General features: G+C 44.4%; 4 protein-coding genes across 9 annotated transcripts in view; all 4 read right to left on the bottom strand.

Moving 5' to 3' along the window:
- fam49al (family with sequence similarity 49 member A, like) overlaps positions 1–31,326 on the bottom strand; it is a 31,931-nt gene extending 605 nt beyond the window's left edge. Inside the window, exons 1-12 of one of the 6 annotated variants that reach the window (XM_086171494.1) lie at positions 30,951–31,326; positions 16,372–16,466; positions 12,370–12,449; positions 11,071–11,150; positions 7,563–7,684; positions 6,407–6,512; positions 4,389–4,525; positions 4,232–4,309; positions 3,861–3,977; positions 1,699–1,778; positions 1,268–1,394; positions 34–104 (exon numbers count right to left, since the gene is read on the bottom strand). In XM_086171494.1, the coding sequence (XP_086027620.1) occupies positions 34–104; positions 1,268–1,394; positions 1,699–1,778; positions 3,861–3,977; positions 4,232–4,309; positions 4,389–4,525; positions 6,407–6,512; positions 7,563–7,684; positions 11,071–11,143 (911 nt within the window). In that variant the 5' untranslated portion in view covers positions 11,144–11,150; positions 12,370–12,449; positions 16,372–16,466; positions 30,951–31,326. Of the gene's footprint in view, positions 1–33; positions 105–1,267; positions 1,395–1,698; positions 1,779–3,860; positions 3,978–4,231; positions 4,310–4,388; positions 4,526–6,406; positions 6,513–7,562; positions 7,685–11,070; positions 11,151–12,369; positions 14,660–14,744; positions 15,093–15,178; positions 15,481–16,371; positions 16,503–30,950 lie in introns of those variants that run through there. The other 5 variants (XM_086171495.1, XM_086171498.1, XM_086171493.1 and 2 more) reach the window with 5 other exon arrangements.
- A 17,158-nt stretch (positions 31,327–48,484) lies between these two features.
- Positions 48,485–50,339, bottom strand: txnl4a (thioredoxin-like 4A). Its single transcript, XM_086171466.1, has 4 exons — positions 50,211–50,339; positions 49,809–49,992; positions 48,940–49,043; positions 48,485–48,806 (listed from the first exon to the last, which is right to left on the bottom strand). The coding sequence occupies exons 2-4, from the start codon at positions 49,959–49,961 to the stop codon at positions 48,635–48,637; spliced, it is 429 nt and encodes a 142-aa protein (XP_086027592.1). The 5' UTR covers positions 49,962–49,992; positions 50,211–50,339; the 3' UTR covers positions 48,485–48,634.
- Positions 50,340–51,268: 929 nt separating this feature from the next.
- LOC147219767 (E3 ubiquitin-protein ligase znrf2-like) lies at positions 51,269–58,077 on the bottom strand. Its single transcript, XM_086171465.1, has 4 exons — positions 57,314–58,077; positions 55,161–55,256; positions 53,155–53,260; positions 51,269–52,077 (listed from the first exon to the last, which is right to left on the bottom strand). The coding sequence occupies exons 1-4, from the start codon at positions 57,642–57,644 to the stop codon at positions 52,020–52,022; spliced, it is 591 nt and encodes a 196-aa protein (XP_086027591.1). The 5' UTR covers positions 57,645–58,077; the 3' UTR covers positions 51,269–52,019.
- A 1,271-nt stretch (positions 58,078–59,348) lies between these two features.
- mturn (maturin, neural progenitor differentiation regulator homolog (Xenopus)) lies at positions 59,349–70,075 on the bottom strand. The gene is made up of 3 exons (XM_086171215.1): positions 69,315–70,075; positions 62,979–63,101; positions 59,349–61,504 (listed from the first exon to the last, which is right to left on the bottom strand). The coding sequence occupies exons 1-3, from the start codon at positions 69,471–69,473 to the stop codon at positions 61,397–61,399; spliced, it is 390 nt and encodes a 129-aa protein (XP_086027341.1). The 5' UTR covers positions 69,474–70,075; the 3' UTR covers positions 59,349–61,396.
- Positions 70,076–70,496: the final 421 nt, after the last annotated feature.

Below are 70,496 nucleotides of genomic sequence, written 5' to 3'. Positions count from 1 at the left end.
ATCGCACACACACACACACACACACAGACACACCTCAGTGCGTTCAGAAGTCCCTCCACACTGTTGGACGGTTGCTCTTTCAGCACCTTGATGCAGCCCTTCATCTGTTGAGCACAAAGACGACACACTGTGTGTGAGAAAGGTCAGACCCCTTATTTCACCCCCCTTCACTGATACTGACACACACACACACACACACACACACACACACACACACACACACACACACACACACACACATACACACTCAGAACACGCAATATAAACCATGTAATTGTTTACACCATGGAGGTTTTAATGCAGAATCGGTGAACGGTAAAAATATTGCCATGAAACTGAAAATGTTTTTTTGATTTCAATGTATATTTTTTATTTATTTAGCTCTGTATCGATTTGCTATTTTTAAAGGCTTTCGGGTCACCAAAGCTGTCTATTTATTTGTCGATATCTTACTATCTTCTGTCTTCTAATGTCTCTGTATTAATGATTATTTTATTCTTTCTCATTTTTGACATTATAACTGTTACACTGCTGTGACAAAGGAATTTCCCGTATGGGGATCAATAAAGTTTATCTTATCTGAAATCAACATTGGAACTGTATCATTTGGAGCCGATCCATTGAAGAGTAATGCATTACCTGTGACTTATTGCTGGTTTTATTATGTCACAATTTATTGGACTTGGCAACTCGAAAATGAAAATAAAGTTGCGATTTGCATATAATATTGGTGTGTGTGTGTGTGTGTGTGTGTGTGTGTGTGTGTGTGTGTGTGTGTGTGTGTGTGTGTGTGTGTGTGTGTATATGAATAAAATCTGGGCAGAGTGATTAATCAGCCGTTAATCCTCAAAGATCAAATTGATTATTTACAATATTCAATATTGGTTGAATCAGAATCCCGATAAGGGAGTAATTTAATATGACGCTGCAGCTGATGTTAACCAGGAACCATGTTGTATTATTATCATTATCATTGTAATATCATTTCAAATTTTATGCAGCATCAAGTCAACAAAGTCATTATCCCGTCGAAAGAAGGGGTGAATTTAGAAATTGACAGCAGTGGAAAAAGTCACATTCGGAGAAATTGAACCCAATAAATGAAAGTCTTACTTCACTTTTTATTAAAATATTCAACGTTCTGACATTGAATAGATTCAATCTGAAGCTTTCCAAGGCGGCCGAGCGCTCGAGGTTTTTCATGGAAAACACGAAGGGCCACATAAACCATCAGGATGTGACAAATGTGTGTATTTGTGATCCTCACATCGATTTTGGACGTCTTGGCAAAAGCCCCGACCGGGTGGACGTGGTCGTAGAGGATGATGACGCCCACCATCACCCTCATGCAGAATAGCATCGTGTCTGTGTTGGTGAATCGACAGCGGTACTCCCTGGGAACGAGAGAGAGGGTTGGGTTTTTAAAGGGAAAAAAAATGACCATAAAGACGTCAATTTGTTAATAATTTGTCAAAAAAAATTGTTTGATGAAAAAATTAATTTTAGAAAAAAAATTGGGGGAGGGGGGGGTTTGTTTTTTGGAAAAAAAATAAAAAGATTGGAAAGAATTCTTCGAGTCCAGCTTTAATTTTGCCGGAGCCTCTTTTTGTGGTACTGTGGCACTGAAAGGACGGCTTCATTTTAATCCCGTCCTTTAGACCTTCTGGAGGATGGAGAGGAGCGCGGGAAGAAACTCACGGAGTCTCCAGCATGACACGGCAGACGCAGGCCATGGTGCTCAGGCAGTCTGTGGTGTCCTCGATGGGCAGGGTCTTATTCTGGAGGATGAGTGGGGGACACATGGACACACATTTAAAGATGCCGGATAAAAAGATTGACCTCGAGGTAGAGAAGCTCACAAACACGCTGGGCGGACGGTTACGTAAGAATGTCGTGATGGTAGATACAACCCAATCCCCCCCCCCATAAATGATCAGGAGCGGATGTGTAAAATCTGAAAACAGAATGCAGCGATTCGCAACATCGGCTGCACATCTTTGGATCTGACAGCGACGGCTGAGGAGCTCCTCCTGGAAACACTGACAGACGCTTAGTTTGATTGGCGGCAGCCGTGCAAGATGACCGAGCGTAAGGGATTCACCCCATTTGCCAGGACCAGCCTCAAAGACTGCAGGATGATTTCCCTCCACGTGGAATGGGACGGACTTTATAATCTTATCCAAAGACGCAGCAAAATGCATGAATGAGTGCGGCCGAGGGACAAGAGTCAACAGGGGAAGCAAGCCAAAGCCCGGTTGCTCAAAGAAGAAGCTGGCGATGCTTCTGAGGCTGAGACAACGCCGCTGAAGGCGCTGGAAAAAACATGGGACAAACTGTAAATCAAAGAATCCGAGCGGTCGGGACGAATGGGACGACGCAGATTTTTACATGCTTGCCGTAAGAAGAGCGGAGGTAAACTAAATTTTTTCATAAAGGGACAATGTGTTCAGCGATAAAATATAGGTTTGAGCTTTTGTGCAAATCGTTGCATTCTGGTTTTGTGACGTATTAGACCTCGTCCTGGCTGGAACAAGGAGGTTGATCAGGAGAAATGAAAACAATCCGGAGGTGTTTCTTTAGACTCGTCCGTGTTGTTTGAGACATGTATCTACCTCTAAAACTACTGCACCTTTTCAGATGGATATCTGACCTCATCCTTCACCTCCGTTTGAGTCATTTTACTGTAGACAGATTTTCATATAGTGTTATTTTGGCAAACAACGCAAGGTTTCACAAAGCTGCTTCAGACGCCAGGCTGTCAGGATGCTCAACTCCCTCCCCGCTCTCCCACTCCCTCCCCTCCACTCCACGCCAAGATGTTGAACTCCCTCTCCCTTTATTCTTCATTCATTCTCTACTGGACTCTGACAGTATATTGCAATATTGCCGCTTTTTTTTTTTGCACTACTGCGACTTTGCGCTGTCGCAGAGCAAACAATCATGCTGTTTTTGCACCATATACCAGCGGTCTCAAACCTTTTTTGCAGCACGGATCAGTTTAATGTCAGTAATGTCAGACAATATTTTCGAGGACCGCCCTTTAAGGTGCGGTGGATAAATCCATATTAATATATGAATTTCCCCGCTTTTTTCTTTCAAAATGACAAAAGGCTTGTTTTTAATGGAGAGTGCTTGGTCTCCAAGTGGCAGAGCATGTTTTGAAGGCTTCGTCGCCTCATTGGAGAGCCGCTCGCTGCATATGATGCACAGCGTGCTCGGTGTGTGGGAATCACCTGTCGCCATAAATCCATATTTTAAGTAGGTTTCCTGGTATTGTCTGTTAAATGCAGCTTTCTTTTTCTTAGTGGTCATAGGCTCTTCTGTCTCCTCGGGCCTTTTCCTCTTTGCAAAGAAACCTTCCAAAGTCGTCTGTTCTTTACTCATTTTGCTAGCTTGTGGGTTTAACATTAACGCATGTAACTTAGAGAATTCAGCCATTTTTCAAAATAAAAAAATTATTCAGACCCGGATAATAAATAAATAGGACATAATGTAAGCTATTCATTCTTTCTGTGCGGCCCGGTGACAAATGACCCATGGATCGGTCAGGAGCCGCTGCCATATAACATTATGGTACTACCATTTACTGACCCTTTGCACTAAACTGTGCAAAGAAAATGAAACAAAACCAACCCTCTGCTGCTGCTCTCCCATGCCGTCATTTTTTCACATTCCAAACAGTTTGTATCTGAGTGAACTTTATATTTAAAAACTTCCAGTTTAATGTAACAACGCACTTTATCATGTTGTTAATGTCAATTCACCGTGGGAACGGGAGAAACGTCCTCTCCGTTCCTCTGTATGTCCGGTATGTGCTGAGAAATCGACAAAAAAAGTTGACCTTGACGGGAGAAATGTACCTCGGAGACAAACTTGGTGGTGGCGTTGCTCAGAGTCTTCAGCATGGGCGTCGCCTCGGCGTAGAACAAGGACATCCGGTTGGCCATCTCGTTGTTCACCTCGTTTTCCGCCTCCAGCTGTGTGAGCAGATACCAGTTCCGGTTGTGCTTTCGATCGCTCGCTTGAAACCGGACGGCTCGGGATAGACGCAAAAACTCGCGGATGAGGCGAAGTCGGCCCCAGCGGCAGATTGCGCTCCTCAAAAGGCGTATGAAATATTAACTGGACATCTTTGTGCCGTTAACACCTGCGCTTCGGTCATCAATGATTCAAGACGGAAAGTGAAGTGGGCGCGTTTGATCATCGCGTGTTCTGGTCTCCGAGGCCTCACCTGCTGGTTGTTCAGCCTGTTCCTGCTAATGGTCCTCCTGTAGTAGCTGAAGTCGTTCTGAATGGCTGGATTTGTCATCTGTCGGGGGGCGAGGAAAGGTTTAAGTGTATTTTTCATTTGAAGCATATCTGTTCATTCGCTTCGTGACGCTTCTCACCTTTAGTTCATCGAAGCTGAGCGTGAAGTGAAGGATCTCGGCAAACTGTTTGGCCAGAGCCTGTTCTCGCTCCAGATGCTGCATGGGAGCGTATGGCGGGCTCGTGAGCGCCTCCAGCAGGCTGCGCAGGGCGTTTTCTGCAAAAGCATGAGGCGACAGATCGTTGAAAGGTGTGGCTGACAATCTGCCCGCCTCCAACCGCCATTATCTTTCACGCTTGAAAAATCACTTTTGGTAGTACTTGCACCGTATACCGTTATGGTACGACCCGCTGACCTTTGCGTGAAACCGTACACGAAAAAAACCCTCTGCTTTGACTCTTTTCGTGCCATCAACTATTAGTCTGTGTCTTCGTGCACTTTATACTTCATACTTCATTGTTTAATGTTCACTGTTGAATGTAATGGTGCATTTACTGCTAATTTACACTCTTATTATTTTACACTCTTATTTATTTTCCTGTTATTTTCATTTCACTGCGGAGAAATTGACAATAAAGCTGACTTTATTGTCAATTTTTTTTTTGTGCATTCGTTGAAATGATTCCTTGCAGATTTGAGGTAATGTTTATGATTAGACAGCTCATTTTTTTACATGTTCAAGGGGGAGACTCTGTATGAACTGAACTTTTGACCTTTTCAAAATTCCTTTTTTTGGGGGAAAAAAAAGAAATCTATTTTTATTTCCACATGCATTAGCAATTGCTGCTGCGGGACTTGCTGAGACTGGAGCGGTCCCCAGAGACAGCGCAGTCCGAGCAGTATCACTGACCAAACACGTCCCCTGCATCACACGGGCTATTTTGGCTCGTTGCCTTTTGACAAATGAGCCGCCGGTGCCGGCCGGGCCTCCGAGGCTGCGCGGTGCTTCAGGAGCCCGGTCCCCGGAGGCCCCGTCCCTTCCCCTGCATGAAAAATGCAGGAGGTTTTCTATAAATACAGCTGTGAAGTCTTTCATCTAAAGGGCCCGGGCTGGGGCTTCGCACTCGCCCTCATGCTGTTCGCTCGGAGCTCCCTGTCCTTCCTCCCGAGGGACACCGGTGGACCTGATAGAGACGCTGCAGCTGTTTACCGTAACCTCTAATCAACCCCCCCGATCCGGAGGGGCAGTCGATGAAACGACCCCGGAGAAGATAAACTGAAAGGAGCTTCACCCGCTGCCGGCCTGTCAGAGGACAGAACATAGAATCCCTTGTCCCGCAGAGACGCATTAGCATTTGTTATTACAATGTTCTCTTTTACACTGTAAACTGAGAACACAATGTCCGCAACACTGAAGTATTATTGGCCGGCACAGCAGAGGCGGTTTGCTTTCCCTCTCCCTTGCTTTGTCTTCCTGACCGCCTCCCGATACCGGAAGACCAAGTACCGCCGTTTCTATAGCAACGGCTGCCTGGCTGCAGGGTCGGGATGCTGCAGAGATGACTGTGAGGACATTGCAATGCTTGTGTGTGTGTGTGTGTGTGTGTGTGTGTGTGTTCCTATGTTACGTTGTCCTGTTTGGGGACAGAACAATTGTCCTTCTGACACAAACTCTCAAAACCTAAGATCTGAGTCTGAAGGTTTCTTCTTCTATTGTCCTCAAAGGTGCTTTGAGAAGCCCCGGCACCGCCGTAACGCCCAGGTGCAACAGCCCTGTAAGACCTTTTGCTTTTCCTTTTTCGTCCTTTCTAATTTCACTATGAACAAATTTGCTCAGTGCCCCCCCCGGCAAACTAAAGAGCAATTTAACTTGGCAGACATTCGCACATCACAAATCTCCCTATTTGCTGTAGCAAGATAGTTTCGGTCTCCGTTTTCTTGTATTCGACGCAAATCCTCAGGGAATGTTCCTGCGCCCTCTCACTATATCTGATCGTCGGCCTTTATTTTCCAATATGGATGTGTTTCCAGGGCGATTAAGCAATAATTATTTGCTTAGTTAATTTGAAAATAAGAAAATAGAAATAAGAGTTTGTTACCGGATAGCAGTAAATGCACAATATTTAGTTTTCCACAGGAGCCCGGTCTTCATCTCACCAAGTCGGAGGGAAAACTCGTAGAACCGCTTCAGTTTGGCCACCAGGGGGCAGACTGCGTTCCAAGCCTTCTCCTGCAGAGCGAGGTCACCTGGGTTCTGGATGGCCTGCAGGTCAGGCAGATGCACAGATGTTACCGTCTAAAAATTCTATGGCTGCCCCTCCTCACAGTGCTTTTTCAATTTGCTTTTGGAGTTTTACTTCATTTCATCTCGGGAAACGCCGAAGCGGGAGCGGAGAAGAAATTCAGGTTTATTTAGTCCCGGAGAATCATTTTCAATTCACAATGACAATATTGAAATCTTAGTCACTGTAGTTACTACTAATTGGAATCATGGAAGTCATCTCAAAGATCTCAGATTGTGAGCTTGTTCAAACCAATACAGGTTTACAAAAATCAATATTGTATAAGTTTAATACTTCCTTGAACTAAACTTCAGTGGTTCTGAATCATTGGGTGAAACTCTCCATTCAGTAAATCCCATCCTCCATCTATTCTGATTTTCTCATCTTTCAACTATCAGTTTTAATAAGCAATTTAAAATATTATTTTGAGGAATCTTGACATCTCTCAGCAGCGCTCCTCTGCCTGCATTCACAAACTTCAGGTCCTTGTGTGGATGGTTTGTTGGCAAAGACCTAGGGTGAGAGTTTACCATCCACAGCCCGACCTTTTTATTTTGAAAATCCCTTCAACATAGGTTCTTACAATTGAGTGTATCTAGAAACAAGACAGCCCTGCTCATTCAATGAGCCCACCTTCTCGCTCTTTCCTGACGATTACATCTTTGTTTCAGGAGGAGGTTGGTTTGCTGTGGCGACCCCTGATCAATGGTCCTTTCAGAGCTGTCATGTTTCAAACACTGCACGGAAATATAAATCTAGCAATCACCAGTCTGTAGAGAAGTGGGAGACTGAATGCCTGCTCTTAATAAAGCTTTGACATCCTGAAGGTTAGGGATGAGTGTACAGAAGCCTTTCAGCTCTATTTGGTCTGCAGAAACCACCGCTTGGCAGAAAATGGCCGAATCAATCTGCAGGCGACCGTCCAGAAGTGTGGAGACACATTTCTGTATTTGGTGGCCACCGGCGGCACGCCAAAGGTCAGAACTTCACCCCGGTCGGTTTTTCGTGTTAGGTGCACGCATCCCGCTCACTTCTCGAATCTCCTGCCCTGCGCCGTTGTAGGACTGCAGCTCGGCCAGAATCCCGTGAGCCTCCTCCAGCACGGCGCTGACCTGGTTCCATACGGCCGTCTCAGCCTCCGTGGGCTGGGCGTCTGCGAGGAGGACAGGAGGAGAGCGGTGAAGATATAGATAGAGGGAGGAAATAGAGGAGAATGAGAGGGGGGAGCAGTAGATTTGGGTTGAGGAAGTGGTTTCTGAGGGGCAGAAGTGCAGAGCAGGAGGATTCATAGAACCATGAAACTAGCAGTAACAAAAACGGGGAATGGAGAATAAAGTAGCATTTCATAGTTGTTAATAAAGCAAAGTTGTTATCAGAACGCATCCAGGGTCCAAGTCTGACCGGTTAATTTGAGATCATCGCGTGATCTTCAGAAACCCGTGAACCGCTCTGTCACACACACTCGTGGGGTTTGCGTGGAACCCACCTGAGACTGGAATCAGGTTCACTTCAGAAAATCACTTGGGAGGAGGGAATATAGTTGCGTCATAATTTGAATAATTTTTTTTTCTGTAAAAAAAAAGTTTTAAAAAGTCCACACATCAAGAGGCAAAGCAATGCAAAGAGAATTTATTTCATCATAACGTTTCAAGCCACATTGACTCTTTTTCAGATGCTAAAACAAGCTTTTTTTTTTCTCAAGCTTTCTTTTTTTTTCTCGTCTATGTTTTAGTCGTATTGTTGTGGGTATATGATGTTTGTCATTTTTGACACTTTCGTCCTTACTTCCTGTGTTCTCTTAGTTTCTTTGTGCTTTCATAATAACAATAATAATTCTACGAATGCATTTTCTGTTGAGATTTTGTGTCAGAAATGCTTATATAAACAAAGGGGGTCTCAATTTTATTCCCTCACTCTCAGTCAGCGTAGCTTCGGGGAAACTCTGCTCTGCTCTGACTCCAAACGTGCACAGCAGGGAGCTGTGTGAAGTGCATGTGGGGGACAATTCTCCGGAGTCACATCCAGTTTTCCTCTCTTCCTGCATGGGAGTGTGACTCAGGTAGCGCGTGTAGCGCTGCTGATTGTTTTTACTCCCCGAAGCGCTGCCTCTCCTGCAGGGAGATGCTAATATTTGCTAACGATACCTTCTTGTATTTCTGTCCCAATGAAGGCCCGTCTGAGCCGCCGACATGTTTTGTTTATCGTGATAATTGCGTGAGAGCATCGTCCTAAAAGCGGCATGGCGTTTTGAGCAATGTCGTTAGTTTTCCTAAGCAGGGATGATACGGGCCCGTTTGAATTACGGGCGCTGTTTCAATTGCACTCATGAGTACAGCTGCCGTAAAGACTTAATTTCAACTAATATTTTAGTAAAAATTTAATTTCTCGAAATATAACCACAAAGTTTAAGGGGGCCGTTTAAGGGGGATTGGATCGACTTGTTTGAATTGAAGTTAAAATTAAAATAAATTGTCGTCAATGCAGCCGAGAGGGTAATTTTCAGGTTTCAAAAATAATTGTGAAGCAGAAAGCCAGTATTGGCTATTTGTCATTAACTTTAAAACTTTCGGTGATTGCAAGGCAATTTTCCTGCCATGATTTGGGGCCGATTGTTCTTGGGATTTACGACACTCCCGGGTAATATGTAGTAAATTAATTAAAGCGCTGTTGTCACATTTACGTTTTTTAATTTGCAAAGCGGTAACACGGTTACCAGCCTGAGTTGACGAAGACATTTTCATGGCATTTAGAAAGTGGCTCTGGCCGAATAAACCACTTCTGCATGAAAGTACTGTTTCCGCCCCCTCCAATGCTTACTTTCATTTTGTAAGGAAATGTAGCAAATGAAGACGATTTTATACTTTTAGAGTGTGGAAAGTTTGGAGGACTTCTATTTTTTATTTTTTTTTTTAGCCATCAAATTTGTCCCTCCAAAGGGTTTCCTGTAAAACAATTAGCCTTCAGCCGTCAAAGGGAAGTCTGAGCTGTGTGACAGAGGCGGCAAGAGTCTCTGGGTTGAGAAGGAGAGCTCGCAGATGGCAGGAGGAGGGGGGGATGTCTAATACCGCCATGCCTCAGCCTGACTCATTCCACTTCCGTCTGAAGTGAACTAAATCACAGGCATGATGGATGAAAAGGAAATTCGAGCTATTTGACAGCTGACTTCTCTCATCAGCAGTGAGCTCTCCCACAGTCGTAGGCAGTAAAGGCGGGGGGGAAGGGGGATGCTTGCATAAAGGAAGAAAATCTCAGGTTACGCTGCAAAATAAGCCCACCTTAACAGTTTATTCAATTTGTTTTTAAAATCTTCACCGGGAATGCCCTCCTCCGACCACTTCTGGAGGGAACTTAGCCTTCATCCTTCTCAAAGACAAGAAGAAAGACATGCTTTTTCTTTGTGGTGCAAAAGCGGGCTATGTAGCTTAGCACGACGAATAACATGGAAGTGCGGCCGTGTCTGAACACATCAGTTAAGGTGGAGCTCGGCACCGGTGCCCCTCGATCCTCCATCGGAGGAGCGTTTGCGTTAACGCACTGACCTCTTTAGGACTTATAATCAGAGCGCTGTAACTTATTGCAAATCAAAACCCCGACGCATGTTTCTGGGGACTCCCCGGGTCTCCCCTCTGCTGTCCGGCACTGCGTGGAAGCTCAAACTGCCCGGCTGTTTTGTAAAAGAAACGATCTAAACCACTGGTTTGATCTGAAAACTACCTGTCGTGCAGTATTGCACGATTATCCTTTCCTGACCCGATGAGTGGCCGTTCCTGACCCGCCGAGAATAATTTGATCGCTTTCGTGGGCTAAACTGGACTCGTAACCCTCTTCTGCTTGCTGAAGAGAAAGCCATCTTTCTTCTGTACTGAGGGGATCACGGCAACTTCTGATAGTTTGTTCCTTTGAAAGAATTGTGAAGGAGAAGGATGCCGCTTATTCAATTTCTGTCTCAATGAATTGGGTGAAGCCTTGAGGCGGCGAAGCCTCGCTTTTCATTTAGATTCCAGTAGAAGTAGGCTTGGGTGTCTGCAAAGATTTTTTTTTCTTTTTTTTTTTTTTGGCTCGATGACTTGTTAAGATGGACATTTTCACAGAGCGAAGTTTAATATTCACTGACAGAGAAAGGAGGGGGGGGTTGGTTTATGCTAGTCAGCCTGCTCCACAGTCCCTATTATTGATCTCCCTCACACACCTTCTATTCGGTGCAACACACACACACGCACACACAATAGAGGATGAGGAGATGAAGCGGAAGGATGCTGATAGACTTCCTGTGAGCAGCCGTCCTCCCCAGAACACTCGCCCGTGCAGGACTAGCATTCAGCCGCGTCCTCTGAAATTTGGAGTCCGAATGAGACGCCATACCAGCGAATGAGACTTTAGGAAGGAGCCCGATGCAAAGGCGGCGGAGTGCGACTGGGTAGGAGAGCGGCGAAGAGTGAGATGGACGGCCACATTCGATGAATGAGGGACAGAAAATAAAAGCAAAGGCAACAGAGAGAACGTAAAGAAATCAAAACAATAAGAAGCGGATGGTCTCACGTTCAAAGTCAAGGAAAACTATTGGGCCATGCTCAAGTTCGGCGCAAGCCAGCACTTTCAGGAGGTTTCCCATGAGCCCCCTGGAACAGAGAGAGGGGAGAAATCTGTGGGTGATGAGGGGACGGGTGCTGGGGGTTGTGCACATGTTTGTGTGCGCGTGCCGGTGCGTGCGTTTGTGCGCGAGGGTGCCAGGGTGCGGGGCCGGATGACCGTTGTGGGGATGGCATGGTGGATGCACGTCCTGGGTGAAGCATGGCAACATGGACACAGAGCTTCTTTAATCCCACTCGCGCTCCCACGAAAGCAGACTTTGACTAGCGCACGTGCTGATCGCTGCAGTTTCTTGGTCCAAAAATGTGAATGTTGAGCAAGAGGGGGATGTAAAGGGCAGAGTTCTAGGTAGCAATATAACATTTATAGCCTTCTATGGTGTATCACAGAAAGAATTTGATATACTATGTAAATGATCAATAAACATCCTGCTATATCGAGAAATTCCCAGTGGGTGATTTGCAAATTATCTGCAAAGTTTCAGAATTCTAGCGGACTGTCAGAATGCCATTCACCCACAGTTGTTATTTGAGAAGTAATTTAAAGGACTGTTAGTAAACAAAAAAGGGACGATCAACTTAATAATAAAACCTCATGAAATGAAAATGTTAATGAGGGAAAAAATGTTAAAATGTAAAATGTTAACTTATTATATAAAATCTTATCATAATAGAATTTGTTTTAAATTGTATTTTTTCTCTTTACATATTAGTCAAAGTACAATATTAATCATTTTGCCGAGGTCCTTCATGTGTGTGTGGTGATTTTATTTATGCCTTATGTTAGTTCATTTTCTTGTTTATGAATTAAATTGTTCGTATCGCGCAGTCGGCAATCTGTCAGATTATTGCGTTTCCTTGTGAAGTTCTCAGCAGACAGTATCTCTCTTGCTGTGCGCTTTTTTTTTTCTTTCTTTTTTTTTTAACATCTGATCTTTGTTCGATGAGCTGCAGCTAAATTATGAGCTAGTAATTCAGGTTAGCCGCTTGTGAGGCGGGGGGACCAAAAATGCTCAGAGTGGGACTAGAGAGCGTGTGATAATGACAAACCACACCCGCAGCATTCCACCGCACCATCAGCAGCACACAACCAGACAGGACTCCAGTGGCCCCTGCCCAGCAGCCCCCACCAAACACCTTTGCTCCACACACACACACACACACACACACACACACAAAAACACACACGTGGACGTGCGGCCACATTCCACGCACACGGACATGTGCACACACCCCGGTGCTCACTTACTTTCAAAGTCCAGGAAAAAATGAGGACAGTTCTCTAAATCCTTGCCAAGGACCTTAATGAGGTTCCCCATGGCTGGCGACCTGGACAGGAGGAAACAACAAAATGCATACAGTGCACAGAACCTGGCATCCGGGAGGAAAACACAACATACAGCAGGTCGCAAGTGTCTTTTTTTTTTTTTAACCCATCCACACCCGCGTAATGATCTCCTCCCTTTCTTCATCTATCTGGCCGTCAGAGCGTAACCTCCCGAGCAGAGTCAGAGCTTCCACTCGTAAATGACACCGAACCCAGTTTTGGTGCAGTACTCATCTGGCTGTATTTGATTAGAGAGTCCAGTAGTGAATCGTTTAGCTCTCTCATTTGGAGTCACAGGAGCTGAGCCCTGCTTTTAATCCATTTACATTACTATAGTAACCTAATAAGAATGCTCGTCCTCCTGCTAATGCTCTTTGTATACATCGGTCTATAGATACTTTATCGAAAACTCTCCATGTTTCATATGCGAGAGTCAGATGCCATGAAAGCTGTAATGCGAGTCTCATTTGATTATGTCGTCGGACAGGCGGAACGCAGGTTTGCACGTTCATCAGTTCACGTGTCGCACTAACAAGCCAGGTTTATCAACGCGTGTCAAATGTTTCATTTGTCATCAGGTGGGGCTGGTGCACTTCAGCTGTGTAAAATCCACTGTTCCGAACCTTAAAAGTATTTATTGTTTTGTCATTACTCCTTTTGGTTTATTTGTATCCGCGTGTTTGAGGGGAAGTGAAAGCAATGACTGATGGGTAGGACTGTGTGTGTTTTTTTTTTTTTTTTTTGTTTTGTGAGTACAATTTGTTCATTTATGTCAGCAGAAGTTAAGTGTCTCAACAGTTTGAGTCCTGAAAAATTGAAGAATTCTTCAAGTATTTTAGTTTCATTGACATTCTGATGTAGAATTAAGAAAATGAACCCCTGAAATGTTTCCCCACTGCAGCATGCTCTCTTTGGTTTTGTTTATTTTGACACATTAGAAACCCATTTGTGGCAAGTGGCTACTTAGCATGAATATTCAGCTGTGTGTGTGTGTGTGTGTGTGTGTGTGTGTGTGTCTTACAGACCAAATCAAGATGTTCCTGGTCTGATGAGTATGGATAGCACCAGGTTACACAACCGATAGCACTTCAAATATAGCTAAAAATTGTCAACTCCAGTGTTTTATCCCAGAACTATTCAGGACAGCCACGATTACGGGTGGTGCCATTTATAAACTAGTTGCTTTTAGTTTTTTGTTCAGTTTGCTATTTCTTCCCCGTCATCTTGTGTTCCAGTAATCCTCCTATGAGCGTCTCACCTCCCAAAAGCCTGCAGGGAAAAAGTCCGGCTAAAAGTCCCTCAATGCATGTGTCGTGTTTTGTTCGAATATTAACGTCTGAGAGTATCGTCCCTGTCAAATAAACAAATTACTGTTGAATGACAAATATCCAATGTGAGGTGGAGTGCTTATTTTTACCCTTTGCAGATGAATGCTGCACGTAAACCATCCTGCATATCCGTGGGTGCCTTGACGTATTCCGTTAATAGCCAAAGGGATTAAATAAACTGCCTATTCAGGAAATAATCCCACACACATCTCCATTTATCACTTCATTTACAAGATAGACCAGATGCAATGGGGCGAGGATGAGCTTGAAAGCTTAACCTATTGACCCACCAGCCAGACTGGCAGCTTCTCTACACATGAGGTGAAGCCAGTGATAGGAGGCTGCTTCTGATTCCATGATTTGCATTTAAGTCCTACAATAAATAAATTAAAAATACAAGTATAGCTAAAGTTAAACATCCGCAGTGCAAATGTGAAAGCTCTCCTCTTTCCGTGGCTGGAGGCAGCAGAGGATGTACGCCACTGTTTCACTTCCCTCCGCCACAGCCTGCTTTTATACGCTATGCTAGCACGCAGCTAAGGCCTATCAATTTCCCCTATGAACAGAATTTATAGCTAGCATTAGCATGTTTATGCAATGCCACCATCCTGTGAAAAAAAAAAAAAAGGCAACAGAAGAAGCCGGGCCTTTTTCACTGTTACTCAGCAAGAAAGGGTGTTGCAATGCAGCACGGGAGGGCAGCTGGAGGAAGAGGAGGAAGGAGGAATTGAGTTACACCATCTAGTCACCGAGGAAGCTCGCCGACACACCCCATGCAGCAATTTAAGATTCAGGCCACAACAATAATCCTTCCACTGACCGGTACCATCGAGAATGGAAAGGCGAGTGACTGATCGGTATGCTGAGTCACTTGGCGAGCATCGCTACAAAAATGGGTAAAACGCCCGCCCCGAGATACACGCCGGAACCACACTATGAATACATGAATAATAGATTTGCATCTCCAACCTGACAAGGTGATTGCAAAGGCGAAGACACGCTGGGGTTCAGATCAGAACGGCTCACAAAGCAGGACACTCTTTGCCACGTGAACGCAGGGTGTACGTGTTATAGGTAGCCGCACACACGCTAACACACATACAGGAGCAGCATGTGGTCCATCCTGAGAGTGCTGCTCGGCTGATGGTTGCCAGGATACCGTTGGCCTGGTAATATCGTCTGCTCGTCTCAGTGGAAGATGTTGAAAATAATGCCCGGCTTGTTCACACAGCGGGCCGGTTGCTGACAACCGAGATCTGATACGTCGGTCTCGACTGTTCTCACGAGGCGAACAGAAATCGGAGCGTGTTTTACTACCTGTGAAACACAAAGGCGAAATCCGCTAAGCAGGAAATCAGGGAAGCTCACGCCTCTGTCATTTGCCGTTTGCCGCAGGTGCTCACCTTTTTACGTTTATCTTGGTTCGTCAGCCTCTACCGGCTACAATACCGCGGGTGCCAGTTAATCCCCGAGTCCCGTCTGAGTCAAAACTGAGGCTTCGCTTTTGCATTATTTGCTGTTCTATAAACACCGACACCTCTGGACTTCTGCTCTCTGTACTCGCACTTCTCCTTCTACTGTTAGATAGCGAGCCTGTCTTGGTGGAAGAGGATATTGTGGTTCTGGTGCGCTCGTTAGCAGTTAAAAATAAGGACGTGTTCATTGGATTTGGCTTTGCGTTGTTGCGCCTTTCACCCCCCGGCTTCACTTCTTCTATTTTTTTTCTTGCATCACTTCAAGTCAGACACAGAGAAACAGAGAAAACTCCTTCTCACATTTCGCCGCTTCTTCATTTGTGACGTCAGGACAGGTTCCTCAAAAACATCCCCTCCAGCTTTCCTCTCCGCCTCACTTCTCCGTTTCAGATGTAAGCGCCACTCTGCCAGCGCCGCCGGCCTTGTCTTGTCAAACCACATCCCTGTCACCGTGCCATCCCGGCTCACTGGTGGCCCCGAGGGGCAAACAAATCTAAGTGGCAGAACGGAAACCCTGATCGGGTTGGTGCAGGCGCACGCCCACTTTTAAACCTGCGCATCAGCGTCCGTCATATGCACGCATGAGAGCCACCGAGTTCGAAAGTTAAAACGTCGCCCACGGTGGATCGGGAAGTGTTTTCCGGCCACCGGTCAGATTCTCTCGCATTACAACGCACAGTGATCGCAGTCAGTCGGCGGGAAAGTGGAGGAAAGTGCTTCTCTTATGCAACTGGACCTGCACAGCTCTCATCTGTAGTCTGCCAGGAGCCGAGGGGCTCCTCCAGTCTCTAAAGAGACGCGGCTCAGCTCCCACATGGTGGCTGAAAAGCAAAAACCGGGTCCAGACAGCAAAGCGAAGCCTTTCAGTCTTCTTTCTGTTTTCGGGACTGAGGGGTTCTTCAGGTCGCGGCACTCTGGCTTTACTCGGCCGGGAGAAAACCTCCGCCCGTCTCCGCCAACCGGGCCACCCGGTTTGGCCTCAATAAACGACCCAATCTGCCGCCCTCCACCTTTTCCTCAAAGGAACTCCACTCCTCTCCGCCCTCGTCCCAAAGTCATCCATCCGACTTTCAAATGTGCGGCTCCTATTCATACGCCCTTCTCCCTCGCCGTTCTCCTACCTTTGTTTGTGTTTATCCCTCTGGAACAGTTCACTGCATCAACCAGGGCTTGTCAGCTCCACACACACGGCGGTTACAGCATCAGCACCCACCACCTGACACACACAGACAGGAAGCAAAAATGAATTCACCTGTAAAAAACAAAAAACAAAAAAAAGAACATCACATGGAGGACCATCGACAGCTGAAGTTGGGCAGATCGCATTGATTGCTGTCATCTGACAATCACAATCAAAGTAATATTTTTCAATTTAACCCTAAATATAATAGAAATAGAATTTTTTGGAAGAAAGAAATGGTGTTGTTGGCATCGGCTCCCCCCTCCGGGCTCTGCAGACTGCAGGCTTTGCTATCGGAAAAGGCGCTCCCGGTCACTTCCGGTCGAACGGAAACATACCGGCGATTATTCACAGAACCCTCGTGTTCTCTTCTATTTGTGTGTCACTCCTGGAGCTCCAGCCGCCGAGCCCTCTGCGCTCTCCGTCCTTCACCCTCTTCAGGTATGAACAGTCTGCGTGGGCCCCTGAGCTTCGACAAGCTCCCGCCGGTAAAGCGGTCGCCGGTTTGTGTGTGTGTGTGTGTGTGTCCGTCTCTCATGCGACGCGAGACGACAAGCATATTGTTCTGAGTCATGGAAAAACAAGACCGTGTTAATGAAACTGATCCGAGTGTGGCATCGGAGGGTTCCGGGGGGGTTAGAATGTCATCTGTATCAGCGACCGTGTTGTTAGATAATGTCAGAATACACACACACACACACACTTTTCCCTCCAGCCCACGCAGCATTGGCTTTAAGCGAGCTCACACCGCAGCATGGTGGAGGTGGCACATCATTAAGCAACCCATGTACCCCCTGAACATGCAGTTGTCCGCTTTCCTCTTTTCATCTCCAACTTCACGGCCTCCGTTCAAACAGGTGCCCGTTGCCCCGGGCAACACAATGAGGTGAAGTGAGCCCAAATAGAGAGGGTGTGGTCATTTGATGACGCTTTAACTCACCGGTAGCGATTTGATGAGCGCCAATGGCTAGAAAGAGCTGTGAGCCTTCAATTTAAAAGGAACAATCGTTATTTTCTATATTCCCCGTGCCTGATTTTCAATAATCGTCGCATCTCATCAATTGAATATCCGCCACCCTCCCGGCAGCATCTCGCCAGGTTGACTGGTGTAACTGTTGGCGCTGCCGCAGCCGGCCTTGCATCATCGCATCTCATCAGGAGGTGCAGACGGAGGAGAGGAAGGGGGCTTTTGAAGAGTAGTTGCCACGGAAACTCAGCCTCACATTCTTGTTGCAATGCATAGTTGTAGAATATGGCCGTCCGGCTGGCTAGACAGACAGACGGACGGACGGACGGATGGATCCTGCTCCTGCGACTCCCAGGAGTGTTCTGCTCCGAGGAGCACGTTGCGATTGTTGCTCCACCCTCGATTTCCAGAATGACATGTTCTCCACATTACTTGGGTGTAGCTTTTGGTCTTCTGCAAGTAAGTGGCCTATTGCTTATCGATCCCTCCGCCCGTTCAAAGGATAAAGGTCACGCAAAGGTCAAGCATTACGCAGAACGTGCCGAGATCAAGGGGGAGGCAAAGAGTTAAGGTGGGGCGGGTGTGCGTTGCATTGTATCGGGACCATAACTCTGGGTCAACCACACCCTCTGAGCCAGGTGTCTCCTGCAGGTCACTCAGAAGGAGAACTACCACACTCCTAAAACCCATCAGTTGTCGGCACCATGGCAACCGTGCCAGCTGAAACAAGCTAAAACTAAAAAGTTAGACCCCTTTCCGTCAAAGTATCTGCTCTCCTGAAAATCTTTCCGTTCCCATTTTCTCAGCTCAATCACAGCCTAAAAATGGAGCGTCTGTGATTTGTAAAACAGACAGAGCATTTTGAAGCATTTTTATGCGATTAATAGTTTAGGTGTGTTCCCCAGTAGCCTAGCTCATGATTTATGGTTAGCTTACTGCGGTGAGCGGGGGTCTGCAGTACCACTGCAGAATTTCCAGGGTCCCGTCTTAAACGGTGACTCAGGATCCAAGGCTCCTTGAGCCTACTCAGAATTAATAGTTCATGGGGAAACTGGAGAGAGCTGAAATCCTGCGCAACTGTCACAATATGAAGACCAGCATGGAAAAAATGCATGTTTCTTTTATTTTTGATTATGAAAATGCTATATCCCGAAGAGGCCGCATGGGCCCTGGAGATTGTCTATTGCACCCGTGTGAAGACACGCTCAGCGCAGGAGCTGTCACAACTCTAAATTGCCTTGTAAAGTTAAAATCGAAAGGAGCTGTATTAATTTGACTCCGGCTTCAGGGCCCGTTGACACATTTTGATGGATCACTATTTTCAAATCAGCTGAGTGCTTTGGTTTGCCATTTCAGCTCCCCGCCGAGGTGTGTCTTTTTTTTTTTTTTTTGCTCACAAGTCCTCGCTTAATTGAAACATCAGCTTTAGATCCAGTCACCGTGCTGACGACTTGTTAAATTTTAATGTCGTCGTCTCTCATGTAGACCATAATTGAACCAAAAAGCCAAATTTGTCGAAGCAAGGCGACGCGTTGGGTGTTGCGTGAACGGCGCAGATCTGCTCAGGAGACAAACTGCATACCTGCTGCAAACCAATAGACAGGATGATATCACTGCGACGCCGGACGATCATCAATATCAGCACCTCCGCTTTTTGCCTGGAGACTTTAGATCTGTCAAGGCTAATTGGACAGCAGCTCTGGACAAAAAGCATCACCTTTTGCTTCACGAGTTCGTTTCTCTGCATAATGTGAACCCGGTCCGCTTTGCACAAATGAGGAGGAATCCTGAAGGAAAAACTGAATATGCAAATGGCCTGAAAGCTCTTTGTTAATGCGCAACAAGTAAAAACAGAGACATTAACCGTTTGCTTTCTTCCACACCCAGAATGTCCTCACCGACAATTCCCTTCAAGTTTATTGGCTCATTTGTGTGAGGGTTTTTCTCATGAACCGCCATCTTGGTTCTAGTGTGAAATCTCTCGGTGGATGAATAGTTTTGGGGGGAATCTCCTCCGCGGCGAACTTGTAATCCTCAAAGTAGAATGAAGAAAACAGGTGGGTGGGATTTTGCAGAGGAGGTGACATTACAAGGAGATGCGGGTAAACAAAAGAAAGGCGAGTTGTCGACCACCGTGTTGTGTTCCTGCTGCGGTCAAAGGTGGAAATATCTTTGCTGCTACGGATTGAAGGGAACTGAATACTGATCAACTCCAGCGGGTAGACAAACGAAACAAGCCAGAATGTTTCAACAAAACTGACCAAAGAATTTTGAGGGAGCAGCCAGAGATCACAAAGTCCTTGTAGGGAGACATCTGTGTATCTGACCCATCTGTGAAAAAGCCGCATTTTGATTTCCACTCTTCCTTGTTGCTCCTTTGTCTTTTTACAGCCCTTTTTGTCCGTTCAGTTAACACACAACTCTCTGTCACCCCCTCGAAGGCCCTCCTTTATGTCTCCCATTTACTCATCCTCTTACTGGAAACCTTTCTGACCCCTCTGGTTCCCTGCTTTGTCCTTGGCATATTCCTCCCGGTGATCACCGGGGCTGCAGCCGGCTCACGTGTGGCGAGAGAAATGGCCTCAGAGCGGACTAAGCACCAGAGACGATCAGGTAAACCTTTGGCCGTGTAAAAGACTTTAACATCTGATCAATGATGAAGTCGCCCGTCCAGCGGAGGAAAGCTTCTGTGTTACGAGACAGGCCAGCGATGCGAGAACTGAGGGGAGGAAATGAAAGCAATGCAGGGATGTGACAGTGAAGCCAACGCTTGGGGGAGAGACAATTGACCGTAGGAAGGACACGTGGAATGCAGAGGAGGTAAATGGGAGGTGGCAGTATCGGACCAAGCGAGACCATCTTTTAGGATTGGTGGTCGCTGGACTGCTACAGCCAATTTGCTTCATCGGGTTCTCACACACACACATACACACACTCACACACATCCATGCACAATGATAGATACATCATTTCCTTCTATTAGGTGAGGAGAGACAGAGAATAAAAGCAGGTTAGCTGAGAGCGAGAGTGGAGGACGGACAACGAGCCAAAGAGATATAGAAATAGAATGAGCGTGGTAAAGATCAGTACACACACACACATACACACACACACACGCAAACACACACTCTCCGAGTCCAGTGTCTTTTGAAAGGGCCGTTTGCAAATGAGCATTGTGACTGCGCTGCAAGGCTGACAGAGGAAAAAGGGAGTGCGATCATTTTTCAAATGCAATAAAGAAGTGGGGCAGCAACTGAGGGATTTCCAGGCTTATTAGCTCAGAAGTGGATAAAGAGTAGAGCCCCCACGTCTGCCGGTCGCGGTGTTGATACTGTGAGGGGTAACACGCGCCAAGCGCTTCAATGTTTGTGCCGCATTTGCATGTGTTTCATTGCCCTGTTTGTCCGTGTACAAAAATCCGGGTAGCATTGCTGCTCTTCTCTCTCTGCGCCACCGCAGAGATTAATAAGTCCCATATTTAATGTAGTCATTAATATTTGATTAGCAGAGAGTTTGACTCGGGGGCTTTTTGAACCTTTAAAAAAAAAAAAGGGAGCGTTGGCGAAATTACATCCCCGATTTTTGAAGAGCAGTTTTCCTCTTTGCACTTCAGGACAGAGACGGGGGAGTGAGCTTGCTTTATTTTGCGACGTGGGACGTCAGTTAGCTCCTGTCAAAGGGAAATGCTGGAGAGGTCTGAATGCGCTGCCAGGGGTTTGCGATGCAGTGTGCGTTTGTGTGTCGGAGAGGTCACGGGGACCGATTTCCTATTCCAGTTCCCGAGTGTATTCGGAAAAAATTAAAAAAAGGAAGATAAACAAAACCTGTTGTTTCCCCAAATTCAACACTGGACGTGAGAGTTGCTGCAGCGCAGTAGTCGACAAACATGAACGTGTGCATGAGAATGAAAAGCTGTGTGTGCATGCATATTGTTATTTTCAGTTAGAGAAGAAGTCAGTGCAGTTGCGGGTGACAGATTTTGTGAGTGTGTGTGTTGTTTTTGTTTTTATGTCAATAACGCATGCGTGTATTGACTGAGCAATGTGCAGATGCCTGTGCTCACCGGCCAAACCGGATCAGCCCAAATCAGCTTAAAATTGAAATAAATGAATGCGATTTGCATTCATCAAATCAAATTCATGTAGTGGAAGTGTATGTCTGATAGAGAGGAGGGCAGAGAGGAGTGGACGACGGATGGACCGGCAAAGAGCTCTCCTCCAAAGATGCAGCAAATAAAGGCACAGCTAAGCTCTGGTGTCTCACTGTCTCCTCTCATTCTCCTCTCTCCTTCAACTCTCCTTCATCCCATTCCTCCACTCTCTCTCTCTCTCTCTATCTCTCCATCGTGGCCTTTTCCATCTCTGTTTGTGCAGCGGCTGCACGCGTTACTTTTTTAGATTGATGCCTCCGTTCACTCTCGCCCTCCTTTTTTTTTTTTGCAGCAGCAGCAGCAACCAATTGATGTTTTACACTTGACACCAGCAAGAAATGCGATCTGAAACGAAAATGAGACGAGGAGGGAGCGGCGCATTTGTCCGGCTGGCATTTAACCAATGCTGCTGCGATTCGCTCACTTTCTCTCTTTCTGTTTTGGTGACATTGAAAAATAGATAAAGCCACATTTCAGAGGAATTCTTGGTGTCTGATAGTGCAAACCGTCTGGGCCGCTTCAGGCCGCCTTCTCTGCGTCCGAACAGATAAGCGGTTTAATCTGAAATGCACTTTAGAGGAGAGTCCAACTCTTGTATCAAGGTATGCTCACCTTGTGAAGACGTGGTCAGTATTTTGGCGTGGTGAGGATGGACAGGGTCAGGAACAAGTCTGTCGGAGGGACGGTACATGTGAGTTGCTTTTGGAGAGAGTCAGGAGAGAATCATGGGTGGAGTGAAAGAGGACGTGAAGTTAGTTGGCGTGAGGGAAGAGGTTTAGATGGAAGAAGATGATCTGCTGCGGTGACCCCCGAAGGGAACAGCTGAAAAAGAAGATTGTTGCCAAACTGCAGACAAGCAGATATGAAGATGAAGCCGTGATGTTGGAGCATCTCCCGATAATAGTGTGACGATCGTGAACGCACACGTCCTATATCTTTGCGGCTTTGGGGGCGGCAACAATTGGTTTCACGCGCTGACCGTGAAACTGGGCAGACGGGGTGGAGGTGCTTAGCTCTTCGTAATGTTCCATGCCGTCGACGGGTCCCTTCTGTGGCAAAAAGGTGCCGTTGAGGAAAAAGGGAGCATTTTTGTGTTCCGGACATCATCAGGACGATCCAAAGTGTTGCCCGTCATGGGGATGACGGAGACGGCCCGGAGCAAGCTGCGTTCGATCCCTTTATGCGTCACTGAAATTATTATATTTAATATCCCTGATGGCGGGCTGCTGTTCAAGTGTTATCGAAAAATCCATTTAATACTTCATAGCCTTTTATGTCGTTGTTTGTGTTTGTCAGTTGTGTGTTCCCCCCTCTCGTGGAAATGGCGCCGACCACCTCCTGTATCTAGGTCCATCCGGTCGTGCTCTATGTGGAAGAGTAATGGTTGTTTGTTCTTGTTGAATACGTGCCCTTGCTTCATAGTTGTTCTCTGTTTATATCGAATTCTTAGAAAGTTTTGTGTTTGGGATATGGCAAGAGTCGGACCTGGGTTTTCTGGTAATTCAACAGGAATCCCTCCTCTGCATTTTTGGCGTGATCCACCATCGCCTAGGAGAAATTTCAAGTCGTCACTTTACATAAAGTTTGATTTGTTTTGCGTTCTTCGTGTTGTCGCGTGCCTCTGTTTTCTATCAACCACAATGTTGGTAAAACATTTGTTCCTCCAAGCAGCCCGGAATATTTCTGCAATCGGCGAAGGGGAGCAGTGGCAACGCGATCCAGGGCCACGACACGACCGCCAGACGAGACGTCAGATCAATTGTTTCAAGTTGAGTTGTAAAGGAGGAAGATGTCTGGATGAGCATATTTCATCCCAATGCGCCGCGCAGTCTAATCAGACCCAAAACAATACAAGCAGGACAACAAGTGGCTTGTTAAATCTCCTGATACCACACGAAAGGGTGTGTCTGACTCAGTTTCACACTTCTATATCAATTCAGTGACACATTGGTTTGTTTTCCAAGTGCGATTTGATTCCTCGGTGGATGATGAGGAAGTGTCAAGGAACAAAGAAATTGAAGGAATAAAGGAACCCTCTTAAGCATTATTTAGTTCTCTTTTCATCCAACATGTTGTGAGGGTCTCAGAAATGAGACCAATGAACCTGAAGTGGTTTGGACCAGTTTTCTGGGTCAAAATCAGAGATGAAGAGCCGGCTTTGTTTAAATCAAGATTGTCTCTTAGGTTTGAATGAGCGTTTCTGTTAAGCGGGGGATATCGACATGATTTTTGATGCTCAGCAAAACGATCATAGGCGTTTTCCCTACATGGAAATTCTCACTGAAACTGATTTCAGCTTATTTCCTATTTTCCTGTGGTCACAGTTATCTCACATCACACACATAGTTACCTGAGCCAGCCTTTCCCGAGGACAAAGTATCTAACTAAAAAAAAATGTATGTGCTATTTATAAGTATATAGCTAAATATCAGATGCTGTAATCTGTGTTGTACATGCGGAGAATGAATGAATGAGGTGACCTCTGACCTCAATTCTAAATCTGGCCCCGTGTATCCAAGTCCTACATCGACAGCCGTGTCCTTGAAGGAGGAGGTGCTCCATCACGCCGCGCTGCAGAGGATCTCACACGGCTGAGGACGCAGCACTACGTTCTTAGCTCGTCCTGCGGGGGTGTGACGGCAGCAGCGGAAATTGGAGGTGTATTTTAAAGCGACTTTCAGATTCTTTCTTTACCGTTCAATGCAACAACGAACAACGAAAAAGAAATCCAAATAAGATAAGTCGAACAAATAAACGCTCTTGGTCTCGGGCTGGAAATATTAGCGGGTATTTGTTTGGGTCCATGCGCAAAGGACTGGAGAAATATAGAGCCCAGGAGGCTGAACACTCCAAATTTACACACTTTGAATGGCTCAATTAAAAGCAACTAACATGGCTTTTTCTCAAAGAGAAATGCTGAATTTTTGGCAGTATCATCAAATCTTCTACTTCCATGTCCGTCATGGATGGGCCGCATCTCACAACATTCCAGTCATAATTATTTTTGGTATTTTCCCTAATAATGATGACTGATGAATTTTGAATTCTATATTTTTGCACATTTGACTGCTGTCCTGAGTGCTCATGGGGTCTCAGCTGTTTGCTCAGTGTTCTCGCTGCTGTCTCCCTAAGGCCCCTCCACAATTTTGACCCATTCCAGACAAAACCAGTCAATAGAAATGCAGCTTTGGACATGATTATCTTTTTAAAATGCTATCAGTAGCATGGACGGACAACTGCAGCTGTTGATGTTTTACTGAGTTGGCAGGGGATTTAGCGGGCGTTTTCATCGCACTGACAAAACACATCAAATTAGATGTTTTATACACGAAAATCTCAGCTTGTGCGAAGCTTCGCGGAAGATCACAAAGTCGTGTTTCCCAAAGAATAGATCGTATTTGAAAGCCTGAATGTCGGAGTCAGTTTGAGCAGGTTGCATGGTTTTCACACTGGGAATTATCTGTTCCAGCTATCGGTCAAGTAAACACCTAACAATGATGAAATGTTTGCAAATGGTTTTGTTTGTGCAATAATTACTTGCACAATCAATTTGGCGGGTTCCCTATTTTTTTGCTTTCTTTGCAGAAAATCTGCGTGTCCCTATGACTGATATCAGAATCATGACATAATGCTGCGGGTAAATTGTCAATTGTCAGATGCATCTGATCTGATGCAGCAGGGAAGAACTGACCAAAAGAGCTGGGAGACTTGACTCTCTTGGACCTCCGGTCTATGGACACCGGGATGTGATATGTCAAATTACCTGCGGGTTAGAGTCCTCTTTGTTAGCCTAGGTTTATTTCCAACCCCGTGACCCGTAACATCCACTTAGATGCCGTTTCTAAGTAAATCATTTCCCTCTTCATTTCATACATCCTTGGTGTTTCTCTTGCTCTCCTCCTCATCTCTCCTAAGCCTTCCATCAGCACCTTCCCCCCACCAACTGGAGATATTGATCTTGCATGTGACCACGGGGTGGGAATTCGGGCCCTCCACTGAAGTCAGCGGCAGCGATTGATCTGACTGACAAACAAACGGACCTCGATGCCGTAAGAAGTCCTCGGAGCGGATCCGGGGTAAACCGATTCACCCACTCCTCTTTTATCTCCAGAGGGAAGCGGTGTCACGTTTGGTTAGAGGAAAAGCAAAAATGGCAGGAGAGGGTCCTCCATCTTATTGCATGTGATATCGTCTTTTTAAAAACGCCAAGGGACGCGTCGTAGACCGCCGTATATCCGCTGGTTCCCACATCCGGGGTCTGTCACACCTCACGCACTTATATTATCATACCGATTGTGAGGCAAGTTTTCAAATCAGGGTTTTTTTCAATTTTCTTTTTTTCCCCATCTAAGGATTTTCTTCTTGTTTCGGGGCAGGTATTTTTGTCCGGATTTTTAACAGACTGTTTGGACTGGGGGCTGTTGTTGTGAAGGGGGGAGGACGGTCATAAAAAAAAAAAAACAGCTGACCGTGGCAGATGGCCGTCAGGCTTAGGTTTCAAACCGCAGGTTTCACATTTTCAACAGGGAGCGACCGTTAAAATGCCGTGAGTGGCAGGCCAGTAACCATGACAAAGTGGGTGATAAAGTTTAAAAGAAGTAGAAGCTCCAGTGAGTTTTGGTAGAGAGAGACAGTTGATCGGATGTCAAATGAAAACCAAAACTTCCGACACGACCGTTATGTTTCAGAGGCAGAGGGTGAACCTCAACTGCCCACACGTGTGAGTGATAATACTGGTAAATAAAATTATAATGGTCACATAACACACTGGACGAACTGCACCCTTCAAATGTTATCAAAGCTTTCAAGTTATTTTTGCTGGTGTCAGTCATCAAATTTGCAGACCACCATAAACTACAATGGAATTAGAAATATGTTTCTCGTATTTGACATGAATGGATATCTTCTTCTCCTTTCGGCTTTTTCTTTCAGAGGTCGCCACAGGGAATCAACCATCTCCATCTAACCCTATTCTCTGGATTCTCCTCTTTCAGACCAACTAACTTCATATCCTATGATTCCTAGGATTTCCAAGGATCCTAGGTTTTCAATCCTGGTTAATGACGTTGAAGGATAACCAGCTAGGATCCGACTGAAATGAAAACAGCAAAATGGTGGTGGATTCGAGCTTTAACACAAGCAGCAAGCACGAGGACGCCGTGTTGCTAAGGGTTTCTCGTCGGGTTGCAAAGATTATTTTTATCGAACTTCGTCCGAGTACACACTGTTGAAAAAAATTGACCCAAACTGCCAGCATTAGAAGCGTGCATATTTACGGTCAGTCGCCATGTCAACTGCAATGTTTTTTCTTCTCTTCTTCATGACAGCGTCATGGTTAAAGAACAAACGTCAACACGTAATTCAACACACAATAAGAGTTTGACAGCCCCGGCCGACCTCCTTTCTAGCTGCGACTGAAGCTTGCAGGTAGAAAAATTACCCGCGTGACAAATCTTATTCTGTGCAGGTGAGATCGGAGGCGTTCCCTCGCGATTAGCAGTCAGCGTTTTTCGCTGGTATCTGGTTATTTACACTTACTCCGGTGTCTCTGCAGTATTTTAGGCCATCCATTATTAATGTTAAACGATGGCTTCCCAGATCAAACCAAACAGCTGCAGCTGCCACGTTCATGTCTATTATTTAGACAAGAAACGTCGCACAAGTAATTGGTGGGCGGGCTGTGCTCCCAACTACAGAGATTAGTTGAATTGAAGTCTTCTAGGGATTCATTTGCCGTCTTTGCAGTCATTCAGATCAGGAGAAATAGTAGCAGACCTCCACGCTGCTTATTTTGTCTTTGTACATCCACATTGCCACACTACGTTCTCAGGAAAGACGTATTTTCAATCAATCGCGCTTGTCGTGAATCCCTCCACCCCTTCGATAAATTCTCCATCCTTTATCCAAAGCCATCCTCATCACCCAGGATCTTCTGCTCTTCCACCATGCGCCCGTGTAACAGGATCATTTGTGCTCTCGCGGATTAATCTCTGCTTGCCCACACTGCTGGATTAAACCACGGGATTACCAGGTAAAGAAGGGATCATATCTGAAATTCCCCAAATTATTTACACTTAACGGCGGAGCCGGTCCGACCGGGTTCCCCCAAAAGCCAAATCGGCGGCAAGAAGTCAGTGACAGATGTTTGGATGGCAAATGTCACTCTTGGACAGATGGGGCTTTCTAACAAACAAGATGGAGATAAAACAAGGATTGTCTAACATTCTGAGGAAATCAGTGGACCATATGGATTGTATATTGTGATCAGAGTGCTACATGGTATTCTGCCTATATTCTAATAATCTTTCTGAGCTGAGGGATGCGGTAATAATCTGCCGTTCTCATTCGCTTGTAAGATAGCTGGTTGTACTATCGGGTTTCCTGTGAGCAGCGGCGCATGTCCAAATGTTTCAACTTTCATTCGGATGCAACACTTGAGGCAGTAAAACCCAGTTGCTGCCTGTCATATTAGCATTTACTGATTGTCAAAATGTTTTGACCAAACACTTTTCAGCCAGGAACCGTGACACGTTGGAGCCACACAAATTTTCTGTGTTAGTTATTCTGTCGGCGGAGGTTCAGGGCCAGCCATAAATAACAACCACTGTCCGGACGCAACACAGATTTCTTTGTTAAAAATTGTGATTCATAATTTTAACTTCCTCATCCAGATCATACATTGGTCAATTTCTTCTGTGATGAGTTTGCCACAAGTGATTTGGCAAGTAGTCACTTTTAAACCTTGCCTTGACAGAAATGACCGAAATATACTCAAAACTATGAGGAAATGACTACAATATCATTAATGTAAATATGCCTTATGATAAGTTACATGGGGAAACTAAATCCAGATAAATCTATCCTAATTCATGCAGATGTGTGTATATATGTGTATTTAAATGAACGATCTCCATTTTTTTTGTATCATCTGGCACTGGTTCCTGGTTTAAGCTATGCTAATGCTAGTTTTACAAAAGGTGATTACATATCAACTGACTACCGGTAGCGACGTAGCATCAAGACAATATCCATGTTCTCCTCCCTTTTCCTATTTCCCTCCACTACTCTTTCACCTCAAATAGCCCTCGTCTGCTCCCAGTCCCAACGCATGCCATAACTAATATCCCCAATCCCTGATGTTGCACACCTGTACGATGTGAATTACACGTCATCATGGGAAATATTCTGCTGCCATAACAACAACAAGGGGCTGGAGCGTGAGAGATCCAAGGTGATGCACGGAGTAAAAAGAAGGCATCTGATTGGGAGAAATTAAAGAAAACAAACGAGACGTGTTGCACCTCTTTGGAAGTCTGCTAGTGTCTGCGAGACAGCAGGACGGGGGCAATTGTGATGACACCGCCGCACACTGTCAGCAGCACTTTGCGGCAAGCGTTTTGACCGGATGAACGAGAAGGAAGCGAAGGAACACGTCAAGACGGCTGAGACTGGAGGGCTCGGAGGGAAGGAATTAATGACAGCGGGAATTAATTCCCAAGTTAATAACACAGCGGGGCAGATGAATGGACACAGAGTCAGACGAAGGTGGGGCGGTGAGCCGAAGAGCGCTGGGGATGGAGCGAGCGAGGAGGAGAGAAGGAGGAAAAGCATGTTTCTATGGGCAGTCAGGAAAGATTTCGGGTGAGGGAATCTTGCATCATCACGGCGAACCAATGAAAATGCTCGGTTGAAATGTTCAAAGGGAGTGTCCTAGCAACAGCGGAGTAAATACCATAGCAGCCACCATTCCATCTTGAGCAGAAAAAAAACCTACACACACACACACATACACAAACACACACACACACACACACACACACACACACACACACATACACACACACACACACACACACACATACACAGGCATTCAGAGCATACCATGTACAGTGCACCTTGCTCTTTGTGCATACATGTAAAATAGGTCATGATCTCACACACACATTAATTGCCACAAGTGCACATTTGCAATAGCAGAAAACATTTTGTGCATTTCCTCTTCTGCTCACAGACACACACACGGTGAAACATGGGAGCAAATATATGAGTCTGTGTGTGTGTGTGTGTGTGTGTGTGTGTGTGTGTGTGTGTGTGTGTGTGTGTGTGTGTGTGAACATGGATGGAATGCACGGACAGCTCTGTGGAAATGTTAACCACATCGTGTGATGCGTGCCGTGAGATGCCGACCTCCTTTGAAGGAGTGTGTCTGTGTGTGTAATCATAAATTACACAGCAACTATATCATTTGTTTTTTTGGATTATGAACATCAACATTGTATATCCAAAACTTCCAATGCCATCAGTACATTTGGGGGGGACAACAGATCTTTCAGTGGCTCTTTGCTGCTGATCTTCAGTGTCTCTCATTCTTTACACTGATAGCACAAAAGATGACCAGCAGAACCAAACGACAGCGCGGCGGTTTCAACCTTCCTGCCCCCCCAACCCCTCCCCGGCACCCATCTCACCCACCATTTCACTGTGTGTGTGTGTGTGTGGGGGGGGGGGGGGGTAGCAAATCTTCTCACATTTGGAGAGATGAGGCAAAAAAAAAGAAACCCCCAATCCCTCATTCATTCATCCCTCCATTCAGATTTTTCTCGCTCCCTCCCTCGTTCCTTCCCGGCCCCCCTCCCTGTTTTCCACGCTGGTCTCATGCACCCGACCCCTCCTGATCAGCGGTGCGATCTGGGGCTATTGTTTTTAGCAGGCTGTCTGCAGAGGCGGCTGAAACATGTGCACCTCCTGCACCCGGAACACCTCTGTATTGCAGCGTCGGCCTATGTGAGCCGTGACCGATATGATGAGTGTGATGACGGACGTGGAAAGGGGGCATTTTTCTTCTTTCATTGTGCCCGGAGCTCTCCGGTGCATCGACGTGATACATGTAGATTGTGGTTCTAGGTCGCACATGATGTTCAACTAAACCCCCTTTTGTCGGTTGAAAATATACATGAACACGGAAATCACGGGCGTCATTGATTTCCGTGTTCTCCTGACATAGAGGAGGAAGAGAACCTCGCTGAGGTGTTCTAGGAGACGGTGGCCGTGACTCTGCTGAACACTGCGGAGAAAGAGGACAAGCCCCAGCTGACCAGCCCCACGGTATCTAATGTGCTCAGGCCATATCGGCCAACATGCCCCCCCCCACCCCCCCGACTCCAGTCCTGCAGGTTCACCCACTTGAACAGTTAGAATTCCCTTAGAAACAAACCAGTCAACCACCAGCGTTCATCTAGTCATCTAGGGTCTAACCTACATCCATCCTCCTCTGCGTTTCGCTCCAGCAGTCTCAGCCTCCCTCCGAGGCGCAGGGTGGGACTAACCGGTCCCTTCCTACTCTCACCGGCGCTGAAGGGATGGAGCAACAGGGAGAGATGGATACGAGGAGGAATTATCTTACCGGCCGGCTGCGCAGGAGTGGAGGGCGATGTCTCAGCCTCGGCTCTTCCTTCCTTCCTTCTTTCTGGACCGAGTTGGGAAAAGAGATGGATGCGTGGAACAAAAGAGAAGGACAAAGGGCAAGAAAAATAGCCAAATGACAAACGCGGGGAGCTGGTGAGATGTGAAGCGGAAGAAAGAGGACAGGTTAGGGAAAGAGGGGAAGAAGTCCTCGTGGTGCTTTTCTTCCTCGTCCTCTGAGAGGATCCTTTATCCTTGTGAGCCAGAGGGCTGTGGATTCACCTAAACACGAAGCACACGCACTGCCTCACGCCACACTGCCCTCCCTCCGCTCGCTCTCTCGCTCTCTCTCTCGCTGCACTCAAATCAGCAGCTGCTGGTTCCCCTCCCTCCCCTTCTCCTCCCACCTCTTTCGCTCACAAAGACCCCCAGCACACACACACACACACACACACACACACACACACGGCATGTCCTCACAACACCCCCTCCCCCTTTGACTAACATCTCCAACTAGCCTGCTGGCAAAAAGAGGAGGGGGCACTACTTTATGTGTGTGTGTGTGTGTGTGTGTGTGTGTGTTTGTATGTGTGTGTGTGTGTTTGTGTGTCTGGTATTGTGTTTGACATTGTTTTCAGCAGCAGAATGACTTTTTCTGTCCACACAGTGTGAAAGTGAATCATGGTGAGTAAGGATGTGCAGCAGGGTATTTTGGTTAGCTGTGTGGGTGAAGGAGAGCGCCGTTTTGCTGCTCTGCTTTGGAAAGGAAGGAAGCTCATGTTTGCGGTGGAAGGCAGCGTGAGATTGAAGGTGTTTGTATTTACTGTTTGACTGAATTGCAGAGAAACTGCAAATATAACATGTGACAGTTTGTGTGTGTGTGTGTGTGTGTGTGTGTGTGTGTGTGTGCACCCCACCCTCACATGACTGTGTGGCAGCCTGGGGGAAACCAGAATAAGTAAGCAGTACGACTGCTCCATACTACTTTAGGCACATTTGGTCGGAGGGGTCGTTTACTGCAGGCACCGAGCGGAGAGTTTGCAGGGTTTGCAGAGTCTTAATTACTGTTTAAAAGTTCATGAATTGCTCGGAAGACCAAATTGTCGAGATATGGAACGCCTGCAGCTTTGCAGGTACACGGAATATCATCTGTGTGGACTTTTCTTTTTTTTTTACATCAAATACAATATGATGTCAGCACAGATGCTTGCTTAGGGGTTTCTTCCTTTGCCAGTCACTGGTTTTATGTAGTAAATGACCTAAGTGACAGTTCAACAAAAGTAACAGTTTTACATAAGTAGGCCGATTACATTTATGGTTTTCTGAATGATATATTTATTTTTTAATGCTTCCGTACCATGTCACCCAGCTTCAGTTTGCACAATGTCCATGCGAGCTGAATTTAGAGCGTCTACCAGTAAATGTGAGCCTTCCCGTTTCTGTGGCCGGGTCATCTGACAGCTACTTTCACTTCACTAAAAGACGAAAAAGTCCCTCACGAAAAACTTCAGCCTCCGTCAGACAAGCTCCAGACAAAGATGGGCATCTGACTCATATCTGCACCCGTGGTCGGACAGGGCCAGCCCAGCCTACGGGGGAGATGCTAAGTCTCGTCGCCTCGCTCCAGGGCGTCCACCATACCACACAGCTCACATATCGGGCACAAATTTGGCGACGTAGAAACAATAAGCTTCAGAACTAATAGGAACGAAGGCTACCGCGTGCTCCGCGTCTGGGATTCGAACACAATCATTCATCCTGAGTTGGAATGTATTTCTTATCGAGCCAACACTTCAGTCACTGCGATTTAGAATCCTCATTTATGTCTCCGAACAGTCAATTCCTTGATAAAATTACTTAATTCTGTAATTGTATGGCAAAAAACATGGCGATATAATGATTGAATTCTTGGCAGAACTCAATTTAGGGCATTATGAAACACAAATAACACGGTATATGACAAATATTTGGACTAAAATTGTGGGATTGACCCCGAAGAATTGTGGAGGGAGGAATTCCTCACAACCGCTCCACCGTGCCACACAGATATCAAACATTATCCCGGAAAATCATTTCAAATTTCTAGTTATCTGCTTTACTCCCTCTATAAGTCCATCTCGCAGAACCGTACCAAAAAAAAAAAAGTCAGTCACGGGGCCAAAGGTCGAGTGCGGAGGCAATGAGCAGCTGAAAACAAGTCCAACTTTGATTTAAAATCAGAAAGAATTCTCACTCTTCGCCGTTTAGCTGCATATCACTTCAAAATTCAGTCTGGCCGACATCTACCATCTGGAGAACGGCCGTGTCCATCTTAATCATGCCCCGGCGAGTACTGTTGGACATAGAGATGTTAATTTGTGAAAATATGAGGCGAGGGACATCTCGGATTTGGGGTGGGCGCGGTGGGGAGAGGAAAAAGACAGCAACAGGTGAGGGAAGAAGCTCGGGAGCGGATTGAAATGAGGAGAAATGGTTGTGCTGAGAGGCTATGACAGCGTCAATTTGAAAACATTCCCTCAGAGCGTGAGAGAAAATCGATGAGGAGTGAGTCATGGATCATTGAAAGACAAAAAAAAAAGTGAGGGGAGTTTAAATAAACAACGGGAATGGAAGGAACATGAGACACGAGAGTGAGCGCTTCATTTGCTGATTAGATCGTATTTCTCCTCCTCTCCACGGTTGGAGGAAGGAGGTCAGCAGGGTAAGTGCGCTAACAAGAGGTCAGTCTGAGGTAAGATCATCTCTAGAGAGGCTAAAACTGATGGACTCAATTGATTGGCTTCAGATAAAGGACGGAGTTCCTGCATAAAATTTATGGTTTTCTATCACAAGTATTCTTTTTCATGCATTGCAATACTTATGAGCCCTAACTGGTGTGGGCAGCATTCAAGACACGCTGGTAAAATGAAATGGCGACAATCAGGCAAAGGTTTTAAATCTTAACATTTTAATTTCCCCCGCCTTAAGCAAGATCATCATTTCATGCAAAAGGAGGAGAAATTATATTTTGTTGAAAAGCGTAGGTTTGATGTGTTACGAATTATGCAAAACGCCAGATACGGACGAACAGCATTTCGGTAGGTTTCTCTCAGAAGGTTCGGGGTTGAGATTGCTACCTCAGGGATTCTGAGCTGACGATTCATCTCACGAGTCCCACCGCCAAATAGTGGAAATACTACAGGACTTTTGATTTTGCAAAGTGAAAACAATGGTAGAAAATAATGGTATGTGGAAGATTCTATGCAGATGTGAGTGGTATGTAGGAATAAGAAGATTCAGAGAAAGCAAGTGCATAAGGTCATTTTGAATTCGCCATTGTAGTAGATATCAATTTATGTATATTTTAACAGGAATTCCTACATCCTTTCACGACTTAAACTGAAACAACACTGGGTTTGTTGGACTTACAAATACTTCAAGATGACAACTGAAAGGACCTTTAAATGTTTCTGTTCAAGAGAAGGGGCTTTCCCTGATAACATTTATTAATATATTCAGTTCAGGACAGTTCAGGAGGTATTTTTAGACTACACAGTTTTCTTACACAGTTTTGCAAACAAATGCAAACTTTATTTAAAAAAAAAAAATCATTCAACCATGGATATAATTGTGAAACAATACTGCCATTATACTCTACAGACATAAACTGGTGTTTTCTTGAATGAGAAAAATACTGCCCCTCATTGTTTTTGTCACTCTTTTTTTAAATGTGACTTTCAGTTTTTCTTCGGGGCATGTTCGAAACTCAGCGCGGACACACATGACTGCGTCTGGCCCGGCCAATCAATGCCGCCATTCTCGTCCAGTCTCCAACATGAATTCGAAATCGTTCCGAAAGCCGTCTTTCGAGCTTTTCCAGTGTCACGGTTTTTGTTGACCTTGTTGTCCTCCATGACCAGATGTGTGTGTGTGTGTGTGTGTGTGTGTGTGTGTGTGTGTGTGTGCGTGTGTGCAGTGAGCAGGGGATGTGTTTTGCCGCTTGTCTGTGAATAAACATCGTCCTTGATCGGAGGCGTCGCAGTTAACCCTCTTGACCAGACGACTCTGGCAAACAGATAAATTGTTCACATCTCACCACACCGTGGAATTCAATTCTGTATACCGTTAAAGCGAGACATGACACACCATGACTCGTGTGTTTGTGTGTGTGTGGGGGCCAGATTGAACAGCAAATAACGCAGGCCCTGGCGGAGACACATGACCGTCGCCTGATCCGCGTCTGTTGCTCTGCAGTGATGGAGACAAATATGAATGAATAGCATGTATCCTAGGATACAGGGGAGGATGGTGAGTATATTTGCATCAGCTTACAGGGAAAGTTTGCTGCCAGATGCACACACAACGCTGTACGTTGTCCCGCGGTGCATGAATAACAAATGAAAATAGAGGCATTCATTCATTTATTTGCTCAACTGGTGTGTGTTCACTTGTCCTTTATCACCCACATCTGGTTTCAAGCATTTTTCCGAGTTTGTCCTTATTGATCAGAAAGCAAATGACAGCCTCTTCAAATTCCAACCCGACCCCCGTGAAAGATATATGAAGGTCTTTTTTTCTCCAGTCATTGAAATATTAATACAAGGACATTATTGCCAAGCCATGTAAGGTAGAGAACCTTGGATTATTTATATAGTGCCTATTATTTTTTTTTTAGGTCAATTGTCCCATCTAGCTTGCCATTGCGTGAATGGCCCTGTGTGTATGTGTGTGTGTGTGTGTGTGTGTGTGTGTGTGTGTAAACCTTTCCTGAAGAGTGTATAGTCCCCCATAAAAGTCTGTGTTTTGAATTATGAAAAGAAGACCCTTGCACAAGTACCATCAAGGTGACAAGCATGAGCGATCAGCTCACCAGGGTGAGAAAATCATAGCCTAGCACTAGCACTTTCTTTTGTTTTTAAGTGTCACGTTTTAAAACAAAATAAGAAGCTGTTATCATTTATTTTCTTTGTCTGACATTACAGGCATTTTATTTAACATTACAGGCATTTTATTAAACATTTTATTTCCGCCAAATTATTAAATATAGCATTACAATTAATATCTCTCTTGTTTTAAAAGATAGTTATTATTCACAGAAAGTGGTTCTGATGAGATTAGAGTATCTCTTCAACAACATTATCCTTCTTTGGTATTCTGTGCTTTAGGTCAAAGTAAAAGGCTTTCCTCCCTGGTTTGTGCTTTTGCAATTATAGAATAACATTTATTTTCCTCTGCTGAGTTCAATTAGTTTTAGTTAAAAAAATACGTTTCATGATGCTGAAAAACAATTTAATGTGTTTTGCCTCCTGGACAGCAATGTGACGGTAAATGTAGGATCATGTACGGGTAATCTTGTAGGCCAACACAGCTTTGCAGATACACCCCTCTTCACAGTTTAGCATACAATAGCGTCCAAAGGCATTTGGCTTTTCTGTCAAATGAGTGCCGTGTCATTTCATGAGTATTTCAGCTCTGCATGGGTGAGAGCATTTGAGTTGAAAAACGATTGAATTGAAAGGAAAGCATTAAATGGAGCGCTCAGTTCATCTTTCGGTTTGGTATTCATTCTTTTGAAGCTAATCAGGAAAAAAAATGTTTCCTCCACACCACACGGAGCTACATATTAATCGGAGTAAAAGTGGCTTTCTGGCAGAGCGCTGCGACAATGTGTCTCCGAGAATGCAAGAAATTTGCATGCTAATTCACAATACAGCAAATACACACAGGAGATGTGTAAACATCCAAAAACAAAAAGAATGAGTTTCCTCCCGAGACAATACTGTTACACAACAAAAACAACATCGAGAAATGATGTCTTCCAGGTTCACGTTGGCTGCTCTGCAATAATCGCAAGCTGACAGCCCTGCTCATGACTATTGCTGATTGCTTATTGGCCATGCTGGCATTTCCTTAACTTTGTGTGATTTGTCAAAAAACACGAGTTATAAAAGCAAACTGTCCGCTGGCTCAGGGCAGGTTGATGGGAAAACCGTAATATTCATACAAAATATTGTATGGGTCAAATGTGTGTTTCTTCTTGCCATTTGAGATCCTGAAAATATTTTCCGTGCGGATGTTCTTTTTTTTTGTGTTTGTTTTACACAAATATCGCAGCAGGCAGTGATAAGAAATAGCCTTACGACTGACTTTCCTATGAGCCGTGAAGTATTTGGTGTGATTGGGCTCAGCTTGTCAAAGGGCATCATATGAGCCACGCAAAACCGTCTCACACACACACACTCTCTCCCCAGCTTTGTATGGGTGTTTCCCCCCTGGTGTCCATAAGATGCGCTGCCCCTCTGCAGATACCGCTCATGCCTTCAGCTCTGAGAAAATGATGGACCAACCTTTAAGGCAGGGCTGGGCAATTACTTTGGCTGGCGGGCCTCATTTCTTATTTAATTTTTATGCGTGGGCCAACTAGATATCATGAACAAAAAGAAAAATGCAATTCGAATATTTACCTTTTTTTGACATTTTATTTCAACTTTAAAATCATGGGTGACCGTTTAAACATACCGACATTATTTTGTATGTAATAATACATGCAAAATTAAACAAATGGAAAAAATAAGGAGTTTCGAAATTCAACATTGATTGAAAACACTTGTTAAAATATTCAAAGAAAATAGTTTGGTGGGCCGGATAAAAAAGCAAAACAGGCCGTATGTGGGACGCAGGCCGTAAAATGCCCAGGTCTACTTTAAGGTGTTGCGGATAAATACATATTGATATATAAATATTCCTTCTTTTTTCTGTCAAAATACTCTAAAGGCTTGTTTTTTAATGCAGGGTGCTCGGTCTCCAAGCGGTGAAGCAGTTTTGAAGGCTTCACTGCCTCAATGGAGAGCCGGTCGCCACATATTTTTGCTGGGAATCTCCTGCCTCGATAAATCCATATTTTAAGTAAGTCTCCTGGTATTGTCTGTTAAATGCAGCTTTCTTTTTCTTAGTGGTCATAGACTCTTCTTCTGTCTCCTCACTGGGCCTTTTCCTCTTTGCAAAGAAACTTTCCAAAGACGTCTGTTACTCATTTTGCGAGCTTGTGGGTTCAATATTAGCGTTAATGTATGACATGACTGAGACAAGCATCTCAGCATGCATCAAGAGAATTCTGTCATTTTCAAAATAAGACATTGTTCAGTCTCTGATAATAAATAAAATGGAAATAATCTAAGTTATTTATTCTTTCTGTGCAGCCCGGTACCAAATGACCCACAGACCAGTACCGGTCCACGGCCCAGGGGTCGGATAACGCTGCCGTGAAGGTATGAGTAAGTGAGGATGGACTGACGTGAAAAGGAAACGTGTCCTCTTTCTAATTCACCTGCCTGAGCATCCTCTCTCCTTCCCCTTTGAGTCACCGACAGACGTGGTAGCTCAACTCTCCCTTCCCCCCGCCCCTCTCCTTCTCGCCCCGCCGATACAGCGGCGGACGTCTCTCTGCCCCCGTGACACCCCTGCCGAGCTCCTGAGCTTAGTACGGTCTGCCAGGGCTGTCTCCTTATAAGGGCAAAATACATTGATGGAGGCAGAGAGAGGCGGCCGTACCAGCGGAGGCAGGCAGGTAGGGGGGCCGGGGCTCCAACCAGAGGAGAGAGATGATGTCGAGAAAGAGGCGCAGAGATTCGCAGGCGAGGCACGGGGAGAAGCGGGGACAAAGACAGCCAGGGAGGGAGTGTGATGGCAACCGGCTGAGAATATGTACATCCTTTTTAAGCAAACGCCCACTGAGGAGGGAGAGGTTTACTCTCCTATCGAAAAGATAGAAAGGGAGTCATTTTCGCACATTTTCAGAACAGGAAGTAGAGCGGCCCGGTGTGGGCCGTGAAAGACCTGCCAAAAATAACCTGCAACAAATTGCAAATGGCAAAAGTGAAAAATATTGACACACCACATATCAGAACAGAGATATGTTGAAACGCATCACGAGCCAGGGTGAGAAACGCTAACGCCTCACAAATGACAGGATGATTTAATGCAACGCAGCAAAAAACAAATTGATTGCAGATTTATAACATGATGGCACTTTGATGACGTGGAACATGGCTGTAAACCAGAGGAAAATCCATCCGCCGATGATTTGATTAGAATCCTCTTCCTGATTGTCTGAAGGAGGGAGGAAAGTATGTTTTTACCTGCGTTCCAATTTCAGCGCTTCACAGAGTGTATGAATCAATGACGCGCAGGAATCTTTGCGAACGTCATCGCAAGAAGGCTGACAAGCCATCTGAACCAGAAAAAGACATGCTGGGCCGTGCCATGTTCTAATGACTCCAACAAATGGCGGTGACACAACCCGTGGATCATTAATATTTTTTCGAACATTCATCGACATAATGATGGCGCCTACGGAGCAAATGAACGTGATCACATTCACGTGGGCTAACAGTTCATTCATTTTGAACGCCGTTCGACTTGTGGCCAAATGCTTCATATGCGCTGAAATTAGAACGACATTTTGCTGATATGCTTCTTGACTGTCTATAAAGAGCGCTGCTCCAAAAAAAAAACACATCGTATCTCCACCACGACAGACATATGATCAGCCGCGATCCTAATTTGACATGATTTGCTCCGGAAATGATTGGATATGGTTCCCACGTTTCCTCGAGCTGTTCCTGCAGGAGGTACTTGCAATTTTAATGGTATTTTTCTGTAACGTCTTTGTGTTTGGACACGGATCATCTCAAAGCATTTACTGTAATTCTCATCTACTGTAGCTTTCAAAGCTCTTCAACTTTTTCATCTGATTATATCAAGACATTTTCTGTTTTGCCTTATGATTAAATACCTCGGTTAGTCAAAACTTTTTTTTCATATATACTGCATATAATAAGTTGTGGCATGAAGACAAAATAACGTGGAAATATTTTCAAAAGCAATCCCAATGTTTAGTAAATAAATAATTAACAATATTGAAAGGGATCGCTCCAATTTCTCACAGGTAAAATATAATATTTATGTATGATGTGATTTGTCGCATCCCTTGTCTCATCAGATCAGAAGTCCTGTGATTGGTCTCATTCCCTGTTTTCTCAGCTGAGACATAATCTGGTGATCCAGCAGAATTCAAATATTTTCAGATTTGTTTTCCACTCCGTGCATCTCAAACATCTGTGCGTGCACACCTGTGCGCGCATCTATTCGGGCTAGATGACATCTCTCCTAGCTGCCTCCGAGCTGGGTCAGCTTAACCACATGAGTTATGGTGACACTTTGAGTTCTTCCCCTTTTGGATTATTCTTTCCCATTTGGATTATTCTTTCCCAGTGAGATTGTCTGACATTGACATGACTTTTTTTGTATATAATAGAGATGCAGAGGGTGTTGTGCCTTGTTGCGGTACTTGACGAAATCAAAGCTCTTTTCCTCCGCTCCAAAAACTCCCTCGGAATCGCAAAACATTTTTTAGCACTTCACACTCACACCTGGTTTTTCCCCTAACTCTCGGCAAAGTGTAATGATTAGCTGTGAGAAGAGAAAGGAGCCCTGTGCCAAAGAAAATACATCAGCTTGAGCCAGGGCAGGGGGAATGGTTAGGTGCTTTAACTAAAGTACAGTCACTCAGGAGATGCAATAACACCTCATTCTGCCTATCAAAACAGTTTGCTGTGAGTGCGGACAGAGATTGCATACCTCACTCAAGGCCAAAAACCCACTCTACCATGATTATTTTGACCTCAGCATAACTGGTCGTTTTCTGCGACGAATAATTTATAATTTTTTGTACTTTTGCACCATGGGTCTCAGGGAAACGTTATTTTGATGCTCTGTATGTGTGAACGTATGGCAGTATTGATAATAAAGTTGACTTTGACTGACTTATGAACAAACCGGCCACACACATTAGCATAAAGGCTGCACAAACAGATGCAGGACTTTGAATTAATGACTTTTGACTTCTGACTTGCCCGATTTGGAGACTTTTCTTATCATTCAAAAGCAAAAAATGTTACGCATGAGCAGCAGGTGCATTAGCTCACCTCTCCTTTAACAACCCGTGACTCTCATCAGTTTATGACTTAGTTGGTTTAACAGCTGTGGCTTGTTGAAATTTCTTGTTGAAAAATTTTCGAGTGTCGGATTTGCCCTTCTCGACTCGGGACGAGACCATCAAGACTCGGAACTTGCTAAACAATGACTTGCATCAAGCACTCAAAGGTGCAGATGACAAAAACCTGCAGTTAACATATTGTAAAAAGTAACGGCATGTAAAAGAAAACAGTGCGTGTGTGTGTGTAGGAGCACACCTGTGTGTGTCTGTGTGTTGATTCAGCTGGAGTAATAATCATTGTCACACCCCCTGTGGGCGGCCTAGAAGGACTAGGCAGGTGCTAATTGTTCTGAAGGCCTGTGAATGAGAGTGACCGGCTGTGAATGGAGGGGAATGCCGAGATTCGGCCCCGTGTGTGTTTGCCCGGTGTGTTCCCAGTGCGTCAGCTCCGGAGTTGCAACAAATTGCGTGAACACGCCTCCTCTCTGTGTGCCGGTATACCAGATTTGTTAAATAGATCTCTCGGCGAGCCACAGATGGAGCGATGACACCCTTTTGGGAATGATGCAGAAAAAGAAGAGATGCAAATCCACTTAGTCACAGGCCTTCGAGAGAGGGAAAAGGCAGATCCGAAGGGGGAAGAGAAGGGAATTAAACCAACGTAACACCCATCTGATAAGTGTGTCAGGATCTAGCAAGCGGGGTACGGAGGTGGGCCATCTAATAGCATTGGGTGTGTGTTTTTTGTGTGTGTGTGTGTTTTGGCATGTTATCTATCTGAAACATCTGCTCTTTTTAATCTCTGGCAACCTGTAGGAAGCACTTCATTTACTCCCATTAATTCCCCCAGAGGGACGAAACGGAAACTCAGTCTCAATGCCGCACGACTGAATCTAAACGAAATCTTCGAAGAAGAGGATCAGATAAATGAATGGGATCTTGATTCGGGGGGAGTTTTGTGATAAGCGTATGCTCGCCATCTTAGAACGCATAATAGAGCACTATCTCACCCCCAATCTCTCCCCCCACGTCTCTCAATCTGTGTTCTTTGAAGGAATTAAAAAGCAGTGTGTCAAGAGCACGAGAGCAGGGGACGAGTGTCGATAGCAACGGTATCTCTGGTGTGTCCGTTATGTAAAGAGGTAGTGATGTAACCAAGGAGAGAAGAGTTTTAGGATGCATTAGGAGGAGGTCGGGGTGCGAGAGTCTCGGTTTCTGCACGTTCATGATGATCTGTGATGATGGTTGGCGTGCATGCACACGACACAGTATGAGCCTGCTGGGCATGAAGGGAATTTGCACTTAAGACAAGTGTGGGCATCAATAGTGATCATGCATTTTTTTAACATTTTCAAAGATGAGGCCAAAGTTGCACCAGGGTTACAACAAATGCCGCCATGTAATATGCGACTGCTGTCGAAGCACGTTTAATCAGTATTTACTCCTTGTTCACTGATTTTGAAGCTTCAACTCCCATCAGCAGCCGTGGAAACCTGAGCGGACGACGGATCTCCGCTCCACTTGAGTGGCTGTGACTTCTGCGGCTCCATGCTGCTCGTATTGTTTACCAGCCGTGATGCGTTTAGGATGCGGCATGTGACATCTGGGAAAGCAAAGATAGGTAGCAACCGCTCAGTTTGGCTGAAAGGTGGTCTCTGAGTGAGGGAGTCCTCCTCTCGATTGATTTATAGGCCGACTGAAAATGTTTCTAATGAGTTTATGGTCTCAGCTCTTTGTTTCCAGTCGTCTCCGGTGAAGAGCGATGCTCACTTTGTGAAATATGGTCCCATTAAGAGTCAAATAGACTGTAAAGCAGGGGATCCATTAGGCCTCCGCTACCTTGCGATAGATGGCAAAGTCAAGATAGAGACGCTCCCCCAATTGTGACTCACCCATCTTTTATGAAATCTTTTTTGCATTAGCTGTGACTTTGAATAACGGACAAATAAATAAGTTAAAAAAGGAAAAAACTAGACCCTTTCCAGTCCTATTGCATTTGAATGCCTTGAAAAAAAAGCTGGAGTTGTGCTACCTAATTGCCTAATTATACAAGAGACACAGTAAATACATTTGAGTGTGTGTGTGTGTGTGTGTGTGTGTGTGTCTGCGAGCATCATCCTGGCGGAGCCACAGCAGCATGTTAGTGCACTCACTCACGTGCCGTCATACGGTATCCTGCCTGTAAGCAGCAGTGTGTCGCCCCTGTAGTTAAAATACAAGAAGACTGATGGCGACCCTCCTGAGGATGATCCGGCCTGACTTTGAGGCTCAGACGATGTGACGCGTAGTCGGGTGAGGTGCATTAAAGGAGAGGGGTTCGGGGACGATTGGGGCCAAACGTGGAGGCTGATGGGAGGGAGTGTCTGGGTGTCATCGGCCGTGACAGCCTCGCCCTTCCCCCCGCCGTGCCGGCCATCCATATGGACGATGATGGGGACAACGGAGGGGAAAAGGCATCGGGGAGCGGCGATAGAGGGATGCCAACGTCCCGTCCCCCCTGGTGTCCATATGATGTGCTTTAACAGTATCAGCAGAAAACAGCTCTGGGGTTATAGGGTTTATTCCCCATGATATAACGTCCTTGCACATACTCTACTGTACACCCCATCATGCCCTCATATGCGTCTGGACTGGAGTTCCCCCTTCTTGTCCAGACCTTCTCCCGAGGCTGAGCTGATTAACTGTCATAGGGAGCAACAATGCATGTTAATGTGAATTATAATGGACCAATTGAGACGCCCTTTGGTCCCACGCTCCATATGAGGCCATTGGCACAATGATAGTGTACATGGACCCTGCAGGCACAGACAAAGACAAATGTATGCCAGATTTGTAGGTTAATGTAAGTGGAAAGGACAGGGGAGGGCCGGAGGGCGTCCATACGGGTCCAACGTTGTGGTCATAATTCCAAACCAAAACTCGACAAACAAGTCGTTTGGAAATCCCTGATGATGTTTCATTCCTAAACACAAAGGGGAGGGAAATACCGTATGCTTTGTTTTGCAGACAACACATGTAAATTCTGTCATGTATTTTTTCATCCTGGCCTTAAAAGATTTGCTCAATTTGACTAAAAATGGTATTTGAATTAATACATGCTGATTTTTGCTACACATTTCCACACTACACAAGTGGTTACCTTCACACAAGTGTGTCTGTGTGCAGGGGGACTGATGCACACTATATTACAAGTATAAAACATGTATCATAAGTCTTAGCTAGACCCATATATTCCCTCTCTTATATTGCTTCAGATTATAATTAGCATCTATCAGTATCTTGCATACTCAATTCGCTTTATTTTCTCTTTTCCTGACAACTATTTGGTTGTCACTACTCGTTTTACAAACTGACTCTGCTCAGCTGGTCGTTGGAATTACACAGCGCTTTGACTTGAGAAATAAAATGGGATCGGTCTTGCACAATTTCTATGAAAGTCATGTCCTCCAAAAGCTTCCACAATTATCAATTGGTTGCATTTGATAATTAGCACTGTGAAGGTGAAATCTCTCTTGCTGCCACATTATTGGTGGTATGATTGTTAGATGAAATGGATTTCAAAGGAAAGCGAGATGGGAGATGGTTCCAGCAGTTTTTGGGGATTGAAACGGAGACAAGGTTTTGCTCAAGTTTCCAACTAAAGTTGGATTGAAGTTTCACAGTCTGAAGAACAGAATCAAGATTTCTCCCTTGGGATGCTGCATACCATACTCTGCACAGGCGCGTGAAATACAGGGCAGAAATTGATAACCAGTGATGTGCCGATGAATGAGCAGACTTTTCCCGAGCAGGTCCGCAGCGCAGTGCAGTTAAGAGCGGTTTGTCCCTCAGTCTCCCAGTCGATAACTGCTGAGAGTTTTATGGAATGTCTAAGCCTCAATACCAAGTAGATGAAATGCGCTTTTCGTGCTGCATATAACGCATTACATGATAACAGGCTGCAACAAGCCTGTACTGTACTGCCACATTCAAGACCCTGAGAGATTCCCCTGCAGAACAATGCTGAGAACACAGATGTCTTTGCTTTTGAAGATTATTTTACATTCATCAAGCAAAATAGAATGGACAAATATTTTTTTCCACTCCAGTGCCATATGGTGACATAGTGATGGGTCATATGTAGCTTTTGGACATATTTTTGTTTCTTTTTCCTGCAATTATAAATTCCCCTTCAGCATGTCGGACATGCCAGGGTGAACTTATGACATATTTGGAGAGTTGTTTCATCCAGTTAATTCTCCAACACACATAGTTGTCATTTGCTTGTGTGTGTGTGTATGTGTGTATGTGTGTCTGTGTGGACCGGTGGATGGAGAGGTGTCTGTTTACTTCCTGAGCACTGCTGAAGTGCCTCCAAGCAAGGCACCGAGCCCCAATGCTGCTCACTGGCGCCTCCCCGTTTTTCAGACTTGCCTGTAGTCATAACCAGTGTTGAACATATACAAACTGTAGCATAGAAAAAAAGCACATTAAAAAGTAACGCTATTATCTCTTACCCTTACTTATAAATGAAGTCCATGCGCCGCTGAGCGGTTTTCCTTTACCTTAGCATTGTGGATGCTGATGTTGAGTCTTTGCTGTTCATTCAAAGCCAAATCTATCCTTGACATCTCGAATGTTTTAGTGTGATTTGACTTAGAATTAGAGTGGCCGACCGCTCATGTTTAATTGTCAGAAGTCTACACAGCCAGCCTTTTCAAGTGTACCACTCCGTTTGAAAAGGCCGAGTCTTCCGTCTCCTGGTCTGAAGCAAATCCGTTAGCGCCAGCGTTGGTCTTCCCTTACTTATTATCTCCTGCTTCGACTGAAAGTCCAGTTTAGAAAATTCTTTCAGTTTAGCTATGTAATCCTCCATTTTGGAAATAAAGCCAAGCAAGAGGAAAAAATTGCAAAAATGTTGCAAATTCTATTATTCTTTAGCTGGGTAGTAAAAAGGCTCCCTGGGATCACCGGTGCCCCCCACCATGAGGCCCCGTCACTGCGTGCCTCACTTAGTGTGTCTTCGCTGCTGCTTTATGATCGCTCGGCACGAGAAACACATTACAGTTGTTGACGAAAAAAATTATACACATCAGCTAAAGTATGGAAATTTTGTTCATGTATTAGTGCTTGAAGTGTTTGAAAATTTTAATAGTGACATCCACGGAGACACCAATACGGTCTCAGCTGCATTGCACGGCAGCGCAGTTATTGCACAATCCATAGCGGGCTCCGCTGGCTGCTGCATCACCGTACAGCTCTTCTTCATATTTAAACGCTAAATGTGATTTTTTTTCAACGATTTTGAAAAAAAAAACACTGAAAATGGTGAAGTTAGGTTGAAAATAACTTTATAGTACAAATCACTGAATAAATAGAACCATTCAAATTATTTTTTCATTTTACTTTTTTTTCTTTCCATACATATTTTTTTAGTTTGCTCCTTGGTTCGCGCTTGGTCAAACCCAGAAGTCAGGACATGGAGTTCATAGTATAGTGACGGGCCTGTGAGAGACACAAGCCGCCTCTGAGAGTGGAGGTCTCGTCTCCAGACTGTCCAGCCCATCTCACTCAGAAGAGGAGCACAGGTAAGGCGATGTTACCCGAGGGACATTGTGTCTTCCCCCTCGCCGCTGGCATGAAACAGACAGAGATGGAGGTGTTCTCCTTTCACCTCGTCCGTCACGCAACATGTGCAGCGTTGGGAGACGTGGCTCTGACAGCGTATTAATGAGGAGCAACCATTAATAATCCCATCAGCCGCTCCGACTCCTTTTGCTTTCTTATTCTTCTTTGTGATGGATAGCGTCTGTCAGGCAGTCAAACAAGGATGAAAAATGAATCATTTGGTTGTGTCTTCCTTCGTGCCATTGTCCTACAGCACCACTTCTCATACGGCCCTGTCAATCCTCTCAGTTGATGTCTCCAAAACTATTCAGGTCCTCATTGCCGCCTTTACTTTTCTTTTAATCTCCTCTTGTGATTTTCACGCTCATTTCCAGTGTTTTCTTGGTGATTCCTCAAGGGAAATGTGCTGCCGGTTTTCCTCATTATTTCAAATAAACAAACATATCAGTTGTTTGAGAACACTGGGGAAAAAAATAGTTTTGTAACATCTCTGAATAAACTCCTTAATGGGAGTTGGGGCAATGTAGTCCTATCAAATCTATATCTGGCTATCCCAGGGTCTTGGCCAGGTGAATTTAAAACCGCAATTTGAGAACATTTTCAAGAAGGAAAGTAACAACTTAAGTCAGTGCACACAATTTAAGTATATCTATTGGCTTCTTATGAGCCACGGGGAGTCAGCTGCCATCGGTGTCAAAAAGGGTTCCTTTATTTCGGTCATCAGGGGGGACCAAGTCTGCTTAACAGGTGATTAAAATGCAGAGATACCAGTCAACGTCAAACTAATAAGGGCAGTAAATCATTTAAAGGCCCGTCGTTGAGCCAGAAGTTGGGTTACCGCCATCCCAGAGGACAGGGTCGATTTTAAAGCAGTTAAAAGTCTGGAAAGCCGAAAAAGTAAGAAGTAAAACCTAAAATAAACAGCCAGCACTGGTTTTCTTCCCAGAACGGGCTGCACTGACCGCTATGGTCCCCATCTCTTTCAGGGAACTCTATCATGGGTGCTGATCTGTTCATTTTACAGACATTCTTTCTTTCTTTTACTTTCATCATTGGGTGTCTTTGCCCCACTCCTGTACACACCATCATTGTCTCTTTTGCAGAAGCTCAAATACATTGTGCAATAACATCTAATATCTAAACCAGCTATTCTGGGCTCTAACAGTTGTAGTTATTCTCTGCATTGGGCTTAATTCATACCAGCCGAGAGTATTAAATGGACGTCTTGCTTTTCCCACTATTTTAAATCAACATTAGCCAATTCTTTATCTCCATGAATATACAGAAACTTCTTTACTACTTCATTGCTAGAACTGTCAATTTTTTGAGGTTGTTATTATAAAGTGTTTTTTTTCCATAAACACAGGTGCACTTCTGCTAGAGCATTAACCTTTGTCACTAAAAGAATATCGTTATGAGGGTAATTCACAAATGTTAGCCGTCTAATCCTGCCTCTCTGGCACCATCTGATGGAGCTTTTAGGAGGACAAAAAAATATATTTTTATTGGTACAGGGCAGATTTGTGAAGGTAATAGAAAATCTTTGAAACATTAATATTAAGAAATTGTCAATCAAGGGGCTGATTTTAAGTTTGTTGTAGTTAGACTTGTCAGATAGTGAGATAAATATTAAAACATGTTGAGGCAGTGTCTGGTGTTTATTATCGTCACATTTCAATCCACATTCATACTCACTAATAAACAGAATCAATGTCTCCACAATAGAAACAATGGCAAACATAATTTTGAAAAGACCGCTGACATCATGTGAAATGACCCAAGTTATCCATGTTTAAATGAGGCGTACATATGTCAGTAAAGGAGAGATGTACGGATGGGTCATCCATCCATATTTAAATGAGGCATTTTACTGTTTCATAACCACAGGTTTATTTAAAGTATCAAAAAAACAACCTTTAAATTATGAAGGGAAAACTTCAAAGGACACAAATGTACACAATTTAACTAGAAGTAGAAATATTGTCCGGATCCACTGTCAAAATCCACCAGGTTCTAAAAAGATCATCTTCTTGTAACTTAGAGTCTCTCAGCTGTCACATTGCATCAAGAAAATAAAATATTTTCAAAAAGATAAAGGAAAATCAATATCTGTATTTTGTAGAATAATCCTTGGGAGAAACCACAAGACCTCTTCCTTTCCTCGCTCCTCGGTAAACAGTCTCTACAATGTCTATCATTTCCTGCTTGTCTTCCATCGTCCAGTTGATCTTATTGTTGTTGCCAGTTCCCAGATCAATCATGATGTGTTTGTTTCTGTACAAAAAAGAAAAGTTGATGCTCTTAAGACATACTATATAGCTAATCCCGTCTAGTGGTTTTACATGGAAAGAATACATTAGCCAATTAGTTTAAAATGACATCTCAATAAAAATAGTGCATTTTTTACCTGAAAAAGAACATGACCGTGCAGGGGTCATATAACTCGTACATCTTGTTGAAGTCCGGTACCTCTGTGATATCGACAAGATAGATCACTGCAAAGTTTTTCACCTGCCAGAGATCAGAAAGACATGAGACCGCTACTCAAATTTCAGAGAATATTCAAAAGGCCAAGCTATACAACCAGGAAACATCTGATTAAATTTGTCTGGTTACAAGAGGAGGGAATATTGACATTTTGGTCCTTGAACTGCAAATGGCTGCGAAGGGGCTGCTTTTATTTAGACCTGCTTTGCATTTTACTTTGTGCAGTTTACTATCATAACATTTTACTGTAATAATACTCTAGGATTATTGCTACTCTGTTTCATTCAGTCTTAGTTGCTTTCAATTGCATTCCTTTCTCACCACCCTGACTCCAACTGTAAACAGAGTGCTAACATACTGACAACCTTCATTGTGAAATCAGTAAAAACTCCCTGAGAGCAGACATCAAATCAGCAAGTTATTGTCACAGCCCTTTGAGAGTGCAAAAGGCAAACTCCGCAGGATACTTGCCGATTGACAAAATAATGTTTAAAACATTTTCAAAACGTCCTTTTGTCTGATTATATATTTGATATAATTCTACATGTATATTCCTGCTTCTGCATGCCACTTTATTCTAGAGTATACAACGATTATTACAGTTGAGCAATGTGTAATCAATAGTGTCTTTTTTGTTACTCCTTTCTTTGGAAATCCAATTCTAAAAAAGTCCTATCAGTAAAATCATTCACGTGAAATCACAGACCGAACGTGCAGAGGGCGCTAATGAGCACACAGCGACCAAAACACAAGGCGAGGTTTGCAGAAGTGACAGCAGAATGTATAAACCTTTTCAGCGATGCTGTACAGAACTTCGTCCATTTTCATGCATGTCGGGTCCCAGTCGTGTCCAAAACGGATGACGAGAACTCGGTCTTCCTCGGAGAGGATAGCTTGGTCGACCTGCCATCCATTGTGAAGATGCGGTAGCATGTACGACATCTTGGGGCTTCGTTAAGGTGACCCAGACACTCTGAAAAACAACACGTCGTGTGGATATTAAGTTATGAATCATTGACAATGAAAACGAAGCACTCGAACCATAGAGCTTCCTGGTCAAAGAAAAAAAAGCACCTAGTAAAACATCAACGAGCTAGCAAGCAAGCTAGCGCTAGCCATGGAAGAGCCAGAGGCAAGGTTTCAGACTTCATCAATATTCATTCAAAACTAGATTCGTAATGAAACACTCACCTAAATATATGATGGATAGTTATCAAACGAAGTTCGTATTTGAATTCGTAAATAAATGTTTGCCAACAACAGAATGTGTTCAATGCCGCTTCCGAGCTATCTCTCGTTTACAGTACGTTTCTGTACGTGTTACGTCATTGAATTAGCGTCGTGACGCAATTACGTCGCACTTTTGTCGTTTCAACGATTTGAGGTAGCAATTAACTTGTACATTAATGTGACAAACACAAGCGTTCATTAGGGAGAATATCTCGTGGATTACCAGGGTAAGGCTAACATTAGTCCATTTTGCATTTGGAATTCATTATCAAGTTGTGAAAGACTTCTTCTTGCCAAATCCTTTTGTGTGAAAAGAGAATTATGCAACGAAAGGATATTTGAAATGTTCCATTTAGAAATTCATTGAAATTCTGATTTACACACAGAGATCAATTTAATTTTGATTGAATTTCTATACATTAAGAGTAGTTCATTATAAATAAAGTTATAATTACTAGGACTAAAAAGTTCACCACAGGCAATTCAGGACTTACTGATGATCATATTTGTTCATTGAATTTAGGAGTTTTCATTCATTAGGGGATCATCATTCGTCCAAACTTTGCAATTTTAGAAATGTTGAATTGAACTTCCTGCCAGTTGTTTTCCAACTGTTTTTGAACGAAACTTAGAAGTGCACTCATTCCATGATTTTGCAGTACTTCTGTGCCTGTAGGAGGAAATGTTAGTGGCATTCGTACAAATTTGTCACAACATACAGTATATTACGTTTCTGCTTTACTTAGCTAATTCATTTTCTCAGGCTTCTCTTCATGCATCAGGTACACCAAGTACCTGCATTATTTTGAAGATGTTGCGCTTCAGTATATGAAGTGGTTTTTCTCAGCAGATGCAAGGACAGACACTTTTTTTATTCAAACCCTTGGAATATTAGATTTGCCTTCTTTGAATTTCTGCAGTACTGCTAATGAACAACCAGTCACCTGCTTTTTCTCCTTTTGACTGCAGCATGCATACGCTTTGAATGTCAGAGGTTCAATTTCCCTCCCCAAAACAGACACTGACAAAACATTTATTGGTGTGCAATTCATGACAGTACAAATAGAAAGGACAATAAACAAAGATTCAGAGGTTATGGGAAAACTTTCCAGTCTATGACATAGCAGCATATTATGGCACTCCTTTAAGAGTTTGAATCAACATTAGATATGTCTTTAATTCCATCACTAAACTACACGATCGCACAACTGTGGTTCTGAATAGTCAAGTGATTAACAAAGTCTTGGCTATTTCATGGTAAGACTATTTGGTCTAAGACATGTAAATATTTAATATTAAAACAAAAGAAAATCCACTGCCGTCAAAACTAATCATCCCTTAAAGCTGATATAGGCACATTTTATTCTCTATGGCTGTTTTTTTTTTTCACATTTAACAGCCATCAGCCAGATATCTCTATGCAACAAGATACATTCGTAGACAAGTCCTCCAAACCATGTTGCACAAGCCAACTTCAGTCAGCAGAGGGCAGACGGAACATTCACATGTTTCTTGGAGACAGAGAGCGACTCCACCAGTGGTTCTGTTCATCCCACGACTCCAGCAGCAAAACGTCCCCATCACAAAAGAATAAAAATAAAGCACTGCCGTCCCTGTGAGGCTATATATGAACAATCCTGTTCATAATCATGTCCAACAATCCCTGATGAGCACAGAAACACGAAAGCAACACTGGGGTCTTCAGTGTCAAGGGGTTCAGCACAGACGCCGACCACAGAGGACCGGTACTGTACTCCACTCCTGCAGCTCCTAGTCAGCCGGATGCTCCGGACAGGAGCGGTTCACCACGAACCACTCATCTATGCACCTGCAACCAGGAAACAGGACAGTGTCCGTGAAAACCAAATAATCCTCATATGGAAATGTAACTTAAGTAATATCACATCTAGTATTGTACTTGAGCTGTCATTCATTTTCATATAATACTTATAAAAGTGCAGTAACATTAAACCCACAAGGTTAATATTAACTATATCTACTTTAAAACCCAAAAGTGGAAATTCCATGGTTGCTTTAAAATACACCTTTTTTTCAAGTTCACTTTTTTCTTCAATTATATGGTTTGGCACAATATTGGTATAATCTGAATATCTTCTCACTGTGGATCAAGCTTTCTATCTATGCATCTCTAGTCAAATGTGTGTGCGTGTGTGTATATTTGCATCTGACTGGTAAAAACATCTGGGTTGCGGATTTTATGTTGACTATCATTTGGTTACTCAGAAAAAAATGCATTTGCTCATTTGGTAATCATATTTGTGCTTTATTTTAAAAGCCCGATTGTTTTCAAAGTCACGGCAAATAAGAAATTGCATTTTGCAACGGTGACAGCTATATCTGTTTTCCATTCTTCTTTTTCAGTTTTCACAAACATTGAAATAAAAGTGGAATTGATAAACTGGGCACACTTGTAAATTCCTCTGCCAAAGCAGATACTGGGAAACGCTCTCTTATCACCGAGTTTTCTAATCATTGGGATTTGCCTTCAGAAGGCCAAGACAACCACACTTTTTTAAGACGCTATCATCTTTCTCTGAGTAAATGGAACTTACTGTGATATTTTTTGTCATACTGAAAATTCCCATCTGTGCATGTTGTTGAGTTTAGTTTTGCATCATGTTTGTTTTGGGTCAGACCAGAGGCCTCATCCATTCTCGATCCCTGCCTGGGGTGATTAGCAAATAATTTGGAGATGTTTTTTTTTTTTTGCATGTTCCAATAATTCAGCACAGTGAGTTTGTGACATTGTCAGCATTAGCAAAGAAAAGAAAAACACATTTCCAAATTAGTCCAGAGTACTCCTTGAATTCACCGCTCCTTTGCTTTTTGTGTGTGTGCCGTGATAAGTCTGTCCATATATAGTTTGTTGATGTGTGTATTTTACCCTTTATGGTAGATACAGAGGCAGGGCAGCCTGGCAATGGTGTCCCCCTGCTCCAGCTCCTCTAAGCAGATGGCACATTCCCCAGAGTCTCTGGACAGGATGTCCTCTTCGAAAGACAATACGAACAAACTGAGCAAAAGGGCTGCCTCTCTCTCTCTCTCACACACACACACACACACACACACACACACACACACACACACACACACACACACACACACACACACACACACACACACACACACACACACACACACACACACACACACCGAACCTTGTATCAAATGTTCAGCTCAGCCACTGGATCCTGCCTAACCATCTGCTTAACCTTTTGCTGCCAGACGTCATGAAATCCGTGACCGCATGGCCGTGTTACAACCTCTGCAGATTTTGGGGTTTGGAGGGGGGTTCAAGAGTAATTTAACTCAGCAGGACTATGTTGTTTCTTCTCATGTGTCACACGTCCATGTTAATTTTCAGCCGTGACAGGACCTTGTGTCAATGCTTGCGGCGAGGGAGTAACTAATACAGTTCATGCACACACACATTAAAATACATTTTACAATGGAGACACAATGTTCTTGCACTTACGGATTACTTTTTTACATGGACATAACGTGTTACCCTATGAACATGTGCATGTGTATTCAGATGCATTTATCCCAACTCGGGCGATGTCTGCTATGCGAGCAAACCCGACCAGTTTATCGAATTGTCGATAGTGCCGGAGTGTGTTGAAGTGCGCGTATCTTTGGATCTCTTGTCTGTAGGCGAGCCGTGTTTTGGTCCGCCTCGGTCACACACACTGTTATTTCACGTTGAATTATAATGTGGTATCAATGTGCGGCCGCATCACATGGTTGCATTTTGTGTGATCTTTTCATGCGCTCTCTTGAAATGCTGTGCAAATTTGTCTCGGCTTGATCAGTTTTCACAAGAGGCTTTTAACTCAAGTCTTTGCATCTCAAACCACTCAGGTTTTACCCGCCATATTGGAGGCCAAAAAGTTTATCTTAAAACACAGCGGCGGCATTGTGACACAACTACACATATTTAATCATGCAAGCTGAATTTTCAGGTACTACTTACAATTGCATGTCTCTGTGGTTTTGTAGACGAATGTTTCTCTCAATACGACATTCAAATAGTTTGCGACAGTTAGTGGTTAGTGGGTTGCCCCATATTTGACATTCAAATAAGAGGATAAGATTATGACTGTGACCTTTTATCTGCTGTGGCAGCTAACCAGCTTAGATAGGAGTCATTTCTGTATTATCAGGATCTGTTGGTTAATGTTTTATCTTCTGTAAAAAAAAAAAACGCAAACATATATATATATATATATAAAATTTAGGAGACTCCCTTCTGGGACCACACCCCTCAATGTTTATATGTATGTTAGGAAAGGTTTGTTTTGTTTTTCTAAACCCTGCCGAAGCTGTTAACGGTCATCTAGCTTTTCTTCTTGTTTATTCAGTTTGACACTAAATGCCATTAACAAGTTCAACTGCTGAAAGCTAATGTAACCAAAATAGCAAAATAGCAAATACCAGTCTCCTGAATCCATCTGATTTTGCCACGGCACTGAAAAACAACATATTAAGCGATGCTAAGGCCCTTTCCTAAGATGCTACTTTAGCCACTTTACATTGCCTTCTATTCATGTCGCAGCACACATAGCATGCTAGTTGCTACAGTTGTTAGAAATGGTGTTGGCATGCTGCTAGATTTTGCTTAAGCACTGCGCTTCTGCTAGTATTACGTTTCACGATTGGGCGAAAAATGACCTTTGTTTGCTGCTTTTGGCGCGTGGCACTGTTCATCCTCCTTAAAGGCCAAGTTTCTTTTCTTTATTTGTGTCGGCAACTTTTTGAAAACTTCAAACTTCTTCGAGAGCGATACCACAGTAACATCCTGCCATACTTTTTTAATGTGCCTTCCTAGCATCGCATGTATATTTACGCGCACTGAACCCTGTCAAAAACAAAACCCCAACGCTTACTTACTGTTGTAGGTGAGGCGCGTTTTGCTGAAACACACGAGCAGGTGCTTCTCGATTTCGTCCGTCGCCATAAACTTGGAGCACAAAGGACAGTTGAATCCTGAGAAAAGAGGAGGAGATGGGTTACGGGGAAAAGGCAAGCAGATTCCTCGCATCACCTCAGCAAAGATATTTACAGCCCGGCTTGATCCGTAAGTGTGTTATCCAATCATACCGTTCCCAACTAACTGAAAACACTCTCTTCCAATCCAGGGGATTTAAAGTTATTACATTCTGTGAATCTCTGACGTATCCACATGTAATTTCAACCACTAATTCGGGCTCACAACCCCGCCATTATCATATCGTAACTGTCCTCCTCAAGGTTCCTTGCGTGTGTTGAGGTCGGGCTGGTTCCAAAAACGCTATCAGAAGTTTGCCTTAAACGTTTGGTTTGAAAGGTGAAAGTGGCCTTCCTGGTTTCAAAGCAACGAATATGGGGTTTTAACAACTTTAGTGCGTTACGGCTCAGGTGTCAAAGTTAAGATGAACATGAAAATAAAAAAGGTTTATGTGTAGAGTCAGAAAACGGTATCAGTCTGCACGGAGCTCGGCGGGCACCAGCGTTGCTAGTGTGATGCGCTTCTCACTAGTTTAATTGATTTCGTCAGTTTTCTGCCCAAATGTGTCCGGGCCTGTTTATTGACGCCGAACGGCACGACATGCTCGGGCCTGCTATTGGGGGGCACTTTACAGGATCCACAGTCAAGGCGAAGTGGGCCATTCGATCTGCTTTCTTTTCCTTTTTTTTTTAGTTTCTAGGTGTGGGTTGATGACAGGGAGTAAAAAATCAATCTGAATGGAGTGTGGAAGGATTGGAAAAGTTAAATCAACGTAGAAAGATCCGATCCAGCCGGATGAAAGGGTTTTTCAGATGTTGATACTTTTGAGGAACTCAGAGTTTTGACATCAACGTCAGAGAGCCAATAATTTGATCTGGGTGGGCTCTAGCGGAAAAATACTGTGGTGTGACGATGATGCACACGTCTCAAGCATTTGTTGTGAAATCTCTGCACAGCTAAAAAAACAGTTGCGCGAAACCCACATTGGTGAATTTCAAGATGATGAGACACTTAATCTTGTCTCAACAAAACACAGATTTTTATTATTTTTCTTCCAGGGTGTGTTAAAACCTGAAAAAGCGAAAGCGAGCTCCTGCTTCATGAAGCATCGCCTTTGTTTTAAATCGGTCAAGTGTCGTGGCGGCTATGAAAAGGGCAACAAACCCAACGTACTCACAGCCAGTGGAAGAAAAATGAACTTTTTTTAAAAAAAAAAAAACAATAACACCCTCTTTGTCTGCTGCTAGTCAGTTCATGCTTGTCTCATGTGCTTTAAGAGGACGTGCGGGGAGGGGGGGGGGACAGGAACCGAGGCAAGGCTCTGCAGGGCTGCAGTCACATGCATCTGTCGAGCAAAGGTTTTTTTTGACGAGTGTATTAATGATTAGTCTTCCTCATTATCTGCCCCTCGGCTTCACAACCACCGTGAACCACCTGGAAGGAGGAAACTGAAACATGATTAACGTCGCGGGGGGGGGCGGGGGGGGGGGGGGGTCGGGGGGGTCGTTATCTGACACAACTCGTAAAATATTTAACACAAATATTTCTGTAGTGATGCATGTGTCTGCGTGTGTGTGTGAGTCTGTGTGTGTGTGTGTGTGTGTGAGAGAGGGCCGTTACAGCAGTTTGTGTTTTGGTTTGTTGTGGTCTGGTTTGGACACACCCCAACACCAGCTAGACTTGCAGATTGAGGAAGTGTGTGTGTGTGTGTGTGTGTGTGTGTGTGTGTGTGTGTGTGTGTAGGCAATGTGTAACCAGGCAGGCAGCTCTTATCTGCTGACCTACATTGTGCGCTCTTCTATCGCTGTGAAAAACAGGCCAGTTTATGGGGGTGGGTGAGGCAAAGATGTGAAATTTTTTAGTAAAATAAAATAAGAAAATGCATAACCACCTGCGGCTGGAGTGAAAGTGGGGAGGTTTAAACAAAGAGCCCACTCAGCGAGAAGTACAAAAGTTACAGCATGAGATGCCGGGACATTGACATGATCTCTGTTAAGCTTAGAGGATGGAGCCCTGCAGAACCGAGCACAGCAGATCGCGGTGTTTGCCGGCTTACCTGCAAGCAGGCGGGGGGACAGGTGGGCCGGCAGGGACCCGATGAGCAGTCTGTGGCCCTCGGGGGGCCTCTGGTCGTCCCCGTCCCCGTCCGTGTCGTCCAGGCTCTGGTTAAGCAGGCGCGACCCCGACCTGCCGCCTGCCGCCGGTATGCTGAGGCCGGAGCCGGCGGGGGCCCCGCCCGTGTACCTGATCATGGGGCCCTCGGGTCCGTTGGTGTACCTGAAGCCCGCGAAGCTTTCCCCTCCGCCGGGGGTTCCGGATGGGAGATCGGAGCTCGAATAAGCCCGAGTTCTGCCGTCAAACACCGGGCTGCTCTGTTTGCCCCCCATGCTGTTTTCCAAATCGCCCACGTCAAAGCGCTTGCGTGCTGGGAAAGTTTTTTCTTTCTTTTTTTTTTTATATCTTAGCCACAACACATGGTGGCTGCGAAAGTAGGGAGAACTGACACGAACAAAGGAAAAGCTGCGGAAAACATGTCAAAGTCCCGCGGTGCGCGTAAAGTGCGCACTCACTGACGCATAATTTAATTGCCAAATGGTCGATATTGTTTTTTTTTCCTCCTTGTTGGAGCCCTTCCCCTTTTCCGACAACAGAGAAAGACAAAAAAGGTCAAGTCAGTCGAAGGCCCTTCTACTTCATCCTCCTCGGTCAAAGGCAAAACCTGAAGAGTTGATAAACAACGCGTCTGGTTCAAGTTTGTTTTGGTGCTCGACCGTCGGGAGAGCAAAATAAAAGCAGGGATTGCCGCTCCGCGTCCTTTCCAGCTGAGACTGCTGCCGATCATCCACACGAGTGCGGTTCGCTCGTCCCTTCAAATTAAAAGAATGTTTTTTTTTGTTTGTTTGTTTTTTTAAAATTTCACCTTTTATATTTATGAAGTTTCTGACTCCAAACGTTCTTCGAGCAACTTCTGCCATAACCCGTTGGAAAAAAATAGCTGTATTTTCTTTGGCTAAAACATACAGTGCACGTTATTGTTTTTTTTAAATCTGGTTCTATCAACACGAGATATTAAAATGGAGACATGGTATGTTATGGGCTAACTGCAACACATCTGCACACAGTACATAATTTTTTGAAAGCTTGTATAATAAATTGTACTTTTTATATATCTTGACGGCACTGTTGTCCAACGAATCCTTTTGCAGTCAGTGACTGCATATAAGATGCTTCAATGTCATTCCAATGTCAATGAATGATACATGTGTTAAAACCCCTCAACTTCATCTACTACTCCTACATTTTGAGTGTGTTTGACTTTTTCTTTACACAGACAAATACGCCATTGTATGATAAGTAGATAAACCCTCCACTGTTCAGTGTACATACAACCAATGTGCGTGCAAGTTTTGTTGCCTTGGTTTTTCAATCAAACGTATCCTGTCATCGGAATGGCAAAAACTACGCACGTTATTTCAATATATTACTTTAAAAAGTAACTGTCACCAGAAGACTGCATATATTGGTTGAATAAAAGCATGGACTCTTGACAGGTCATCATTAAAATATGAGCACATTTTCCTGGACATTCAAGATTCAAAGTGTTTATTGTCACATGTACAGCTTTGAAACGAGTTTCCCTGTACAGTGAAATTCCTACTTTGCTGGCCACAATGCATTGGAAGAAGTCATTGTTAAAAATATGATTATAGATGTCAATGTGAACATCGAGGCAATAAGGTATTACTCAGTATGTAACTTTGAAAAAAAAAAACACCTGTAGGAATATGATAACTTGGCTTTGGAGGAAAGTTTCGACTCGGCTTGCTTTTATTTTGAAAGCCCCCGTTTCGACTTCCCACCTGTAGCTCTACTTCCGGTCCGTGCTTGACGCAAACGTGAGCGCGCACGTCAGGTGGAGCGTGACGTCAAAGCCAGTATCACCAGCGGGCCCGCCGTGTGACATGATACTCTTCATTTTTTACTTTTTTTCCCTTTATTTTTCATCTTCCAGGAACTTCGTGGTAACAGTCCACCCCCCCACCACCACACACACACACACAACCTCTCTCAAAAAAAAAAATAAAGACGCCTCAGTTCACACGGTTTATTGAACAAGTTCACGCACGACGGAGGACAAACAGAAGATACACGGGCATGAGAAACATTCAGAGAGGCAATAAAAAGACAAACATTTACGAGCCAAAGTAAACAGGCTGAAGATAAACCTCTCAAAACAGTCTTGCGGGGGTTGGAGCGGTGGGGGGTGAACGGAGGGGGAGGGCGGAAGCATCGCGGTGCTCGATGGGTGTGATTCACCAATAACAGGGCAGGCAGATGTTAGCCGTGGAGAAACAGTCCCTCTCTTACCCTTTGAGAGGCCTCGATGTGGGTGTATTCAGTGAAAATCTGATAAATAATCGCGCGCACACCCGCAAGGAGAGGGCATCGTTCAGGAGGGTGGACATTGTGCTCGGCTGCGGGTCGGAATGCACAACCAGGAAGCCCACGGAACCGCGGTATCACGTGACACCTCCAAACCCGGAAGTGTTTCAGCGCAGCCACGAGGCCTCTCGTTGTTGTTGTTGTTGTTGTTGTTGTTGTTGTCATTGTCGTTGTCGTTGTCGTCGTCGTGATGGCCCTGTGACATTAACGGCGATGAAAGCTGCCCCCTTTAAAGTAGCTTGACTGGCTAGGCACGTTGAGCTCCCGCATTCAAAATCACACTTTTTTTTTTGTCTTCGTTTGGTAGAAATATTTTATGATTTTTGCCATTTATCTATCTTATCTATTTGTCAACTTGCAATTCTCATTTTTGTTTCCCCTCTCACCAAATTCACCCAACATTTCTATAAAGATGTGGATGACAGGGATGCTGGGTGTGATTAGTGAGAAATCACACAGAGTAACAAAAAAAAAAATCCGGAACACTACTTGAAAAAAGTTAAATATCATCTTGGAATCAGCAAGAACCCCCCTCCCCCCCAACAAATTATTCGAATAAATTTAGCACAAAATGATGGCAAAAAAGCACACTATGACTCTGAATTTAGCACAAAGGTTAAGCCAGAAATCACTTAAATTTAAAACAACTTTTAAACTAAATAAACTGATAAGCAAGAGAATATCAGATTCTGGGGGGGAAAGGAGGAATTAAAATCAAGAAAGAAATTTCAAAAAAAAAAAATCAATTAAGTTTTTCAATAAAATCAAAAAATCACATCAAAACATGAGGAAGATAACAGAAAATAACTGAAATTATTGAAATGATCAGGTCAAAGGTCTGATCAGTGAAACTATGTCAAACTCTTTTTATTTATATGCTCACGCTGTCCTAAAAACGATCAGAATGAGGCCACAGTTGGAGGAGTTTCGGAGGCCCCTAAAGGCTAGAGAGGCGGCGGGCACTCTCCCGATCAGCCCAGTGGTTAATCCATGGTTGGAAACACCTCAAGAATCAAATAATCCATGCTACTGTAAAGCTGCGCACTCCACATGAAGAGCAAATATGTAGAAACACTTCCGACGACTAAGTCACAAATATACACCCTCGATACTCATTTCCCATTCCGCTTTGTCCCCTCACCGCGCTGGAACATTTACACACTTCACCTTTCTAATCTATGTCACTCCACTTGACTCATGTGGGCCGCATTCATCTTTTTTATTTAGCTATAGTGTTTCCTTCAGTGTCAACAGGCGAGCCGAGAAAGTAGGTTATCTGTCACATTCATCTCTAAAGCCACAGGGGGGGGAGGGGAGGGGGGTTGTGGTAACATCTGACTGGATTTCTGCATAACAAAGCCAGCTGAGGCTCATGTCATATTGCTGTGCTGTGGAACTTTAACTAACCAAATGGTGAATGATTAGGATACTTGCATTGTACATGGCTACTGCTCACATAGCCTATGTGTCTGAGTGTATGTGTGTGCATTTTTATGGAAGAAAAGCCACTGAGACATTCAAGAATATGGTGGTGCACTTTTTAGCAATTTGACTGTATGATTGTTTGTGTTTGTGTGTGTGTCAGTGTGCCGTCTGCTTAAGTGTTTGGGCTGATATTTCAAATTTTGGAGACCCAGGTCTTCTGAGCAGCTCGTACCCAGGTACAGGCCTCCTCTTAGGAGGGCGGTGGCAGTTTTCACTGCTGGCTGACCCCCATCTGCTGGTGGTCCGGGCCCGGTTCCCCCTCCATGTCAGCATGGTAATGGTCAAAGCTGTCGTCTTCTATGTCTGGAAGACCGAGCAGCTGAAGGAGGATGTGATAGGTGTTAGCAGTATCACCAGAAGAGAATGTACAGTATCCATGTGAATAGACAAAAAAGAATTCCTCCCTAGCGGGGTATTTTAATTAGGACGTGTTTATCGGCAAACAGACGTACGTTTAGCAAGGCAGAATGGAACGTCGCCCTGACAGCAACTACAAAACACCTCCACAAGCTATAGGAGCACTTCAAAATGTAAGAGGGGCATCATAAAAAATGCATGGAACCAATAAAGGTAATATTTACAGTCACAAAGAATTAATTAATAATTTTCTTCATCTTTTAAAATATTCCTGGAATTTTCCTCGATGATTCACTCTCAAGCTAATCTTCACATCTATCCTTGCTATTATTATCTCCTGTAGCTTTTCTTTGTGCACCATGAAAATGAACCCTTTTATGCTTTGCCCACATCTTCCCACTGGGTTTCAGGGAATGACCTCTGTTGGGTTTGTTTGTGTGTATTTTTCAGCTGCAGCCACTAGGGGGCGGGTAATAAGCTAAGCTAATGGCAACACAAAAACAGTTACCAAGAGCTGGTACGTCTGAGCACAGAATTTTGTGGGATTGAATATGAATTATTTGAATGGATTTGTTCAGTTTATTCTTATTTGTGCATACTCTCTTTCATGCATGTATAAAATAGTGGATCAACCGTGATCGAGAACACTGAATGGAAATAGAGAGATATCATTTTACACTAAATCTATTTATATTTTTCACTGTAAGTTTGGATTTAGTAAATGATGACATTACACAAGGGGGGATATCAACGGAATTTAGTCATGTATTTGCACAGCAAAAAACAATTTATTGATTAGCGAATAAAATCTGAGCAATTTTTGAGAAAGGTCTTCTGTGATTTGAAAATTCACTCCAAATTAAATTTAATCTTATTGTCGGTGCCACCATGTTGTCCCTATGATGATACTGTGTAGCTTTCTGTTAAAAGCAGTTGCATCTTCTTCGTCAAGAATTAGCATTAATATATAAATGTGATATTTGTGCTACTTCTAATCTTAGTGCTTCATCAATAACCACCCTATAGTCTCAATATTTCAGTGTGCTATTTCTATTGATGGCTAAACAGGAGATACTCTAAGGGATTCATTCTAGTGTTGATGCCAAGCAGCATTAAGCCACAGCTTAAATAAATTGATTCAAGTGCTATTTTATTGTTCTTTTTCCAATAAGCCTAGAAAGTGCTGCCCATTAATGTAAATCAGAGGGTGCGAATAAGCTGCCACCACGTTCCACATCATCCTTGCGTTTCCCTCGCTCTCCGATAAGCAAAGCGCAATGTTTATTTTTCCTTTCTTTAATTTTTTTTTTTTTATCTGCGATGAAGGGAACAGAATGTGTGAGCACAGAAAGAGACGGGCGGGCAGCTAGGAGAGGTCAGCGTGGCCACGGCACCATGTGAAACACAAAAACAGAAACATTACTTTGTTTGCTTACAGGCCTGAAGGATGTGAAGACCTTCTCCAGCACCTCCAGCAGAGTCTTCTTCCCGCAGGAGGAGATGTAGTCTTGTGCCAGCTGTAGGAAAGGAAGGCAGTCCTCGCTCTCGCTCCACACGTGCTACACAAACACACACACACACACACACACACACACACACACACACACAAATAGACATATCAGTGAAAGCATCAAACGTGGACAGATACAAAAGGTGTGAAAGCATTGAAAAATGAATTTAAAAAAAATGAAAATAATTGTGAAAGAAAATAAAACGTAAAGATACAATTCGTCCATATCGGCAGAAATCCAAACCTATTCTGACTCATGGAAAAATGTGCCTGCTATATATTGGGATATTAAATTTATCGCCAAGTAATATCGCTAAAGAGTGTAAAGGTTGTCTGTGCCAAAGACCGAGTAGGAAAATAAGCAAGCTAGATAATTCAGTCTTTCAACGTCAGCATCACGCAGCTTGCGGTGAGGTGTCATGGCCGAAGTGTGAGAGGTACAGCTGCGTCAGGGGCAGTGCAGTACGGAGCGGTGAAAGTAGATAAAGAGAAAATTCTTCAAGGACATGCGGCAGACTTGACAAGACATGTCGTGATTAAATAGTACGTAAAGTCCAGAGCAGTGACAACGGCGAGCCGTAATGACTGGTTAGTTAATAATTAATGTCTGACTTGACATCATGAATATGGATTAACATTCAAAAAGACTTTGCAGCCCAAACTGAAGAGAAGAGGAGATACAGAGGCTTGAGCTTTCTTTTCTGCATCTCAGGACTCAATGTTTTTTTCATTTTTTTTTTCAGTCTTTAGATATGATGTCTAAGCACGGCTGCTATCAGACATTTTAAAATGCTGTATGTAAGGACGTGGCGGCAGTGGTTAACGCCTCCGTCTCACAGCGAGAAGCTCCCTTGTTGGATCCTGACAGGGAGTCTTTCTGTGTGGAGTCTCCATGTTCTTCCTCCCACAGTCCAAAGACATGCAGGAGGTTCATGGGTGACCCTGCATCGCCCACATGTGTGAAGAGGTTGTACGTCTCTGTGACTGGTGAACAGCAGCTCACAACAGCCACGACATTGACGAATACAATTAGCTTGTTCAAGGATTCAAGAAACTTTTCTTGTCATACCAGCACCTTACAGTATGTTGTATGAAATTGGTACCCAGGTTTCAAGCCATAAAGATAAAATAGAAGAGCTACAAAAAAGGAGAGCAAGATGTAAACATGTAAACAAGTAAGAAAGATAATTTAGTCAAGGCTGAGGTTAGCCCTGTTTCCATGTAACGAAAATTATATGTAAAGCAAGGAGGTTGTTGATATTATTATTGCACCTATGATGATAACATAAGTATCATTAAATAAATATTATGTTTCATTTGCATAAATTTTGCTGTTGGATGCAAAAAAAAAAACACAGCGGCTATTATCGAATAATATCAAATGTACTCTTTTTACACACATAAAAAGAAAAATCTGCAACGTATCCTTGTAAATGCATCTTATTACATAACTCAGATACAATATAGAGTAGAATATAAATAAGTCTCCTCTTAGCCCATGTAGTATTCTGTCACCTACTGTTCTCAATTCACCTTGAGTCACGTAACTCGTCTCTTGTTAAACAGTTACTCAGCAGTCACCCAAAAGTGCAATGGATGAGGTCCAATAATCAAACACGTCTGTTTACCTGCCACCAAGTTCTCATTCCTCCTTCGGGGATGCTCTGATATCGCCCATCCTTAAGTTAGGTTAAAAACTCTGCGGGCAGTCAGAACGGCAGGTAAATGATATTTTATCACTGAAAGAACTGGAATGCTTCTCTTCTACAGGCTTATTTTAATTTTGTGGAAGTCGGCCCGCTTGAATGCGCATCCGCCAGCGATGGAATTACATAACTGCCTCGACGGAAGTAAATATTTCACACTCTGGCCGGTTTGAAGTAAACGCAAGCGAAATTGAGTTTTCACCACTTCTGACTCGGTAAGAAACCTCAGCCTACTTGTGGTCATCACAGTGGGAAGAAAGAATTGAATGTTTTTTTTTTTCTTTTTCTCAGACAGGCAATTTTAAAAATGAAAAACTAACAATTAGCTAGGTGACACAGCTGGGGCCGGTCCCCGGAGCCACTCGGCTCCACTGGCCGGATTGTCCAGTTATGTATTAATCCGAGGGCAGGTCAAGTACCAAGGAGGACAAAATAGTCGTCTGGTTCCTTTCTTTTCTTGAAAGTCTTATTCGTCTGTTTGCTATCTAAGGTGAACAATCTCTCAATTGAGTGATAATAGCCCACATAATCAAGACATAAAATGACCTTTACAAACAGTGAGATGTTAAAAAATGACCTGAAATCAGAAAAAAAAACGAAGGGAAATTAATTATCTGGAGATTTTTGTATATCTGCCCCAAGCAGTCGTTTTAAAAGAAAATCGAAATAACAGATGGGCTGTGATGAGGTGTGGGCTTTTGGAAGCCATTCGAGGTCAGGGGACAGCGGCCCGGCCGCCCGGTGGTTAATCCCTGTCAGTATTGATGGTGGCGTGTGAAAAGGATCCATGGAAATAACTAGAAAGTGTAAAACAAACCGGGAGCCGTTGCGAGTGTTTGTTTTATCCGCTTGCCGGGGACACGCCCTCGTGTGGGAGTGTTACTGGCTCTGTGGAGAAGATACCGCTCGGCCCTTCAGCGCCAAGGGCTTTGAGGGGCCGCCACTGGAGGCTCACATTTTGCTGAGCAAAAAACACCCAACTCTGACTCTGCAAATGCCAACCAATGAAATGACGGCTAGACTTGGTGTGTGTGTGTCTGTGTGTATGCGCGTGTGTGTGTGTGTCTGTCTGTCCCCACGTTCCTATAGAAAGAGTCCAACTTTAACATGGTTAATTCTGTTTATCACACTGGGTGGTGGATGCTGCTGAAGCATGATTAGATTTGTGTCATGAGAAACCCATAAATGCATACTTTCCATACATGTTCAGCCAATTAGTGTTAAAACTAACTGTGTGTGTTTTCGCAGTATCTCGGTGACGGACTCTGAGTTGCGTGAGCCTAAAACCAGCTATTTTAGCTGTTTAAATCCAATCAAGGAATTTTGTTGTAAACGTTGATCATACCTTTACCTCGGCAAGCGGAAGCTGTTTATTCTGTTTTTTTTTTTTTTAAATATTTTTTGCCTAAATATTTGAGGGCGGCAACAAAATAGTTGAAACGGTGTGTTTTCCCACCCTCGCGACCTACAGGCTTGCGGTTTTAGACTTGCGCTATTGTAGTTTGCAGGTGATAGTCTCTCCAATGGATCAGTGGTTCGATTCTGGGCCCCATCTCTCTGCACGCTGATGTGCCCTCGAGCCAGAACCCCTACTGTGTGTGTGTGTGTGTGTGTGTGTGAACAGGTGAAAGTATCTGCATGAGACTTTAGTTTGTAAATGCGAGACAAACATGGCTCAAAAAACAAAACCTATACGGACTCTCGGCTTGCTCATGGCTTTTCCAGGGCGTGTCTCCTGCAGCGACCGCTCACCCATGAGTGAGATATATGCGGGCCCGTGTTCTGGGTGGACGTGCTGTGTCACATGACCTGAGTGGCTGAGAGTGCTTAGACACCCCCAGAGGGAAATTAGAGCTGAGGAGTGATGAGCTGCTGTCACTGTTATTAACAGGGTCTACAGCATCCTCTAGTGGAAAGGCACTCTGTGTGTGTGTGTGTGTGTGTGTGTGTGTGTGTGTGTGTGTGTGTGTGTGTGTGTTTGTACATGTGCACGCTGCCTCACTGCTAGAAGTATTGATCACAGGACAGTAAATATATCCGAGGAGATAGGTATGACGGTTCATGGCAGCCATAGCCGCCGCGTAGCCTGCAGAAGGCCGTGGCGGCGGCTGCCGGGCATCACGCCGCGAAAGCCAGAGGCGGAGCAGGAATGGAGCGGAGGGAGAATCCATTCAAATCCCGGCCCGGGACGTTCCGGACGCTCGGCCGTCGGTGAGGCAGCCAGCCAAAGCGGCCTGCAAACAGGCTACATAACACAGCCGCTGTGTCATAATGTGTTATTGAATCCCGGCTGCTGGGTCATCTCCATCTGCTCCCGCCCTGCGAGCCCCCGACAAGGCAACAAACCCTTCAAAATAAAAGCCTGGCAGATCGGGAGGATTGTAGAGGTCGGTAAATGGACATAGGGTGACTGCAGTGTTCCTTCTTGGTTTGTGCAGCTCCTCCCAACGGGTACGAGCGAGCCTTGGCTTCCTATCAAGTATTGATCAGGTTCTCCACACAGAGGAGGAGCCCGCATGAATGGGAAGGTGTCTGCAATGTGCAGGTGCAACAAAACACAGCAGCCGTGCTCTTTATCCGCTTCAAAAGCAGAATGTTTCTGTGTGTGAGCAGGTGATCGTCCCAGAAGACCCAAACTCACGGTTACACCTCTGTCCTCACCTTGCAGTAGCTTTTAACGTATTCAAAGTAGCGTATTTTCTCCTGTTATGTGGACGATCTCTGTGTGAAGGCTGCGAACGCGCCATCGGACACAATTTCTAAAATAGACTGTTTCAGTCACTTGATTGCCGCCGTCCCTGTCATCTACACGCTCGCTATTCTTAAATCGCAACTTTTGGAATTGTCAGTCAGTTTTCATCTATCTGACATCTCCTCCCCTTTTCATCGCTCCACTCGACGCACCAAAGTGCCTTGGCGGTGAGGCCTCCTGCTGGCGGCGGGACCACAGGGACAACGGTCAGTTCGGGAAAAGGCCGCATCGGACAGAGAATAATCCATCCATCCATTGTCTACCGCTTATCCTGCTCAGGGTCGCAGAGATGCTGGAGCCTCTCCCAGCTGGAGAGGCAGGTTCACCCCGGGGACACAAACAAACAGACAACCACTCACTCTCATTATTCCAATTCACCTGCTGCATGTTTTTGGACTGCGGGAGGAACCCGGAGAACCCTGAGGGGAAAACATGCAAAATCCATGCAGGGACCTTTATGCCACCAACGGAGAATCAACAACCTGCAAATGTGAAGTTGAGAAACATGCACATGCATTGACTTTATATGCGTATTTATCATACTTACAGAGGCCCCTTAAGATACAAATCAGCTCATATATGATTTTTTTAATTTTTTTGGGATACAAAGCACGGTTCGAGCTAATTCATCCTTGACATACGAAAAAATTTCACGATACCAATACAAGAGCGAGAAAATTGTACGGAACACGCTGAGAGAGCTCCCACAACATGGATGCGCTTCATGACGCCGCCGCATTTTCTGAATTGCGGTTGCTGCCATTCTCACCTTGAAGAACGTCTCGCAGCTTCTAGCATCCCTCAGCCACTTCATCCATGTACTTCATACAGTACCCATATCTCTTGTCTTGTTCCAATCTCTTGTGTGGCACCATTTTAATTGTGCTTGTTTTGTGTTTTTTTTTTTTTTTTTTTAAATAATCATCACGGGGCCCAAGAAAGCAAATGGTGAATCCAGAAAGAAGATGCTTTCTATGGAAATTAAGCTCTAACTAATGGCAAAGCATGTACGTGGTGTATGTCTGAGCGATACCGTGGGTGAGTATAATCGCAACGCATCCATGACATGTACCATCCTAAAGCAAAAGGAATCTATACAGGTTATGAAGCCTTCCAAGGGCATTACTATTCTGTTGCAAAAACGGATATCAATTCACGACAACATGGAAAAATTGCTTCTGATGTGGGTGAAGGAGAAAGAGATGTTGACGATACCATAATGCAGACAATCATTAGTGAGAATTAACAAATTAATTTGTTTTCTGTTATTTCAAATGGGGAAAATGAACCCACTTCTGCAACCAATTCATTTCGTATCTTAAGGGACCAATGTTTATGTGTGTGTCTGTGTGTGTGTGTGTGTGTGTGTGTGTGTGTGTGTGTGTGTGTGTGTGTGTGTGTGTGTGCGCGCGTGTGATGTGTGCTTTGAGAGCTGGGGTGTGTTGCCATGAAGACGCCTGCTTCTTCTCTGATCTAACTTTATGTTAGACGTGTGTGTGTGTTTTATTTTGAAAATCCCGGGCCTGTTGTTTTTTTTTTTCTTTTTGGTGGGTGGGGGGGTCTGGCTCCTTTGACGCCTTCCGGGGATCGAGCTGGATCTCGATCGATCCCGGAAACAGAAGAATCGACAGCTTGGGGATGACGTCATGCTCTCCTCCAGGCTGCAAACCCCCCCCCCCCCCCCCACACCCCACCCCCTCCACGTCCATGTCCATCACCCCCCCCCCCCCCCCCACACACACACACACACACACACACCTACAAGAAGCATAAAGGGTGGGGGGGCTGGAGGCCCTTCACTCACGAAGCTGTCGGTGCCTCCGGGGCAAAGCACGTAAAACGAGACGCCGGGCTCCGCGTAAAAGTCCAGCCGCCTCCCGTCGTCCTCCTCGGCGAAGATGAGGTCGAACGGGTTTCCGGAGCACCACTTCTCCGCCGCCTCCACCAGGTGCTTGAAGTCCATCCTGCGCGCTCGGTGGGCTCCGGGGCTCCGCTCTGGATCTGGCTCTCTCCGGCCGACCGTCGTCGCGGCGATCGGATGTTTTTTTTTTTTTTTTTTTGATTTTTTTTTTGGTTTTTTTTTTTTTTCTTACTCAGGACACAAAGAGGAGCCGATCGGAGCGCAGCATCAGCAGCAGCAACAGCAGCAGCAGCAGCAGCAGCAGCAGCCGGTCTTTACCGCATGTCCCCACGCTGCGTGCACGGCAGCGCGTCCAGCTCACAGCCCCATCCCTCCGCTCCTGCCCGGCGTTATGAAATCACACCGTCGGTCGCAGGCGGACGCTGGTGAGGGGAGGAAAAAAAAAAAAAAAAAAGAAACTGAAACGCGATGACGAGGTGTGTGTGTGTGTCTGTGTGTGTGTGTGTGTGTGTGTCCGCGCAGCCTGGAATAAAATTAAGAGTTTAAAATGAATAAAAAGAAAAAATAATCTGACGTGCGGTTTGTCATTAAAGGGTTATTGCGCAGTAAAATCCACTCGGAGATAAGGGATACGTTTAAAAAAAAGTGTGCGTGCAATAAAAAAAAATCCAGCCTCCATTGCAGGGATTGTTATTAAAATAAAACATTTATAGAGCTAATGACATCATTAGATCCCCCCCACCCCCCCAGAAGGTCAGAGGTCGGTCAGCTGGCTGGTGGTTGTAGTTTTTTCTTCTTTTCCTTTGGTTGGGTCTGAACATGACTCAACCATCTCAGTCTGGCTTCTCTGACCTTCTCACCAAAACATCCACCATGTGTTCTCTGATGGACTCATTCCTGATTCTATCCATCCTGGTCACTACAAAAGAGAACCTCAGTATCTTCATCTCTGCGACCCCCAGCTCTGCTTCCTTTCTTTTTGTTATCGTCACTGCATCTCTGGTCTCACCGCTGTCTTATACGCCTTTCCTTTCTTTCCCTTTATTTATTTTCTTTCTTTTTAATTGAATTCAGTTCAGAGCGCAGGGTTGAGGCATTCACACACAAGGTGGGCGTCGCAGCTCC

Source organism: Fistularia commersonii, chromosome 24 (genome assembly GCF_037954325.1).
Source record: "Fistularia commersonii isolate RoL2024-O1a breed Wild chromosome 24, RoL_Fcom_v1.0, whole genome shotgun sequence".
Classification (NCBI taxonomy): Eukaryota; Metazoa; Chordata; class Actinopteri; order Syngnathiformes; family Fistulariidae; genus Fistularia; species Fistularia commersonii.
Note: the sequence above shows the minus strand (reverse complement) of the source record. Positions and strands in the feature narration are given on the sequence as shown.

What these genes read in the sequence shown, in the direction of transcription:
- mturn (XM_086171215.1), bottom strand. Translation starts at nt 69,473, where the DNA reads ATGGACTTCAAGCACCTGGTGGAGGCGGCGGAGAAGTGGTGCTCCGGA. An exon ending in CCGGAGGCACCGACAGCTTC is followed by an intron (nt 63,102 to 69,314) that starts GTGAGTGAAGGG and finishes GTGTTTGTGTAG; the next exon opens with CACGTGTGGAGCGAGAGCGA. An exon ending in TCTTCACATCCTTCAGGCCT is followed by an intron (nt 61,505 to 62,978) that starts GTAAGCAAACAA and finishes ATCCTCCTTCAG; the next exon opens with CTGCTCGGTCTTCCAGACAT.
- LOC147219767 (XM_086171465.1), bottom strand. Translation starts at nt 57,644, where the DNA reads ATGGGGGGCAAACAGAGCAGCCCGGTGTTTGACGGCAGAACTCGGGCT. An exon ending in GTCCCCCCGCCTGCTTGCAG is followed by an intron (nt 55,257 to 57,313) that starts GTAAGCCGGCAA and finishes CTCTTTTCTCAG; the next exon opens with GATTCAACTGTCCTTTGTGC. An exon ending in CTCTGTATCTACCATAAAGG is followed by an intron (nt 52,078 to 53,154) that starts GTAAAATACACA and finishes TCCTGGTTGCAG; the next exon opens with GTGCATAGATGAGTGGTTCG.
- txnl4a (XM_086171466.1), bottom strand. Translation starts at nt 49,961, where the DNA reads ATGTCGTACATGCTACCGCATCTTCACAATGGATGGCAGGTCGACCAA. An exon ending in TGTACAGCATCGCTGAAAAG is followed by an intron (nt 49,044 to 49,808) that starts GTTTATACATTC and finishes GATCTCTGGCAG; the next exon opens with GTGAAAAACTTTGCAGTGAT. An exon ending in ACGGTCATGTTCTTTTTCAG is followed by an intron (nt 48,807 to 48,939) that starts GTAAAAAATGCA and finishes TTTTTTGTACAG; the next exon opens with AAACAAACACATCATGATTG.